The sequence below is a fragment of the Choloepus didactylus genome, chromosome 8 (genome assembly GCF_015220235.1).
Source record: "Choloepus didactylus isolate mChoDid1 chromosome 8, mChoDid1.pri, whole genome shotgun sequence".
NCBI classification, from domain to species: domain Eukaryota; kingdom Metazoa; phylum Chordata; class Mammalia; order Pilosa; family Megalonychidae; genus Choloepus; species Choloepus didactylus.
In genome coordinates, this window is record NC_051314.1 from 78,290,236 (window position 1) to 78,362,324 (window position 72,089).

The following is a 72,089-nucleotide window of genomic DNA, read 5'->3' on the forward strand; positions in this document are numbered from 1 at the left end:
GGGGTCACAATTCATGCAGTTCTCAGTTGTGTGGGGAACCAATTGAGTTTGAGGAGCTCCTACTCTAATGTTCTGTCTTCATGATTTCTGTTAGTGTTGCCCAGCCATGGGAAACTCTTAAAGTGTGCCAGAGACATCTTTCTTGGGAAGTATTCTTAATGATTGGTCTAAATTTGGAGACTACCACTTAAAGAAGGAATTGTTAGTGCATTATTGCAACTCTATGTGGCCACAATGTAAGTTAGGTAAAGGGGCAGAGTGGTCAGAGAATGGAACTCCTGACCTCCAGCTGACTATCCAATTAAAATTGTATTGCAAGGAAAACAAGAGATTAGAAGAAGTGCCCTATATTCCACCATTTGTGGGACTGTGTAAAGATAAAGACATTGTGAAAAGATTTAACTTATTGTACCTTGAGGATTTGGAGGTAGCTATCTGGGTGGAGCCTGTTGCAACAAAGAAGAAACCTATAGAGGAGATGTTAAAACATCATGAAGTTTTTAAGAAGACCTTGGACAAGGTCTGATGGGAAAAGAGATGGAAATTAAAACCCATACATGAAATCCCCACTTGTGAGAAGGATCCATTGGATGACCTTCTTCCCTGACCCCTGCATTCTCTCCACATCTTCTACCTGTTGGTGTACAGATAGTATCATACTCACTGTTTCCAACATCTGGGGGGGGACAACATCTCCAGAGGCAGGACTAGTGGTAATGCCATTCCCAACCCCTCCACCACCTGTGAGCCTGGCCAACCATCCTAATACTCTTGTAGCACCCTCATATGATTTTGGTGGAGGAATGATCTTCCCATCTCATATCCATAGTGGTTTGCAATTTGGACAGGGTATGGCAGCTTCTGGGGCAGGGCAATTTCCAATGTGTCAGGTCCCTTTAGGAATTAATGAGGAAGGACACTGTCAAGGAACTATATTAATCAACAAGCCATTTTCTCCATCTGTTAAACTGGAAATATAGCATGCCCAGTTACAGGGCTGATCTGGACCAGATGAAAAGAATATCTGTGTCCATTTTTGCTACACACACCTCAAATTGGGCCAATATTCAGTCATTGATGGATGTGTTGTTAACCTCAGAAGAAAGATGGATGGTGTTGGATAAAGCTAAACAGGAAGCTGAATGCTTACAAGAGGTGTCTCCCAGAGACTCTGTATATGCCCTCCCAAGTGATGCTGTCCTGAGCAGATCCCTACTGGGATCCTAATGACCCTTTAGAACATTATAAGACATGCATTTGGGCTGACCTTAAGAATGGGGCCCCAAAACAAAAATCTGTGAACAAATTTTGAAAGGTGCAGCAGTAACCTAATGAGAATCCCTCTGCTTTCTTAGAATCTTTGAAGCATACCAGAGGTATTCTGATGTAGATCCAGAAATTCCAGAGAGCACTGGAATAATTATCATGACTTTTATCAGAGTGCTCTGGAAATTTGTAGTAAATTACAGAAGCCGGAGGGTGGGCTTGGAATGCCCCTGGCACTAGATGTTGCTTTCAAGGTGTTCAACAATCAGGAGCAAGCTCAGTAAAAAGAACAGATGAAGCAACAGACTGCCCTCTGGCAGCTGTTCTAAATGGGAATCAGGCAGGAGGATGGCAAAGCAGAGGAAATAGGAAGGAGAAAGCTGGTAAACATCAGTCTGCTTACTGTGGGGAGGGAGGTCATTGGAAGAAAGACTGTCCTAAGCTGGCAAATAAGAAAAAAGAGAAGAATGAAATGGCATTAATGGCCCAAGGATCCAAACTAGAAACTGTTTAGGGGTGCTTAAGGGCATTGGCAGCATTTTCTTCTGCCTTATCTATTTCCCAGCAAGAACCTTAAATAAAGATAAAGGTAGGAGGCAAATTAGTGGAATTTCCTACTGATATAGGAGTAACTTATTCTGTTTTAACCCAGCAGTTGGCCACTGAGACAAATTAGCAAATAATGAGAGTTGGAATAAATGGCCACAATACACCTCGAGTGCTTCTATTGCCTTTAGATTGTAAAATTGGGAAAGAGTATTTGCGCCATCAATTTCTGTATGTGCCTGAATGCCCTACACCCTTGCTGGGAAGAGATTTGCTAACTAAACTAAATGATCAGGTTGTGTTTTCAAAAGGAGAAATAAAGATCCAAGTGTCTCTAGACAAAGAATTGCATCTGCAGGCTAACCTTTTACAAGCTGAGGAACCTGAAAAGGAATCTGTACTGACTTATATACTAGAACCTGTCACATCTAAGGTATGGTCATCTGGCACCCCAGGAAGGGCTGTAACTGCCCATCCAGTAAAGATTGAGCTCAAGGCAGGGACAAATCAACCCAAGGTAAATCAATATCCTTTGTCATTGCCAGCAAGGAAAGGCATTAAACCAGTAATAGACACTTTAAAAGAAACTGGCCTCATTTGGCCTTGCTAGTCTTCATATAACATACTTATACTTCCTGTCTTTAAACCTGACACTAATCAAGAATATAGGTTTGTATAAGATATAAGGGCTATCAACAAGATTGTGGAAGACATTTATCCGGTTATGCCTAAACCTTATACTCTATTACAAACAACTCTGGAAACTTCAAGTGGTTCTCTGTATTATACCTAAAGGATGCTTTTTTTTTTTTTTTTTTTGCATACCTGTGGCTTTGGAGTCTCAAGAAATATTTGCCTTTGAATGGGGAGACCCAGACACTAAAGTTAGAGAGCATATACATACATGGACTGTCTTACCACAAAAATTTAAGAACTCTCCACACTCTTTGGAGAATTCTTAATGAAAGATTTGCATGATTTGCAACTGCATCAAGTTGTCCTTTTGCAATATGTAGATGATATTTTGATAACCAGCAAGACTGCATAAGATTCAGATGCAAATACTATTAAGAGTGAATTTTCTAAATTCTAGGGGATAAAAAGTGTCTCTGAAAAAGGCTTAAATCACTAAAACCTGTATCAAGTATTTAGGATATTTGTTCTTCCAAGGTCAGAGGACTCTGCTGCCTGATAGGCATCAAGCTCTGATGAATATTTCAGTCCCTAAGGCAAAGAGACTATGGGGATTTCTCAGACTAACTGGTTTATGCCACATCTGTATGCCCAATTTTGGGCTCATTGTCAAATCTTTGCATGCTGCTGTGCAGGGCTCAAACAGAGAAGCTCTAGAATGGACTGCAGAATGTAATCAACCTTTCATCAAATTAAAGAAAAGCTCAGCACTGCTCCAGCCTTGGGACTGCCTGATGAGCATAAGACTTCTGATCTGTACATAAAATACAGGGAATAGGGCTTGGTGTTCTCAGACAAAATTTTGGAGGGTGTGTGTTGACAACTTGTAGCATATTTTTTCTAAGAAACTGGACTTAGTGGCACAGAGATGGCTACCTTGCCTTTGGGCTGGGCTGTCGCTTGTGATATTTTACAAGAAGCTACAAAATTTACCTTAGGTCATGATGTTATAGTGCACATGCCACACAGTGTGCTCTCTCTCTGCTTGAGCAGGAAGGAGGCTGCTGGCTAATTGCTAGTGGGCTAGGAAAATATCAATCCATGTTATTAGAATACCCTAATGTGCACCTTTTGAGACCTACAGTTTTAAATCCAGCTACATTGATACCTGAATCTGAGGGACCTGCTTTGCATGACCGCATTCAGGTGATTGGGGGGGGTGTTCTCTAGTTGACCAAATTTAGGGGACCCCCTTATAAAGGGGACTGACTTGGAAATGTTCATGGATGGGAGCAGTTTTAAACCATGGACATCAATGATTAGGATATGCCATAGAAAATCTGACAGAAGTGCTAGAAGAAAAGTGCCTACCATCAGGTTCATCAGCCCAGAAAGCCAAACTCATTGCCCTGATCTGAGAATTGATCATTGGATGAGGTAGAAAGATAAATATTTATATGGACTCTCATTATGCCTTTTCTGTAGTGCATGCTCATAGCACAATCTGGATGGAGAGAGGACTTTTAACCATATTAACTTTATTAGAAACTGCACTGCTACCATCAGAAGATTCTGTGATGCATTGTTTGGGGTATGAAAAGTAAAATAATTATCTAGCAAAAGGGGATCATAAGGCAGATCTGGCAGCAAAGGCAGCTGCTAGCACATTACTTGAACCCAAAAGTACCAAGGAATTAGCCCTTATCCAGGCTACAGACCTCTCTCATTCACCCCACTTTAGAAACAAAAGACTTAGAGCTAAAGAATGGGGATTTAGTGTTGAGTCAGAGGAAAGATGGTTGCAATTGAAATTAGGCCATGTTTTGCTGCTAGTCATATTTGTACCAGAACACTTATTGTGGAAAAGAAGCCTTTGCAATATGGATCAGAAGGAACATTGCAGACCAAAAACCCAAGCAACAAACCATAAAATGAGCAAATATGATCTATGTCATAAAAATGACCCAAAACTAGCAGACCCCTTTGACACTAGGGTTGCAGGCTCATGGATTTTGACCTGGAGAATATTAACAAATAGACTTTATGGTGATGCCCCAAGCAGCTAGAAACTTCTGCATCTTCTAGTGTTAGTTGACACATTTTCAGGGTGGGTAGAAGCCTTCCCAGTCTGCACTGAAAGAGCAACTGCACTGAAGTCATGAAACTATTGTTAAAGAAATAATACCTAGATTTGGAGTGCCAATCACTATTCAGAGCAATAATGGTAATGTCTTTATTTCAAAAATAACTCAAAAATTTTCACAGGCACTTGAGATGAATTAGAACTGCCTACCTCCTGGAGACCTCAGTCAACCAGAAAAACTGAGAAAATGAATCATACTCTGAAAAGGACTACTGCTAAGATATGTCAAGAAACTAACCTCACCTGGGACAGGGTATTGCCTATTTCCCACCTCAGAACCCGGGTTGCCTGTAGAAGTGGACTAAGTTTGAATCCTCTTGAAATAATTTATGGGAGGCCCTTCCTCAACAATGCAATTGAAAATATGACTTTTATAACCTTGCATGATCAATTGCAGAGAGATGCAGTCATATCCCTGGTGAGTACTGTAAAGATTTCTGACTTTGCTAATAATCTACTTGCTTTCCCTACAGATATAGCCTTACACTCTTACAAGCTGGGAGACTGAGTATTATTGAAATCATGCAAGAATAAGCACCCTGAAGATCAGCTTACTCCTAAGTGGGAGAGACCTTATATTTTGCAAATCACTCACTTCTCTCTAAAACTGCAAGGTATCAGGCCTTGGATTGACCATTGTGAGTTAAGCCAGCCCAGAGGAGAGAGAAGTAGAAAAAATGCCTCCTACTCATGTACCCCCACTGCTGATTTAAAATTACTCTTCCACAAACTGCCTAAACCAGTATAATGATTAGGATTAGATTGTACACCTTTTGCTTTTTTCTCCTATCCTATTTTGTGCAAGGTAATAGCTTCCTAAAATGTACTACAACAGTAGAAGCTGTTCATCACAAGAATGATTGCTGAATTTGGACTTATTTGCCTACTGCTGGAAGCACTAGTTTTCCCTAGGCCATCTTACCTTCTTCACCATAAAATTGGTCTGTTTGTTTAATCATAATTCATCCTATGATTCCACTCCTACCCACACAGTGGGACCTCCGAGAACCTAGTCTGGGTCCTAAAAGAGACTCTTGAGATAGTCCTCAGTTTAACTTTATGACAGTCCAGCAAAAGCACATCCAATCTAAATTAGAAGACTATTTCCAAACACTCCCCCTTATATACCTCAACCTGGAATGGGAAAGGATGGCTTAGCAGAAGACTGGGATCTACAGGGAAGTGCTCCATTTGTATTGAACAATGAATTACCTCTGCCCAGTCTAGACTTATAGGACATATACACCATTCTAAGAGTGATAAAATCATCTCCTCCTAGAAAAATGAATGGCCTGGTGTAAAACCATTAAAATCATGGAGGCTGATCCCAGAGCTAGCCTCTGAAGGAAAAGAATTATCAGCCTATATTCCTCCAGCTGGAGCCAGTTGATTCTGCATATCTATCTTCTGGCCATACTTGTCTTATAACTGGATGGGGAGATGCATTATTGGATACCCCTTTTTGCCTGGGAAAATGCTTAAAAATCTATATGGAATACCAAGTCATGTAAAAGCCTTAGAAGCCCATTTAGGTTTGCATAAAAATGCCTTATACTCAAGTAGGATCAAGAGAGACTTATGATGGTAAGAATTGCCTTTAGCCAACTTCCTCCTAGTCGGGGGTGCATTAGATGCCCTCTCTCAACTTACTGCCCTAACTAATGTGAAAGCCCAATTTATGCAAGATAACAAAGAAGTGCTGTTTGTTAAATAAAGAAGTAGCCCAGATGAGAAAAGTTGTAATCCAAAATAGAATGGCTTTAGATATATCGATTGCATCTCAAGAAGTGACCTGTGCTCTGATAAGCATTAAGTGCTGCACATATATACCAGATGAATATGACAATATCTCTTTGATATTAGATCATGTGTAAGATGACATTGATCATGTTAAAGATTATAACAAACTTGGCTCATTTTCTTAGTGGTTAATGAACTTACCTATGAAATGGAGGATAGCACTTATACTCACAGTTTTATTTTGACTGTCATGTTTGTCTTGATACTGCCTATATTATATCTGCAGCTTTATGTCCAGGGCATCCTCCAGACTAATATAAAAACATTGCTCAGCAGGAAGCAACTGCAGAAAATGAGACCTTTGCCCAATTTCCCTATATTAGGAATGCTCATGAAATACTGCTTCTTAAGAATAAGAAGAAATGACATAAATGGGGGAAGTTGATAGCTGGATAGTTGGAAAGATGCTCAATATAATATTTTAGCTGGAAAATGCTGAGTATAGTCTTTGGTAGCTAAAAATGTTTATTATAATCTCTTCACTCAAGCAACTTTGATTCATCTAAAGCCTAAAGCTCTTGTTGGAATAGTTTGCTATTGATCTACTTTCAAAAGTTTATCTCTATTCCTAGTTACATTAACTAGACCTTCTCAGTTTTACTTGAAGAATGTAATGCCACCAGAAACACCACATGGACTAGTAAATCAGTACCTTCCTGCCTTGAATAATTTCTTTAAGTAAAAATTTTTCAACTTTTTGTGCCTTTTCAGTTTGACAAGGAAAAACTTCTACCCATCCAGTAAAAGCATCCACAAATACTAGCAAATACCTTAAGCTCCCAGGAACTTTTGGCATTACTGTGTATAATCTATTTGTCAGTCCTTTCTACCACCCAAGCCTCTATACTGAAGTCCTTGGTTAATAGAGGAACTTTGGGGCAGGGGCAGGGATTAACCCTTGTACAGGTTACACATTGACATGTTACATTCTGTACAGTTTGACACAGGTTGGGACCTACTAAGAACTAATTCCTTGGAAGAGTGTTTCTCATCTGTAGTGAGTTAGTTGTTGAAAAGAGGTCACACTATGTCTGACTAAGTTCTCAGGAACAAGTAGTTTATGATAGTCCCCATGGTCTTCTCCCCTCCTAAGCAACCTTGGTTTGTTACTGTAGTAAATCCTCCTTACTTTGTCATTCCTAATCTCTGTATATTGGGGCTTTCCAAATCTCAGGAACCCAGGACCTCACTCACTTTGCAACAATATGGGGTGCTCTTGAGTATGATTTTGAACAATAGCAAAAGATCCTGAGGAAGGCTCTTGTTCAGTTTCTTCTCACTGCCTTATCTGCCAACTTATTTCCCATAGCTTCTCTACTATCCATGGATTGATGTCTTTATCAGTGGACAACAGTTAATACTTTGGGCTGCATTACTGCATCTCACAATTCTAAATTAGATCTTTATTCTTTAAGTACTTGTTGGCTGTTTTTAACAGACCATACTCTTTCCAAATCAACCTATCTAAGGGGATATTGCTTTAAACATTATGGAATGATGTCCAGCCACAATATTACTGTGACTTCCTGCACAACTTTAACCCATCCCTGGGGTCTCCTATGGACCACACCTCATTAGAAACTTGTGTGATGAATTAGGTACTCCAAATCTTTTGGCACAGTCTGTTAGGTCCAATATCATTGCTTTTAGGACACAGGTATGGATTGCATAAGCATGCAAAATGGCAAAAGCATACTTCATGTCTGTGTTCAAAGAGACTCTCTGCCCTGCATTCAGATATAGGGCTCTTAGGAGGGCAAGTAATTCTGCCCTTTGCACTGAAGTTTCAGGCAGAAGAGGCTTTGCCACCAGTATCTCTGTGAGGGTGACTACTGACTATCCTTCCCTGCATTTACCCTGGTCCATATGACTACTCCCATCAGTGAATGTTTCTAGGTGTTCATCTGCTAGTGGCACATCCATTAACCCTGGTCTGCTTGAATAAAATTCATCCAACAGCTGAACACAATCATGTTTTGGGCAAGTCCATTCAGACCCTTTCTTAAATTCTGGAAGAAGGGTAGCAGGATTGAGCTTAGCTTTCCCATTGTGAGCCATTGACACCCTTTTTGTTCTAAAACAGTAAGGACATAATGGGGGTTAGGATATGGGTTTGGGAGCTCAAAGTAAATTTTTCAGCTTCCCAAAGGAGTTCACAGTGGCTGCTACTGCACATAAACAAGCACACCATCCTTGGGTCATTGTGTCAAGCTGTTTTGACAAATAAGCCACTAGTCATACACCTCCTCCAAAAGGCTATACTAGCACTCCTAAGGCAATGCCTGGTCTTTCATGGACAAACAGGTCAAATTCTTTTATGTGGTCAGGGAATCTCAAGGCTAGAATTTACATCAATTTGCCCTTTAAACTTCAAAAGGCAATTGTGCATTCCAGTGTCCATTCTAAAGTATCTTTTTCATTTCCCTTCAGGGCCAGATATAAAGATTTGGCTATTAATGCAAAATTTGGGTATCACTGTCAACAGTAGCTGGCCATACCCAAGAACCCTCCAAGTTCCCTTTTGATCTTTGGTGTGGCTACTCACCACAGGGCTTCCTTTCTATTGGCAGCAAAACTCTGCCCTTTGGACAGGTTGAATCCTAGGTATTTGACATGAGTTTATGTGATCTAAACCTTTTTCTCAGATACCTTATATCCTTTCTTGGCTAGCCTGATCAGCATTGTTATGGTGTTAGTGTCTGAGGCTACTCAAGTTTTGTTAGCTATAAGGATATCATCCACATATTTGAGAAAAAGTCCCTCCTGAAGTTTTACTATCTGAAGATCTCTGAACAAGTCTGGTCCAAAGAGAGTAGGGAAATTTTTAAAATCTTGCTGCAATATGGTCCAACAATATTGCTATTTTATTCCTGTGTCTGGTTCTTCCCATTCAAATGTAAAAAGTTAGTTCTTATCTAGTGGAATGCAATAGAAGACATCCTTTTAGTCTAAAACCATAAACTAAGTATATGCATCCAAAATACTGATGAAAAGAATATACAGATTAGGCACTATTGGATGTAAATCTTACACTATTTGATTTATAGCCCGCAAATCTTAAACATATCTGTAAGTTGAGTCACTGGTTTTGGCTCTGGCAAAATAGGGATGTTGAAATTTGCTTGACAGTTCTATTAGATACCATTATAGTTTGATTAATGGCAAAATTCCCTCTCTGGCTTCTCATCTAAGGGGATATTGCTTTAAACATTCTGGAATGATGTCTGGCCATAATATTGCTGTGACTTCCTACACAACTTTAGCCCATCTGGGGGTCCCCTATGGTCCCTACCTCATTAGAAACTTGTTGCTTGATGTATTAAGTACCCCAAATCTTTTGGTGCAGTCTGTTAAGCCCCATATCATTGCTTTCAGGACACAGGTATGGATTGCTGGAACCTGTAAATTCATTTCCACAGTGAGAAAGAGAGAGAGGATCATAATTTAGATAGTAAATCTCAACCTAAGATGGGAAGTGGACACTCAGGCATGGAAAGAAATTTGTGAGTCAATTGATTTTCTCCAATTCAGCATTGCAGTGGCTGTAAGAAGAATCAGTCATTAGCAACTCCAGAAAGGACCACAACACAGATTCCTTTGAAGTGCAATTAAGTTGCTGGTTTAAAACTGAAGACATTGTTTCTGTATCCACCAGAAAATTTACTAATTTCTTATCCACTTGGAGTGAGGCCTGAAGTTCCCTGTGGATGAACAGGGCTTTTCCCCAACAGGTGGAAAGTGTCCCTGGGCCCTGTCATTCCAGGTCATTATCTCCATTCCATGTTGGCTGCGGGCATTGGGTTGCTGGTATTCCTTTTGTTTCTTTTCCTGTCAAGCTGGATCTCTCCTGTTTCCTCCTTGCAATGTGCACACTGTGGGAGCCCAGTGGTTTCCTTGGGGCTCCAGGTGTCTTACCTTTCACAGACTTCTTTGGCTATTGAAAAGTCTTACTCAGAACTGCTCCTGAGAGATTAGCATTCAGATTGCCTTTCTATGTGAGATTTTCTTTTTGTCCTTTTCCTCAGCTTTATCACTATTATAGAACATTTTAAAAGCAATTTCCTCTAATGCTGAAATCAGAAATCACCAGCCGTAGCCCACCTTCAATTTTCTGCACTTTCTCACACATGTCAGGGGCACTTTTGCAAATAAAGGACTGAATGATTTATGTTGTGTTGACTTATTGGGTCTGCTGGGCTTATATCATTAAATTTATGGGGTGCCACAAATAGCCTTTCTAGGAGCACTAATGGATTTTCATTTGGCTTTTGGACAACTTCTGGAATTTTACTTAAGCAATTCTTTTCAGGTACTCCATTTCTAAGACCCACAATTATGCATGCTTTAGTGGTGAAGCCTTCTTCTGTCTTCCTGTCCATTAGAGTCCCAATTGGGATCAGCTAACTGGCACAGACTGACTTCCAGGAACATGAATTGTATTGTTAGGGTTACTATTACCCCAAAGCATCAGTACGATACTGTGCTTTCTCCCAAACTACCCATTTTTCCTCAGAAGTTAACAGAACATTCAGTAACATTTAAATATTGGCCCAGTTCAGATTGTGCATGTCAAATATTGATTTAAAGAGACTTTCCCCTTTCCTAGGATCCTCTTGATAAGTAGGCACTCAGTTCTAGAGGTCAGAGGTGGAGAATGATGTATGCACATACAGATGTCTCTTGGCTGACCCTGGTTGCTTAATTCAGCTGGCATTTGTCAGAGAGGGAACTGTCCCTGACTTTGCCCTCCAAAGGTAGAAGCATCGTGCCTAAAAGTCATACTGCTCCAGGTTTGAGGTGGGAGGCCATTTGAGGGGAGTCTAAAGGCATCTCTGGCTCATTCTCATTTCTCCAATAAGGGGGTGGAAGAGGAGGAACATGAGGGAGTGCTAAATGTGCAGACTCTGGCAGAAAGGTGTGAGGGGGAGTATAGGAGCTGCAGGCATCACCATAGTGGGGAAGGGGAGTGCAGGAGCCATAGGCATTGGCACGGGGGGAATAGGCACCTCCATCTTCATTCTAGAGGTGATAATAGTATCCATAAGTTTATCTGGCAGATTACAGTCAGGAAGGAGTTTCTCCCAATATTCACTGCCCTGATTATTTCCTTGTTTATAACATAGCTGCTCTAACATTTCTTTAAATATGCCCCATACCAAGTTCTTAATAGTATTGTCCCTATCCTGGGGTTTAGGGAACTTCATGTGCCAATTCTCTGGTTAAGAGCTCTGGATATTCCCCAACCTGGGGCTCAGAAGACTGGGCCACTATTTTCTCAGCCTGGAGTTCAGATGCCTTGCCAGCACTTTCTTATCTGGGGTCTGGGGGCCTCCTTTAGCTCCTCTCAAGTCTAAGGTTCAGAAGCTCTTGAGGAGATTCTAGGGGCCTGGATGATGGGTAAAATACCAGGCTCAAAATGCAGCCTCTCATTCTGAGCTAAGGCCATAAATCACTGAAAATATGCAATTTCAAGCCATTTGTTCATTCTTTTATAAAATGAATCTAGCTGCAAAACAGCATTATATTCCCTGACCCTTGACTGGGCCACTTTGGGCCATCTTCCAATTCATATTGAGGCCAAGTTACTTCATACAAACTTATCATTCTTTTTTTGTCATGGACTTATACCCAAATTGCTCCCAATACTTAAGTATGCAATTTAAAGGATTATCCTTATTTCCTTTAGAGTTCACACTCACATTGTTTCCCATTTTTAATGCTCTTTAAATAATCCTTCAGGACAAGACAAGACAAAAACCAAAACCAAAACCAAAACCAAAGCCAAAACCAAAGCCAAAAACTGAAACCAAAGCCTAGGCAATGTGTTTTGCAATACGCTGCTTACAGCTTTGGCAGGAAATAATGTGCCACTGAACACCTAACAGGGCCAGTACACATGCATTCAGTCACAGGCACACATCAGACCAGTTTTTCTCTGCAGCTCTCTGCTGTTGAGATCCTAGATACCTGGGGCAAGAAACTCTAGAAGAGCTCAGAGAAACTCCTCTGGCTGCGGAGTGGGGACTTGTGAATGTCTTACCTTGGGGACTCAGGAATCCACTGAGCAGTGCTTCAGTCAGATGTGGGCCCCAAGGTTGGGCACCAGTTGAAGATGAGACCCCCTCCCCAACTCTGGATTTGTGCTGTGTGAGGAAATCATGGGAGGAAGGAAGAGACACAAACTGATATAGTATAACTTTACAGAAGAAAATGTATTGAATTACAAGACTACAAACATTATCATTAATGATGTGATAGTTGAAATTAGTCTTTCCAGCAGACAAAGGAAAGGAAATGAAAAACTCACCAAACCAGGGAAAGCCCCACATCTGATACTACTGGCTGGGGAAGTCATCTTTAGACAATGAGTCCTGGTTGGCACATGGTCCCAGGCAGAGCATCCCCTTCTGGGTGAGACTTCCAACCTTTCCTGAGACCTGGGCCAGTATTTATGGCAATTTGTCCAGGAGTAGAAGTGCTTTGCTGCACATCTCCAGGAAGGGCTATTTCCTTAGGATGATCACAAGACTTCCTTATCTTAGCTTCACCAGCACATTCACAGTGGGGGAGCCCCAGTGGAGGTACAAGTGACCTGTTAACTATTACTGAAACTTCCAGGCACTCTGTTAAGTTTCAGTGACTTCCTTTGTTATACATATCTTCAGTCCTCACTCTCTTGTAGACAGACTGGCACCTGCTAATGTGCAGGGCAGCAAACTGATTTTGGTTCATGTTGGTTTGATCCACACATTGCACCATCTACAATTTCTAACACATTCAGTCCCTAGGTCAAACAGAATATGAAGCATAAGGCAGTGGTGACAGGATTCCATTTGTCATCACTACACATAAGAGATTACTTTTATGGTTACAGCAGGTTTACAGAGTGAAAGCAAAGGTGTAAGTCATGAGCAAGAACAATAGCAAATTATAGCAATCAAAATTATTACAAAAACAATATACTAGAAATAAATCTCATTATTCCAGTTTTCCAATTATGAGTTAGTCCATTAAATCATGAACTTAGTGGAACACTTCCTAATTGTTGGATAGCTTGTATATGTTGTCCCACATGGCTTAAAGCTACATTAAATTTTTAAATAATCTGGAATATATACACAACTTTGAGTTTGAATTACAGTGCAAACCCCTCCCTGTGTTGCCATAGGTATATCTAAGGCCATTCTATTTTGTAATACTACTGTGTGAATTTGGGTAGTTTCTTCAGATAATAATGTTAATCCATACTGAGTTTCATTCAAACCAGCAGCTATATGTGTGCTAAGACCATCAATTTGTTTAGCTACCATTATCCTGGTAGAAGAAGGTAAAATGATACTTAAGGGAGAAAACCACCATGCTGTTCTTGTTACTCTGTGCATATATACAACAGCTTATTAATTACGTGGTAAGGTAGACAGTGTTGTCAAAATATTTGTGGGAAGGTGTGGCCATCCCCATGAGTATATTCCAATTCAATTATAAGGTAAATATAACCATCCATAATTTCCACATATTTGAACAGTTCCCTGGGGTACCATAATTGCATATGTTTTCTTATAACCAGTAGTTTTTTGTGTGTAATTTGTAATATTTTCACAAAGTTTGGTAGGGAGAAATCCTAAAGTGGCATTGGATGCCCCTGTTCTTTTTATAAAAATATTAAATTTAGAAACAGGGATAACTGTGATAGCAGGTTCCCAGTAGAGTCCATTCCATAAAGTACGTGCATACAATGCACTAGGTTTGCTACTATTAATCATTTTATGGGCATGTGTAAAAACATATTTTCATATTTCATTATACTTTGACTCTCCCCAGATTGAATATGTAGAGTTCCATGAATCTAGTCCAGCTCATTCCATTAAGTTGGCAGGTTTCACCATCCATGCAAGTCCATTCTCAGTTTGCTCAGGAAATTGAGTGCATATCCAGCAGCTAGAGCAGTTGTAAATCTCTGCTGCTGAGTAAGCCCATTGCTGAATTGTGTTTGTGTAACTGGAAGTAATGAAAACACAAAACAGACTCTAAGATTCATGTAAATAACAATGATTAGTGGGAACATAGAATATTTTTTCATTTCCAGGGTACATTACTCCTATGATGTTATTATTTCCTTGAGCAACAATTTCTGCCTTTATTGGTATGAATTGAGGAGGCTGCTTTACTCAGATTTTGCCACCAGGTACCATAGGGTCGGTTGATCCAAATCTAGCTGTTCCCCTCAATGTGAGCAATTGAGGAGGTTCTCCTTCATGAATAAAGTTAATTGGGGAAACACTAATAAATGTGCAACTCTGTCTCCTTCCTGCATATACAGGTTTTATATCCTGAATTTCTTAAAATTACTTTAATTTCACCTTGATAATCTCTATCAATGACTCCTTCTAATACTTGAATTCTGGTTGTAGCTAACCCAGACTGTCCCACTATTAAACCCAAAATTGTCCAGGTGGTAAACAAATTCCTATACCAGTTTGAATAACACTGGTTTGATTAACTTTCATATATATATATGTTAATCAAACTTCATATGTATATAGTTCACATACCATACAACATAAAACCATTCAAAGATCCAAAGTGTACAATCAGTTGCCCATGGTACCATCATATAGCTGTGCATCCATCACCACAATTAATGTTTTTTTTTTTTAATTTTTAGAACAATTTTATTATTACAAAAAGAAATAAAGACAAAAAAGGAAACTAAAATCCTCCCATACCCCTAACCAACCCCCCTCTATTATTGATTCATAGTTTTGGTATAGTGCATTTGTTACTGTTGATGAAAGAATGCTAAAATACTACTAACTGTAGTATATAATTTGCAATAGGTATATATTTTTTCCTATATGCCTATTATTAACTTCTAGTTATAGTGTCATACATTTGTTCTAGTTCATGAGAGAGATTTCCAATATTTGTACAGTTAATCATGGACATTGTCCACCACAAGATTTATTGTTTTATTTTTATTTATTTATTTATTTTTTGGAAAAGATCTCTAATATTTTATTTTATTTTTTTTTTAATCATCATTTTATTGAGATATATTCACATACCACGCAGTCATACAAAACAAATCATACTTTCGATTGTTTACAGTACCATTACATAGTTGTACATTCATCACCTAAATCAATCCCTGACACCTTCAATAGCACACACACAAAAATAACAAGAATAATAATTAGAGCGAAAAAGAGCAATTGAAGTAAAAAAGAATACTGGGTACCTTTGTCTGTTTGTTTCCTTCCCCTATTTTTCTATTCATCCATCCATAAACTAGACAAAGTGGAGTGTGGTCCTTATGGCTTTCCCAATCCCATTATCACCCCTCATAAGCTACATTTTTATACAACTGTCTTCGAGATTCATGGATTCTGGGTTGTAGTTTGATAGTTTCAGGTATCCACCACCAGCTACCCCAATTCTTTAGAACCTAAAAACGGTTGTCTAAAGTATGCGTAAGAGTGCCCACCAGTGTGACCTCTCGGCTCGTTTTGGAATCTCTCTGCCACTGAAGCTTATTTCATTTCCTTTCACATCCCCCTTTTGGTCAAGAAGATGTTCTCCGTCCCACGATGCCGGGTCTACATTCCTCCCCAGGAGTCATATTCTACGTTGCCAGGGAGATTCACTCCCCTGGGTGTCTGATCCCACATAGAGGGGAGGGCAGTGATTTCACTTTCAAGTTGGCTTGGCCAGAGAGAGAGGGCCACATCTGAGCAACAAAGAGGCATTCAGGAGGAGACTCTTAGGCACAAATATAGGGAGGCCTAGCCTCTCCTTTGCAGCAACCGTCTTCCCAAGGGTAAAACTTATGGTAGAGGGCTCAACCCATCAAACCACCAGTCCCCTATGTCTGTGGTCATGTTAGCAACCATGGAGGTGGGGTAGGCGAATACCCCTGTATTCTCCACAGGCTCCTCAAGGGAGCACTACATCTTTTTTTTTTTTCCTTGTTTTTCTTTCTTTCTTTCTTTTTTTTTTTTTTTTAAACTTTCCCTTCTTTTTTAAATCAACTGTATGAAAAAAAAAGTTAAAAAGAAAACAAACATACAATAAAAGAACATTTCAAAGAGACCATAGCAAGGGAGTAAGAAAAAGACAACTAACCTAAGATAACTGCTTAACTTCCAACATGTTCCTACTTTACCCCAAGAAAGTTACATAATATAGCAACCTTTCTGTGAACTTGTTCCTACTATATCCATCAGAAATTAACAGACCATAGTCATTTCTGGGCATCCCCAGAACGTTAAAAAGCTTATCTGTTCTTCTTGGATTATTGTTCCCCCTTCCTTAATTGCTCTCTACTGCTAGTTCCCCTACATTCTACATTATAAACCATTTGTTTTACATTTTTGAAAGTTCACATTAGTGGTAGCATATAATATTTCTCTTTTTGTGCCTGGCTTATTTCACTCAGCATTATGTCTTCAAGGTTCATCCATGTTGTCATATGTTTCACGAGATCGTTCCTTCTTACTGCCGCGTAGTATTCCATCGTGTGTATATACCACATTTTATTTATCCACTCATTTGTTGAAGGACATTTGGGTTGTTTCCATCTCTTGGCAATTGTGAATAATGCTGCTATGAACATTGGCGTGCAGATATCTGTTCGTGTCACTGCTTTCCGATCTTCCGGGTATATACCGAGAAGTGCAATCACTGGATCGAATGGTAGCTCTATATCTAGTTTTCTAAGGAAGTGCCAGACTGACTTCCAGAGTGGCTGAACCATTATACAGTCCCACCAACAATGAATAAGAGTTCCAATTTCTTCACATCCCCTCCAGCATTTGTAGTTTCCTGTTTGTTTAATGGCAGCCATTCTAACCGGTGTTAGACGGTATCTCATTGTGGTTTTAATTTGCATCTCTCTAATAGCTAGTGAAGCTGAACATTTTTTCATGTGTTTCTTGGCCATTTGTATTTCCTCTTCAGAGAACTGTCTTTTCATATCTTTTGCCCATTTTATAATTGGTCTGTCTGTACTATTGTCATTGAGTTGTAGGAATTCTTTGTATATGCAAGATATCAGTCTTTTGTCAGATACATGGTTTCCAAAAATTTTTTCCCATTGAGTTGGCTGCCTCTTTACCTTTTTGAGAAATTCCTTTGAGGTGCAGAAACTTCTAAGCTTGAGGAGTTCCCATTTATCTATTTTCTCTTTTGTTGCTTGTGCTTTGGGTGTAAAGTCTAGGAAGTGGCCGCCTAATACAAGGTCTTGAAGATGTTTTCCTACATTATCTTCTAGGAGTTTTATGGTACTTTCTTTTATATTGAGATCTTTGGTCCATTTTGAGTTAATTTTTGTGTAGGGGGTGAGGTAGGGGTCCTCTTTCATTCTTTTGGATATGGATATCCAACTCTCCCAGCCCCATTTGTTGGAAAGACCATTATGGCTCAGTTCAGTGACTTTGGGGGCCTTATCAAAGATCAGTCGGCCATAGATCTGAGGGTCTATCTCTGAATTCTCAATTCGATTCCATTGATCTGTATGTCTATCTTTGTGCCAGTACCATGCTGTTTTGGCAACTGTGGCTTTATAATAAGCTTCAAAGTCAGGGAGTGTAAGTCCTCCCACTTTGTTTTTCTTTTTTAGAGTGTCTTTAGCAATTCGAGGCATCTTCCCTTTCCAAATAAATTTGATAACTAGCTTTTCCAAGTCTGCAAAGTAGGTTGTTGGAATTTTGATTGGGATTGCATTGAATCTGTAGATGAGTTTGGGTAGAATTGACATCTTAATGACATTTAGCCTTCCTATCCATGAACATGGAATATTTTTCCATCTTTTAAGGTCCCCTTCTATTTCTTTTAGTAGAGTTATGTAGTTTTCTTTGTATAGGTCTTTTACGTCTTTGGTTAAGTTGATTCCTAGGTACTTGATTTTTTTAGTTGCTATTGAAAATGGTATCTTTTTCTTGAGTGTCTCTTCAGTTTGTTCATTTCTAGCATATAGAAACATTACTGACTTATGTGCATTAATCTTGTATCCCGCTACTTTGCTAAATTTGTTTATTAGCTCTAGTAGGTGTATCGTCGATTTCTCAGGGTTTTCTAGATATAAGATCATATCATCTGCAAACAATGACAGTTTTACTTCTTCTTTTCTAATTTGGAAGCCTTTTATTTCTTTGTCTTGCCGGATTGCCCTGGCTAGCACTTCCAGCACAATGTTGAATAACAGTGGTGACAGCGGGCATCCTTGTCTTGTTCCTGATCTTAGAGGGAAGGTTTTCAGTCTCTCACCATTGAGTACTATGCTGGCTGTGGGTTTTTCATCTATGCTCTTTATCATGTTGAGGAAGTTTCCTTCAATTCCTACCTTTTGAAGTGTTTTTATCAAAAAGGGATGTTGGATTTTGTCAAATGCTTTTTCAGCATCTATTGAGATGATCAATTGATTTTTCCCTTTCGAGTTTTTAATGTGTTGTAATACATTGATTATTTTTCTTATGTTGAACCATCCTTGCATGCCTGGAATGAACCCCACTTGGTCATGGTGTATGATTTTTTTAATGTGTCTTTGGATTTGATTTGCAAGTATTTTGTTGAGGATTTTTGCATCTATATTCATTAGGGAGATTGGCCGGTAGTTTTCCTTTTTTGTAGCATCTTTGCCTGCTTTTGGTATTAGATTGATGTTAGCTTCATAAAATGAGTTAGGTAGTGTTCCATTTTCTTCAATGTTTTGAAAGAGTTTGAGTAAGATTGGTGTCAGTTCTTTCTGGAAAGTTTGGTAGAATTCCCCTGTGAAGCCATCTGGCCCTGGGCATTTATTTGTGGGAAGATTTTTGATGACTGATTGGATCTCTTAGCTTGTGATGGGTTGGTTGAGGTCTTCTATTTCTTCTCTGGTCAGTCTAGGTTGTTCATATGTTTCCAAGAAATTGTCCATTTCTTCTACATTGTCCAGTTTGTTGTCATACAGTTGTTCATAATATCCTCTTATAATTTTTTTAATTTCTTCAGGATCTGCAGTTATGTCACCTTTTTCATTCATTATTTTGTTTATATGGGTCTTCTCTCTTTTTGATTTTGTCAGTCTAGCTAGGGGCTTGTCAATCTTGTTGATCTTCTCAAAGAACCAACTTTTGGTGATATTTATCCTCTCTATTGTTTTTTTGTTCTCTATGTCATTTATTTCTGCTTTAATCCTTGTTATTTCTTTTCTTCTACTTGGTTTAGGATTGGTTTGCTGTTCATTTTCTAGCTTCTTCAGTTGATCCATTAGTTCTTTGATTTTGGCTCTTTCTTCCTTTTTAATATATGCGTTTAGTGCTATAAATTTCCCCTTAGCACTGCTTTTGCGGCATCCCATAGGTTTTGGTATGTTGTGTTCTCATTTTCATTCGTCTCTATATATTTAGCAATTTCTCTTGCTATTTCTTCTTTAACCCACTGATTGTTTAGGAGTGTGTTGTTTAACCTCCAGGTATTTGTGAATTTTCTAAGTCTCTGATGGTTATTGACTTCTAATTGTATTCCATTGTGGTCAGAGAATGTGCTTTGAATAATTTCAATCTTTTTAAATTTATTGAGGCTTGTTTTATGTCCCAGCATATGATCTATTCTGGAGAAAGTTCCGTGAGCACTAGAAAAGTATGTGTATCCTGGTGATTTGGGATGTAATGTCCTGTATATGTCTGTTAAATCTAATTCATTTATCAGATTGTTTAGGTTTTCAATTTCCTTATTGGTCCTCTGTCTGGTTGATCTATCTATAGGAGAGAGTGATGTGTTGAAGTCTCCCACAATTATTGTGGAAACATCAATTGCTTCCTTTAGTTTTGCCAGTGTTTCTCTCATGTATTTTGTGGCACCTTGATTGGGTGCATAGACATTTACGATTGTTATTTCTTCTTGCTGAATTGCCCCTTTTATTAGTATGTAGTGGCCTTCTTTGTCTCTCAAAACATCCCTGCATTTGAAGTCTATTTTATCTGAGATTAATATTGCTACACCTGCTTTCTTTTGGCTGTAGCTTGCATGAAATATTTTTTTCCATCCTTTCGCTTTCAGTTTCTTTGTGTCCCTGTGTCTAAGATGAGTCTCTTGTATGCAACATATTGATGGTTCATTTTTTTTTGATCCATTCTGCGAATCTATATCTTTTAATTGGGGAGTTTAATCCATTTACATTCAACGTTATAACCGTGAACGCATTTCTTGAATCGGCCATCTTATCCTTTGGTTTATGTTTGCCATATTTTTCCCCTCTCTGTATTAATATCCTTTATTGTACCCATACCGAATCTCTTTAGTACTGAACCTTTCTCCAAGTCTCTCTGTCCTGTCTTTATTTCTCTGTCTGTAGGGCTCCCTTTATTATCTCCAGTAGGGCAGGTCTCTTGTTAGCAAATTCTCTCAGCATTTGTTTGTCTGTGAAAAATTTAAGCTCTCCCTCAAATTTGAAGGAGAGCTTTGCTGGATAAAGTATTCTTGGCTGGAAATTTTTCTCACTCAGAATTTTAAATATATCGTGCCACTGCCTTTTTGCCTCCATGGTGGCTGCTGAGTAGTCACTACTTAGTCTTATGCTGTTTCCTTTGTATGTGGTGAATTGCTTTTCTCTTGCTGCTTTCAGAACTTGCTCCTTCTCTTCTGTGTTTGACAGTGTGATCAGTGTATGTCTCGGAGTGGGTTTATTTGGATTTATTCTATTTGGAGTTCGCTGAGCATTTATGATTTGTGTATTTATGTTGTTTAGAAGATTTGGGAAGTTTTCCCCAACAATTTCTTTGAATACTCTTCCTAGACCTTTACCCTTTTCTTCCCCTTCTGGGACACCAATGAGTCTTATATTTGGATGTTTCATATTATCTATCATATCCCTGAGGTCCATTTCGATTTTTTCAATTTTTTTCCCCATTCTTTCTTTTATGCTTTCATTTTCCATTCTGTCATCTTCCAGGTCACTGATTCGTTGTTCAACTTCCTCTAGTCTTGTACTATGAGTGTCCAGAATCTTTTTAATTTGGTCAACAGTTTCTTTAATTTCCAGAAGATCATCCATTTTTTTATTTAGTCTTGCAATGTCTTCTTTATGCTCTTCTAGAGTCTTCTTGATTTCCTTTATATCCCGTACTATGGTCTCATTGTTCATCTTTAGTTCTTTGAGTAGCTGCTCTAGGTGCTGTGTCTCTTCTGGTCTTTTGATTTGGGTGCTTGGGCTTGGGTTATCCATATCATCTGGTTTTTTCATATGCTTTATAATTTTCTGTTGGTTTTGGCCTCGTGGCATTTGCTGAACTTGATAGGGTTCTTTTAGGGTTTGTAGACCTATTGAAGTCCTTATCTCTAATTTATCAGATCTACAGCTTCGTGGAGTACACTTTCTCTAACTAACCAGCAGGTGGCGTCCATGAGCCACCTGTCCTCCACAAGCCAGTTCTCCCCTGCTTAGCCTTTTTGGTGAGTGGGGGAGTGAGTCTTGTGGGGCCCAATTGGTGTACCAAGCTTGCGTGTGTAGTTGGTGTTGCCTGCCCTGTATGTGGAGCGTGTTTCTGGGCAGTCGGGGAGGGGTGGTGGCCCTAACAATCAAATCTCCCTGGTGATCCTAGAGTTTTAAAGCTGCTGCAATAGTCTAATCCTTCAATTCAGTCCTGCCACAGTTTGTCTCTGCCACTGACCCACAAGTGCTTGGTATTGGCGTACGGCTCCTGAGACTTGCAAGTGGGCCCCTCTTCCAGGCCGTGCACCCCGGGTCCTCTGTTGAGGGATGACTGTGCTATGTCACAGGTGAGTGCCATCCCCTCAGGGCAGTTCTGGGCTGCTAGGCTGTGTAGGGAGGCTCCCAGTCTGCTGAAATGATGGCTGAATGGGGCTTTGTTAATTCACACTGCTCCACCTTCCCAACTGTGGGACAATCAGCTGAGGTTGCAGGGAAGGCTAATGTCCACGCCCAGTTTTGTGGTGTGTGCCTGTTATTTGAAGCACTTCCATCACACTGGGTTGTCTGGGGCAGCTCTGGGCTATGGGGCTGGTGATGGGCAGGAGTGTTTCCTGTCCACCAGGATGGTGGCTGTGAGCGGACACCCCCCTTTTCTTGGGAAGTTGTGGTGTTTAGTGAATTTTCTCAGCCACTGGATTATTGCCTTTTGTCTCAGAGCTCTCTTAGTTCTGCTCTTGACTTGACCTGCCCAAACTGCAAGTCTTTGAAGCTTTCTGTATTGGGCTTCTTAGAGAAATTGTTTTAGAAAAAGAAAAAAGGATTAAAAAAAAAAAAAAAAAAAGGGCCCTCCTCAGAGATCTAATGGGTTATTGAAATGCTAAGAGACAAAGCAACCAGGGCCATTAAGGAAAGGTCCACAGGGCAGAGAGATCAGCTTTTCTTCGGGATTTGCATATGCACCTCAAGGCCTGAGCTCTGCGCTTCCCCTTTCTGTGTTCACCAGAACTCCAAAAATCCTCTGCTTTTATTTTGGAGTTTTTCGTGTTGTTTTTTTTTTTTTTCTATGCCTGTCTCCTCTCTGCTGGGCTGGCTGCTCTCAGATTCTCTGGTGTCTGGTCTCAGTCTATCTATGGTTGGAGTTTGGATCAGTAGAAAGAGTTTCCGATAAGGGCTGCCACTGCAGTTCTCCCTTCTCCTTCCCGGAGCTGACCGCCCCTCCTCCCACGGGACTGAGCCTGGCAGGGAGGGGCACGGGTCCCCTGGCCGCAAAAACTTACAGATTTCGCTGATCTCAGCAGTTCGACATTTTCATGAGTGTTTTATGAAGTATGCCCAAAGACAGATTGCTCTGTGGTGTCCAGTCCACGCAGTTCCTGGCTTTCTACCTACTTTCCTGGAGGAGTAACTAAAATATACAGCTCACCAGTCTGCCATCTTGCCCCGCCTCCCATTGTTTTATACATTCCCATCTTTTAACCTCCAACTTTCCTTCTAGTGACATACGTAACTCTGAGCTTACCCTTCCCACCACCTTCACACACCTTTCAGCACTGTTAGCTATTCTCACAACATGCTACCATCATCTCTGTCCATTTCCAAATGTTTAAGTTCACCCTAGTTGAACATTCTGCTCATAATAAGCAAACACTTCCCCTTCTTTAGCCTCATTCTATATCCTGGTAACTTAAATTTCATGTCTATGAGTTTACATATTATAATTAATTCATATCAGAGAGACCCCGCAATATTTGTCTTTATGTGTGACTTATTTCACTCAGTATAATCCCCTCAAGATTTCTTCATCAACCCATTTTTTAAGACAATTTTGTTCACACACCATTCTGTCTTAAGTAAACAATTGTTGGATCCCTGTATAGTCATATATTTATATATTCATCACAATCACCCCTATCTATATAAGGACATCTTCATTTCTTCCACAAAGAAGGGGATAGAGCCAAAGAAGGCAGAGAGACAAAAGAAAAAGAAAAAAAGAAAGAGAGAGAGAAAAACATCATGACAGCTAGAAAACAACAAAAGAAAAGATGGCATTAACCAGTGCCAGTGTCCCATATCCTTCCCCTATCCTCCCTCTATATGCATTTCGCTTTAGTATATTGCCTTTGTTATATTAAAGGAAGCATAATACAATGCTTCTGTTATTATAGTCTCTAGTTTGCATTGATTGTATTTTCACCCCATTCCCACTCTATTTTTAATACCTTGCAGTGTTGACATTCATTTGTTCTACCTCATGTAAAAACATAGTTATACCTTTTATTACAACCCTAGGTTTCCCTGAGTTACACAGTCCGAGTCTTTATCTTTCATCTTTTGTTCTGGTGTCCCACATGACCCTAGCCTTCCTGTTTCAACCAACCATACTCACAGTAATCTTTGTTCAGTGTACTTACATTGCTGTGTGCTACTATCTCCAAAAATTGTGTTCCAAACCTCTCACTCCTGTCTTTTCCTTTCTGTCTGCAGTGCTTCCTTTAGTGTTTCCTGTAGAGCTGGTATCTTGTTCACTAACTCTGTCATCATCTGTTTGTCTGACAATATTTTAAGCTCTCCCTCATATTTGAAGGACAGTTTTGCCAGATATAGAATTCTTGGTTGGTGGTTTTTCTCTTTCAGTATTCTAAATATATCACCCCACTTCCTTCTTGCCTCCATGGTTTCTATTGAGAAATCCACACATAGTTATCAAGCCTCCTTTATATGTGATGGATTGCTTTTCTCTTGCTGCTTTCAGGATTCTCTCTTTGTCTTTGACGTTTGATATTCCAATTATTAGGTGTCTTAACATAGGCCTATTCAGATCTATTCTGTTTGGGGTACACTGCACTTCTTGGATCCATAATTTTATGTCTTTCCTAAGAGATAGGAAATTTTCATTGATTATTTCCCCTATTATTGCTTCTTCCCCTTTTCCCTTCTCTTCTCCTTCTGGGACACCAATGAAACATATATTCCTGCTTTTCATTTTGTCCTAAAGTTCCTGGAAACATTGCTCATACTTTTCCATTATTTTCTCTATGTGTTCTTTTGTGTGTAGGCTTTCAGTTGCCTTGTTCTCCAGTTCCTGAGTGTTTTCTTCTGCCTCTTGAGATCTGCTGTTGCATGTTTCCATTGTGTCTTTCATCTCTTGTATTGTGCCTTTCATTTCCATAGATTCTTTCAGTTGGTTTTTCAATTTTTACCTTATTTACACCCAGTGTTTTCATTATATGGTTCATCTCTTTTGCCATATCTTTCCTAAACTTTTCAAATTGATTTAGTATTAGTTGTTTAAATTTCTGTATCTCAGTTGAAGTTTTTTCCTTTGACTGAGACATAACTTTGTTTTTCTTAGTGTAGGTTGTAGTTTTCTGTTGTTTAGGCATCTGATTTCCTTGGTTACTCCATTCAGGTTTTCTCAGACTAGAATAGGCTCAGGTTCCAGAAGGAAGAAATATTCAATATCTGGTTACCCTGAGGGTATGCCTTAGAAAACTGTTACACCCTGTGAGGCCTCAAGTCACTGTGCTTTTCTGCCCAGCAGGTGGTGCCTCTCAGCCTGTAACTCCAGATTGGTGTGAGAATGTGTGGCCCATGGCTGTTTTCTCCCAGGCTCTGAGATCTGGTTCTGAATGGAAGGCAAGTAGTAGAGCTGGGCACCACTTCTTTTCTCTTAGGGAAGATAGACTCCCTAAGGAGAGGTCATTAGCATTTGAATTGTCTCTCTCTGCCTGTGCTATCTCCACCCTTGTCTGAGTCAGAGCTGAAAATGGCTAAGGGTTTCTCCACTGAACTGAAACAGGGACAGAAAGCCCCCTTCAGGACCAGTCCAGTGCCACTCTCTGACTCTCCAAGGTCAGTTGTCACCCAAAGCCTCTGTCTGCTTGTCGGGGATTCATACCTTGTATTGAGCAGTCCATGTTTGTTTATTAAAACCCCAGCTGGAGCTCAGCTGAGCTATATTCACTTGCTCTGAAAGAGCTGCTCTCTAGCACCATGAGGCTTTGCAGCTCAGGCTGTGAGGGGAGGGGGTCCCAGCTTGGATATGCAGTTTTTACTTACAGATTTCATGCTGTGATCTCTGGCATTCCTCCCAATTCAGGTTGGTGTATGATAAGTGGATGCTCACTTTTGTCCACCCACAGTTATTCCAGATTATTTACTAGTTGTTCCTGGTTGTTTATTAGCTGTTCCAGGGGGATTAACTGGCTTCCGCTCCTCCCTATGCTTCCATCTTACAGCCTTGATTAACTTTCAATCATAATTCCATTATTGAGAAAAGGTTTAGTCCTGCTGCTTCTGGGGCAGCAATAAATGATCCTCTTGCCTTGGGGTTAAATTTCCAATATGTTAACATTTGATTGTAAACTGCTAATTTAGCATTGGCAATTTTCAAGTTATAAGTCAACATCCTCATTAAAGGAGTAGTTGATTCAGCTATTGGTTGATTATTTAGTATTTTGAGGGCCATGGATAAACTATCCTTCCATTTTCCTATAGCATCCAATTTGATTAACTGTTGTTTGAGTAATCCATTCATTCTTTTAACCCTGCAGCTTGAGGATAATAGGGAATATGATAAATCCATTCAATATTATTAATGACAGCATATTCTTTCATTAACTTACCTTTAAAGTGGGTACCACTATCACTCTGTATTTGAAGTGGAGTGCCATCATATCAGCTAAAGATTTCAAGAGTTTTAATGGTATTCTGCATGTAAGGTTTTATAAGAGCACCCTATTAAATACCCTGAAAAAGTATCAACCACAGTACAGACATATGCACAACTTCATGACATTGGCAGAGGGCCAATGTAATCAATTTGCCAAATTTGTCCAGGTCATTTTCCTCTAGCTAATTTTCCCATTATTCATTGGGGTATAGATCGATTTTGCTGATGTTGACACACAGCACACCGTAAAATAATATTTTTCACCAAATCCAGAGTGATAGGGATTCCCCTGTTGTGAGCCCACATGTATGTGGGCTGCTCTCCCAAGTGTCCAGCCTTTTGATGTGCCTATGTTGCAATTCCCTCTAGCTCTTCAATAGAGGGGTCCTGAATGGAAACGATGCTTCCCTTATTTATCTGGGCAAGCTGATCCACTATTTGGTTAAATTCACATTCTGCAGAAATAGGAGAACAATGAGCATCTACATGATAAATATATATATGAGTTCTTTGTGCCATCACTCAAATGTCTTGCCATAGCAGTTTTCCCCATACCTCTTTTCCTCCTACTGACCGTTGCTGCTCTGCCCAATGGGGCATCCAAGTGGTTAATCCTTTTGCAACAGACCAGGAGTCAGCATATAAATAGCACTGTTTCATAGACTAATTAATGATGGCTTGGAACACTGCATAAATTGTTTCACATATTGACTACTTTTTCCTTCTCCTGAAGTAACCAAAGTTATATTTCTTTTTGGGTTAAATGCCACGCCTTTCCAGTGGCGCATTGCTCCTATGTATTTTGCAGCCCCATCTGTGAACTAAGTGTGTTCTAATTGCTTAGGAGTTAATTTTTTATATGAGGGACCCAATTTAATGGGGACTTTGGGGTTTTATTACATATTATATTATTATTTCCTTCTGTGGACATACACATTACTTCTTCATGAAGAGTTGCTACCCCTATCTTTCCTGGTTTAGCACTATCTTGAATGTACCATTTCCATTTTATTATGTAAATGTCCAGTTCTATGAGTTTTTGGAGAACAATTTACCCATGTTAAAATAGGGATTAAAGGTCACTAAAGAACATCATGTCCCACTGTCAGTGGTTCAGTATCTAAAAGTGCCCAATAGCAAGCTAATAATTGCTTTTCAAATGATATACATGCCTTCCCCACTTCGGGGAGTTTTCGGCCCCAGAATCCCAATGGCACTCTTTTTCCGTCTTGTTGCCATACACTCCAATTAGCAAAACAATCATCTATTGTAACATGAATTTCTACTGGCCCATCTCTCAGTGACCAAAGATTCAGTGCCATTTGAATAGTGGCTTTTGCTTGTTCAAAAGACTTAATCTGTTCTGGCCACCATTCAAAAGCATGTTGTTTCCTAATGACTTTATATAAGGGACTTAATATTTATTATAAATGAGGTATATGGTTTCTCCAATATCCAAACAATCCAATAAAGTTTTGTGCCTCCTTCTTGTTTTATGGCATTTTAAATTCATTTATTTTTTGTTGCATCTTAGGCAAGATTTCCTGTTGTCCTTTATTCCACATTATTCCCCCAAAATTTTACTACTTTACTTGTTCCCTGAATTTTAGAGGAATTTATTTCCCAACCTTGCTCTTGTAGAAAGGTAATTATTTTTTGCAACACCATTTGAACCAGTTCTTCAGATTTCCCTTGAATTAATATGTCATCAATATAATGTACCAGTTGCATGTCCAGCAAACTACATTGTTCTAAACACTCTGCCACATCTTGTGTCATATAGTGGGACTGTGAATACACCCTTGGGGTAACTGAGTAAAGGTAAAGTGTCTCATTGTCACTTGAAAAGCAAATTGGTTCCAATTTTCTTTTGGAATTGGTATAGTGAAAAAGCCACTTGCTAAATCTATAACAGCACACCATTCCCCAGGATAGCATTGAACTTTTCCTAACAAAGAGATAGTATCCAGCAATGTGGCTATTAAAGGGGGGGGGGGGGGTGTTACTTTATTTCGTTCTCTATAATCAACTGTCATTCTCCAGATTTAACAGGCAAAATTGGATTACTCCATTCAGAGGTAATAGGTACTAACACTCCAGCATCTATATATTCTCATACAGTGTTAGCAATTTCTTCTTGCCCCCCAGGTGTTAGATACTGCTTTTGTCTTATTACCTTAGTTGCAGAGGTAATAGCAACTGGGGGTCTTTTTAATTTTCCTACCATTACTGGAGTTACTAATTTTATTGTTCTTACTCCAAATTGATATTTGCCATTGTCTAAATGTAAAGTCATTCCTTTTAAGATATCTATGCCATTATATATTCAGGAATAGGAACTATTAACACAGTACATGCATTTAGGTAATTGCCTGGTTTTCATTTCTATTTGTGTTTGAGTTGAAGGGATTTCCTTTCCTTCCAGTCCTGAGATAAAAACTCTTTTTCCCTTAACTGCATTAGGGTTCCATATATTAAGGTGGCCTCAGCCCCAGTATCAATCAATGCTTTTACTGCAGTATGAAATCCATTATTCCAATAAAATTGTAGCTTTTACCTAAGGTCAATAATCTTTATGTCCAATGGGCCTTATTTCTGGAGGCTGAACTGTAGGTCATAAGCCAATTAAATCAGCTAAGAAGTCCGAATAAGAAGGAGCACTAGGGCAGGTGGATTCACACATTTTGACAGTGCGTGCTCATGGCTCATGAGTCTGGGCACTTCAAACATTTAATCTTCTTGCTTTATATATTCTCCACAATTCTCTAGAATCTATTCCATCTATTGTTTCCTTTTTAACTTCAGCCTTTAAGAGGGCAGTAAACATACATTTTCTTGGTACTCTGTTAATTCACATTTTATCAGTTTCTTCTGTAGGTTTAGGGCCCCAATCTCCTAGTTCCCCTAGTTATATAATTTTTTCAATTACTTGGTCAATGGGCTCTCCTGTTTCATTCATTAACATAGTAGTTACAATATTTTTGTAAGCTGGAGGAGCCATTTTGATGATTTTATTTCTAATTCAAGTTTCTAATGGGACACTTAGTAGTTCATTAGCTGTTCCTGGTAGTATAGCATCTTTCATAGCCTCTTCTTTTATTTTTTGAGCACAATCTCTTAATGTGTAACAAAGACGATCTGAAGACGGCCATGAATCAGGAGTGCAGTATTTCTGTGCTGCTACCTCAATTGCTAAATAAAACAAAGTGGTTCCATCTGGGGGCTGATTCTGCTCATTAGGAGGGTGATTCATAGTAGCACATTCTCTAAACATTTGCTGCACAGTGGGCTCAAGTGAAATAGTCAGAAATTTATATGAATCACCAGCATCTAGTTTAATGCCAGACAATCCTAATTCATATAGCCCTACTAACAAAGTAATTAAAGGTTCTCCTCCCCTTTGAGTAGTTCTAGAGATGATATCATTAATTTGCTGTTGTGTAGAATCCTCTACTACATCTTTTTGAACCAACTGATTTCCCTGTTGTTCCTGCCTTCGTCTTTGCAAAGGCGTTTCCTGGAGTTTAACATTTTCCAAGTCTGAACTATCTGAGTTATCTTCCCAAATATCTCCGTCCCAAGTATCAGGATCCCAATCAGGTCTGGCATGGGCTTTTGCCAAATGGACCTTCCACACATTTAATTTTCCCTTTCTTTTTCAGTACCTGTATTTTTTAGCTACTCGCACCATTGTCTTTTCAGCAACCATCTGAAAAGTGCGAGCTTGATCACTTAAGATATAATTCTGACACTGCAACACAGCCAATTCATGTTGCAAGCTCTCTAATTCTTTTTCTGTCTGTATTTTTTTTCAGAAATGGCATGATCCCTAGCCTGAATGGCCTTACAATAGGCAGTTAAAAGGCACCATCCTCATCAGGCTAAAAACCTTTGTTTTTTTTCCCCTTGGTGTCCAAAACCAAGGGAAAAAAACCAAAGGAGTTTTGAAGAATGTCAAGGGGCTCAAAATGGTGTGATTTGACATCCCAAACTTCACATAGCCCAGACTTTTTATCCCATTCCTGAGCCAGACTAGCAAATTGGGTATCTTCCCATCTTGGAATCAGCTCTCACTCAGTTTCTTTTTGCAGCTTCTCAACAGATTTAGCTTTAAAGAGAAACGGCATCCTGCTAACTACGTCAATTATGTTGTGCAAGGCAACTCATCAGAAGAAGGAAGAGACACAAACTGATATAGTATAACCTTACAGAACAAAATTTCTGGACTTATAAGACTACAAACATTTATCAATGATGTGATAGTTGAGAGTAAAGTGGTCTGTCCAGCAGAAGGAGGAAAGGAAAAGAAAAACTCACCAAACCAGGGAAAGCCCCACATCTGATACTACTGGCTGGGAAAGTTCTTGTCTTCAGCAGATCAGAGTCCTGGATGGCATATGGTCCCAGACAGAGCATCCCCTCCTGGGTGAGACCTCCAACCTTTCCTGAGACCTGGGCCAGTACTTATGGCAATTTGTCCAGGAGTAGAAGTGCTTTGCTGCACATCTCAAGAAAAGGTTAATTCCTTAGTATGATCACAAGACTTCCTTATCTTAGTTTCACCAGCACATTCACAGGTGGGGGGGGGGTCTAACCCCCTGGCAGAGGTACAAGTGATCTGTTTACTATTACAGAAACTTCCAGGCACCCTGTTAAGCTTCAGTGACTTCCTTTGTTATACCTATCTTTAGTCCTCACTCCCTTGTAGACAGACTAGCACCTGCTAATATGCAGGCAGCGAACTGATTATGGTTCATGTTGGTTTGATCCATACATTACTCCTTCTACAATTTCTAACACAGTTTGTCACTTGGGTGTGGCTTAATGTACAGCTACATGGAATGGAATATGACTATGGAAGATAAAGCAGGTTTTATTTACAAGGGCAGAGGACAGAAGGAAAATCGAAATCTGCCTCTCTGTACTGATTTTCCTTTTGGCTCTTATACACATTGGAAAAAGGGAGTCAATCATCTTGGGTAACAAAACATTTAGTAGGGCTCTGGAGAACTTCATTAATTTCTTATCCCAGTTATTTTCTATATCCTTTAAGATTACATTCTTTAAGACACATGTTGTCTGGTGCCTCCAAGTCTGTGGCTGAAAATGAAAGAACACAAACAATAGTGGTTAATATATAGCTTAATTTATGTCTATACATTACTTGACACATGTCCTACATTTTGCTTCTCTGTGAGACTAAAACATAAGTATATAGCTTTAATACAGATTCAGAATTATATTAAAAATTTAACACTACAGTTGTCTATAACACCCGATTCACTGAACATCTACCAGGTTGCTCATAATATGTATCCTTTCAGTTCAAACTTACTTACATCTTACCCTCTCCACACAACCTCTTAGAGTGAAATATTTATTGATACTAAAATGGCAGCCAGGAAAACAATGGCATAGCATACCTGACTTTTATAAAAGTACCTGACTATAGAAATGCAATTAACTAAAAGCCATTTAAATAATAAAAGCAGATTTCTGTATACATGTCCTCTAAACCATGGAGATGATTTATTCTTTCATCAAATATAATGCAAAATTACAGGTAATGTAAGAAAAATAAATATTTTATATTTACTCTCTTTTAAAGAGGTTATTTTTTCATTATTGAATTATATTGTAAAGTTCTTACTACTGTGTCTACAATTTAATCAAGAAGAAATGCTTTGCATTTACATGAAGAACACATTTACTCAAGTGGCATAAAACAGACACCGACAGAAGACCAAGTACATGTTTTAAAAAATAAAGACTACGTGTTTTACTTGGTCCTACTTTTGTTATTGTGGACCACACTTTTCCTCTTAGAAAATTGACCTTACATACATGTTAAATTTGATTTATTTCCCCACATTTTTTTAACATTAATGCAGTTTCTCACAATTTCTAAATTATAAACAAAAGATTGAAAACAATATGGGAAACAAAGTTAGAAACAAAATGAGACCTGCTATTACCCTATAGCGGAAAGGTTGAGTAAAACATGGCCCCTCTGTGGCTCATCTCAAAGAAACACTTTTACTCAGAGGCAAACATTTCTGATTTAGGAGTACATTTCCCACCCCTGCCACCCCACCCCAACCACCACCCTGCAGGACAGATTTTTAAGTGTTTCTGGTCTCAATTGCAAAGTAATGAAAATGTCTACAAAACATCTACAAGCTAAAAATCAGAACAGGGCTAATTAAAATCAAAATTACGTGCCAGTCTAAATATATATCTTCAGTGTCTTTCTTTTTCAGAAGTCTCATTCTTATTGGAGACAAAATTTTAAAATAACTTACATTTTTTAAGTGTGCTTTATGTTCAATAACTAAGTTTCAAACTCAAATGAATATGTTTAAAATTTTTATGTTTCACTTGATTCTACTGAAATTTCAATTACCTAGTACTTTACTTAACCAAGTTATATATGAGGTAAGTATCAGCTAAAAAAAAAAAAAATCCACCACAAAATAAAGTTAACAATTTCAAGAGTACACAAAATCATAATGTCCTCCTCATATTCTGAGTTTACAAGTTTGAGTTAACTATTGCATATCCAAGGAAAGTTTACTATGTAATTTAAAAGCACATCTTTTCACACATTGTAATCAAATTATGTTAGAAAATATGGGACAAAAAACTTGGCAAAAATTGTTTTTGGTAAAAGAAGACAATGCAGTAATGAACCCAAATGGAATGTAAGACCAATGATTTAAGTTTCTAACTTCTAAACAAACATACACACTTACCTATCTAAAAAAATATTTTTGTAGTAAATTGGACAGAATAAATATTTTGATGTAAATAAAGAGTACAAATTCCCAATGAAGGCCTGATAGCCAGCTAATAGCTTTTTAAAACATGTATAGCCAACTAGCAATGTTCTGAAACACATACGTTTGCACTGAAAGATCCCTACTAAAAATCAACTGTATTTAAATGGGTCTAAATGAAGTTGGACTTTTGCGATACCAGAAATCTTTTTAAAAGTGAGTACAATAGGGATACAACAATAACATTACTATTCATAAAAATTATAGAAGTGATTATTGCTGTACTTTTCGCCAAAAACACTATCAAACTTTGTTGAAGTCATGCAACCTCAAATTTCTTTTCTTCTTACTGAATTCCCTTATCTTTCACATATCTCTAAAGTTTTTAACTCAGCAGAGAATGAAACTTAAAATCTGTTCTGTAAGAATTCAAAGTATTTAAATGTGCAGGTTCACATCATAGTGCCATGTTTTACCCTTCTTGTTTTCCAAATACACAAAAACAGTACACAGTTTTCTTGAAAATGAAATAAGATGTCCCCATTAAAAAATAAAGCCTACAAAAAAGTTCCAGAGCTAAAATAGGTTATTTAAATGAAGTCCATTTAAATGCCTTGTTTTCTTTTCAATGGAATATTCCATTTATTGAAGAGAAGTCACATTATTTTTAGTCCTTGAGTCAACAAGTGTACACAAATGTTTTTTTATACAGTTATTAAAAATAGGAGACAAAGTAGAGTGTACCAAAGGATAAGCAGTCAGTCAGATTTTGCACATTTATCAGGAAGAAAATTAGAGAAGGATTTCCTTGGCTGGTTTTCATAGCCTGATAGACCAAAAGCAGAAAAACTGCCACAACAAAAAAAAACAGCAAAATTTTTATCCACATGGGAATAGTATATCCCCTTTTTTTTGTCTTTTCTGTCTTGACATCTGCCAAGGAAACATACTTAAGAACACAGTTAGGTGAAAAAGATTCTTCTGTCCTGAAATCACTGAGTTCTAACAGCCGGCCTGCGGCCCCTTTGATTAGTCTACAACAGTTAGCAATAATTCCTGTTGGTGTAGATTCTTCACAGGGAAACATTTCCTTAAGAATATCCCATTTCTACTCTTCTTTCCTCTGCTTTTTTCTCCCACTTCAGCTCTCATTAATGGTTTCTTTGGTGTTCTTCTGGATATGTCTGAGAATTCAGTGATTGGTAGAATAGGAGCTGCATGCCTGAAAGGTCCAGTCACCCTATTGACAATCAAAGTTTCACCGTTTGAAGCCATTATAGTTTCAGCTATGGGAGTATGCTCTGAAATTACTGCATCATCTATATGAAAATGTTCTGAAGTTTCCACCCTTTTCCTTGGAATTCTTCTTGGCCCTCTGAAGAGTCTCTAATTAACACCTGCAGAGGTTTGCCTTTTGAAGATACACTTGTCCATTTCAGTCCAGTTATTCCAGCTTAAGAATAGCTCTGATTGCGTTCAAATCTTCTTTGCCTAAGTACTACTGGAGTCTGAGCTGCCCTTTAGTGGTGCTCTCTTCTCAAAGCTTGAGCTCTACTTTATTAGTTTTCTTCCTTGTCACTGTGTCTGTCAGAGTCCTTACTCCCATCCTGCCTTCTATTTTCTGCTGAAGAAGAAACTGTTAGCAGAAGTGTCGATAATCTTAATTCTGCTCCTTGTTCCCTCAGTTTTAGGAGCTTTTTCTCATACAAGCTTCCTGGTTGTTCCTACAGTAGGACCAGGATTCACTTCATATTCCACAGGTTCATCCAGAAGGTCTTCATTAGTGAGTTCTGCTACATCTAGATCATCTTTATCTTTTTAGTCTGGGTTTATCAGTTTTCTCTGTGGCTTTCCTGTCATCCGCGGCGCGGCTTCTGTGGGCAGCAGCCGCCGCGGAGCCGAGGACCGGGTGGGCTCGCGCTCTTCGTCGCTGGGGAAGTCCGGGGTCCCTTGCTGTTGGCGCCGGCGGCGAGCGCTCGCCGGTTGTGCGCCGTGAAGTGCTGCAGGTGGAGGGGCACGTCCAGCTCTTTGCGCGGCTCCCCGGCCGGGAGCGTCAAATTGTTGGCGATCAACTCATAATTCAACTTCTCTTTTGTCGGCACCAAGGGGTCTTCCAGGAACTCCGGCATCTCTGTGGCGAATCCGCGTCCCCGCAGCCTTCACACCTGCCGCTCACGCCGGCGTGCTCTCTCCTTGCTGGGGGCCGCGCAGCCGCCTCCGAGCCTCCCGGCTCCAGTCCGGGAGGAGGACCGCGGAGCAAAGCAAAAACTTGCAGGCACAAAGCAAAGCAAAAACCCGTGACGCCAAGAAAGAGCCCTGCACCAACCCCAACCCACACTATATTTACTCTATTAAGAAAAGTACAGTTGATGAAAAACCAACTTAAATTGGTACCAATAAAAGCTAAAGAAATCTGCTATAAAGAAGAATACTTGTAATTGATTAACTATATATCTCTAGGTAAGCAGTTTTTTTTGGAGGAGATTACATGTATTTTAGAAAACATGTGAAAATTTAAATACTTCACTAACAAGAAAACTGTTTTACTTTTTTTTATTAATATGTTCTCTTTGCATGGGTTTTGAAAACAAGAGAAAGTATGTCATGTATGTTACAGTTTGACTAGAGAAGCAAAACTGCTATGATTGATATGGAATAAGAAAAATTTAAAAGAATAAATCAAGTCATACACAACTGTGGAATTGATGAAGACATTTGCAAAGCTGCTGCCCCTGTTTCTCTTGGGGATCCTGCAGTTGCTCTAGGAAGCAGGTAAAGAAGTTTGGGAGAAAACCAATATGAATCAAGGATAAATCTTATATTTAAAGATAACAGATTACTGCAGAAGCAATGAAGACTAGCGTGATCAAAATTACAAAAAGAAGAGAATCTTTCAGGACAGGTATTTTCACTGGGATCATTTGCTGTATCTCACCTCTAGACAAAGATGAGAATTTGAGCTTTGCCCCAGTAGAAGGTTGCTTCTGTGAGTCAGAGAAATCGAGAAAAGTACTAGCTATCCAGAATGGCTGGAATACAAAATCTAAAAATATGGATTTAAACAAATGGTCAGTTTTATTGTTAAAGACCATAGCCGAATTCTAAAGCTGGGTGAGATCAAAGGCTAAAGATTCAGGCAGATCTAACTGCCAGTATTTATGAAACAAAAAACTCCTCCACTGAGAACACAAACTGCAACTAACTAAAATCTGTCAAGGAAGCGTTGCCTTGGAACTAATGATTTCCAAAGCCTGAAGACACTTCTGTATCTGCAAGTCAAACTGCATCCATGGCAGAGGGACTTGGGAGGAGAGAGAAACCAGCTGAGATTTTAACAGTTGCATAAAAGTTAAGTAATAAAATTAGAGTTGAAAAAGTTTCTCAAATCTGGAGTTGGTTGCTTCCTCAAGATATTTGTCAAATTTCGAAGTTGAATTGAGCAGGTATCTGAAGAGCTAATCTCTTCATTTCTGAAAAAAACTACAGAAATGCTTACAGAATCTCAGTACTAGGAAAACATAAATCCAACCTCCCACATCACAGTGTATTAGTTAGAATCTTTGGAGAGCTACACATTGGACATAGGAATGAATGAGAGTTAGGTTGATTCTAGCTGAATTCAATCCAGCTTCAATTCAACACAGTTCAGGTTTAGATTTAGTTGATCAGCATCCCTGTACTTAGAATATAATTATATACTTATCAGAAGTATATAACAATTTAAAAAAAAAAACAAAACACAAATTCCAGTGAAAGAGGATTGTGGGAAGTTGAGTGAGTAGGAGTCTCCACGAATCAATCCCTCCTCAAAAACAACTATTGAACTGGCAGGAACTGTCTGAATCAACTATTTTGAAATTCTGCAGTCTGGTGGAATATAGTGCAGCATAGAAGAAAGAGCTGGAGGAATACACTAGTATACTTTGGTAAATGCCAGTGAATTTCACCCTCCCTGCATCAGCTCCCATCTCCCAACTCCCAGACTCAGGGAGGGCAGCAGCGGGATCCACAGCACCACACCTTGGTTCAGCTTGCTTGATATAAAAACCTAATCCTAAAAAATCCAGACTTGAATGGTCTGATTGATATCACTGATTTAATCAGCTGCTTGAGATCATGGGGACCTATTCTGAGAGTGGCTCATTGTTTCAATCCCCAGCATAACAAATGTATAAGAGGAATCTTAAAGAGGATACCCTTCCTTAAAACAGCAAAAAACAGTTACAGGGCTGCAGCAACTGGGCAAGGACCAAATCAGGAAAACATGGCTCCAAAAACCATGAGAGAATCTCCTTGCATGCTTGATGGCCCCCTCCCCACTCTTCCACAATATGAGGTGGAAGCAGCCTGCACTCCTGGCACTCTTCTGGCAAGAGCAAAGTAACCTCTATGGCAATGCTGGAATGCCTGTGTGTTGGTGCCAATCAACCAGGAGGCAACCTGAAAGAATCTCAGCTTCCCGTCTTGGGCTTACTATCCCAGAATTTGCCCCCCTCTTAAACCCTTTCATTTATGCTCTGAGAATATCATAATTATATGATATGAAAAAGCATGGGAATATTAATGATAATGGCATCAATTAACAGATAGTATTAAACTTGAAGGAGCTGAGGACTAGGAACTGAAATTCTACTTTCTAAAATGAAAGAAAAAAATCACAACAGAAGATTTTGCTGCTAAAATACTAATATAGGTTTTATTGAGCAAAAGCACACATGCATGTGGAGCAGAGCTAAGAAACAGCACCTACTGAGGGGTTAGGACTTATAGAGTGGCTTATATGGGCTGCCTTGGGAAGGGGTAGGGCATTGTTAGGGGGTGGTCTAGGGCAGATCTTCCTTAATCTATGTTGGAGTGTCCTTCAGATACCGCACCAGAGTGGAATGCCCTTGGACTTGGCTAGTTCAGACACTACAGAAGCAGGATATTCATTAGCAGACTTTTTCCTTTTGTCTGGCAAGCTAAAACCAGTTGCTTAGGCCTTATGGTTGCTGCAGCTGCAGAAGTGTTCTGGGCTCACTTGGCAACACAAAGGATAACCCTTATATTAAGCTAGAATGGCAGCTGCTTGCCTCTCAGTTGGTTCCAACAGATTCCCAGTCAACTTGGCTGTATCCTGGATAGTGTGGGAGTTTTAGCAGATCAAGATGGTTAATGTAGTCATTAATCATTCCATTTTCTCAATGAACATGATCAAACCAATATCATCTAAGAACAACCAGTTAGTAAGACATCATAACAACAAAAAAAAATTTACCTACAGGTAAATGAAATACTATTTATGCAAATGTTATATAAGAAAAAAAAAATAATGCACTCTTAAAGTATATATAAGTAAGCCTGAACAAATAGGATGGCTTAATGTTAACACATTAATACTCACATTGTAAAGAGGCAATTTTCTCCACATAAATCCACATATAAGGTGTTTGCAATTAAAATACCCAACTTTTAATTTCTGCTTAGTGATACAGAGAGAGGGAAAGAGCTTTAATCTCATAATAACATTAAGAAGAAAAAAAATCCTGGATACACTGCAAAGTCATGATTTTCTTGGAATCATCTAAGAACTGAGGACAAAGGGCAATCAGCTAAACTGAAATCTGGAGGACACAGGTGCCTGCAAACAGAAATAAGAATTGAGCATTTGTTTTTCTGGAGCTGACAATACCAAAGAAAACATATATCAATAAACAATATTGCTAGAAAATTTCAAAGCTTTGCTAAATGTCAAGTGTGAGCTAGTGTAAGAATGCGAAGCCCCAGGGCCCATATACACAAGGGATTTCACGCCTACTTCTAGGCTTTCCCCCAGGGAACTCCATCAGCAGCTCATAAGGAAGATAGGGAAGGATTCTGAGTTAAGCTTCTTATGTGGTACTGTCAGGAAGAGCAAAAGAGTAGCTACTGCCCAGATTCTTCCCAGATCTCCTGTATCTCCTATATGAAACAAAAGAAACAGCTTTCAGGGAGAAGGCCAACAAAACTTGTAGCCTGAGAACATTGGTAGAAATACATTTAAACTGTGGAACTCAGATGGGAAAAAAGTATATTCCATGGGATGGAATGGAATATATTCTAAGCCAAGCACTAGATGTAAGAGAGGGGCAGTTGCAGTTGTGAAGCCACACCCCCAAGATTAACATTCACTATGAATGTCTGAAATTGAGGCTTAACCAAAACATCAAAGAATTCTCCCCTCCTCCTTCCCACCAACACTCTGAGAGCAGTAAGGAAGAATAATAGATGGGAGAGGTGGAAGAGACACATTCTATCTAGGGAGCAGAAAACTAAAAGAAAAACTCAAATTAGTCAACACTCTAAATACAAGGTATCACCACTACATTAATTTGATGTCTGTGAGTTACTGATGAATATCATAGTAACAAAAAATTTCAAAACACTTTTAACTGCTAACTAGTTTAACAAAAATAGTCACACTAAAGGGAAGGAAAGATGTACTCATCTCTAAGCATAAAATTATGTACCTTCATAGGCACTGTCCTGAAAACATATCTGGCTTTCATCTGAACATTATGTGGCAATTAAAATAGGAAGAAAAACACAATCTGAAGAGAAAAACAGTCATGAGAATAAGATTCAGATGAGGTACAGACTTAGACTTATCAGAGAGGTGATTTAAAGTTATCATGCATAATATATTAAAGGCTATAATCACAAAGGTAGACAACATGCAAGATCCGGTGGGTAATTTCAGCAGAGTGATAGAAACTATAAGAAATAAATGCTAATGTCAGCATGGGAAGGCAGGTTAGAGCAGAGAGCTCTGAATTTTTCCCCCAATGGAACTGATTTTATTTGAATCAGAGTGTGGGAAAGTTCAAGCCTCAGGAAACTCTTGAAAACAATGGAAATTTTGTTGAAAAGCAATTTAGAGGAGACTGGTAACTTCATGAGAGCAACAAGCTAGACTGTAGTCCAGCTAGTTTGTCAGAGAATGTAGAATACAGCTAAGATGATAACTCCTAAGAACATAAAAAAACCACAAGACCAGCCTCAAAATTACCTGTGCAAAGAGCCTGAATTTACTTGGATCAGCTCGTGACGCTACAAGAACAAGAAGAATAACACTACATCCCTTATAGTCATCAACAGAACACTATACCCATCAATAGTGGAATATACATTCTTTCTCAAGTCACATGGAACATCCACCAGAATAAACAAAACATTAAGCCATAAAATAAGTATCAATTAATTTACAAGGATCAAAATCATAGAAAGTACGTTCTCTAGTCACAATAGTATTAAATTAGGAATTAATGACAGAAAGAAATTTGGGGAATGTACAAATATGTGAAAATCAAATAATGCACTTCCAAATAACCAGTGGGTCTAAGAAAAAGCACGTAGATGGAAGAAAATAATTGATTAGAGCAGAAAATAATGATATAGAGGATAGAATAAAAAACAGGGAAAATCAAGAAAACCTGATTTGGTTCTTTGACAATGTCAACTAAACTGACAAAGCTTTAGCTAGGCTAACCAAGAACACAGCAGAAAAAATTAAAATAAAGCAGGAAAGAAAGAGGAAATACAATTACAGAGCTTACAGAAATAAAAAGAATTGTAACAAAATGCTATGAAAAACGGTATGCCAACGTGTTAGATAAATTAGATTGAATGGAAAAGTTCCTAGAAAGACACAACTTATTGAAACTAATGCAAGGAGAAATACACAGACTGAATAGAGGTATAATACATAAATAAATTGAATTAGACATATAATAACAAAGACATTGAGAAATCAAGGTTCAGACAGCTTCACTGGTGAATTCTACCAAATATTTAAATAATAATCATTTAACCTATATAAAATGTTCATATAATCAAAACAGAATATTTGTGTACATATTTTGTATATTTATGAATAATATTTCTGGTATTTCAGGTTCTGCAATTTGCAAAAAGTCTCTGGAGCAATTAACAAATAGTAGTGATGGTAGGTGACATTATTTTGTTGTCATTAATGTAACTAATGCTACCGTTTAACTTTGAGTATGACTTTAAGTTTAATTTAGTGTATGTTTTCTTTAAGGCTTTGGCATAATTCACTTCAAATATGAACAAAGGGTTCTTTCTGTTTTGCCTTGAATATTCATTTTCAAATAGTAACATATTTTGAGATCCCATAATTAGCTTTCTCATCTTACCTATTTAAAGGATAACATTGTGCATTGTATCACAGAATGCCATTATAATTAGTATCTTTGTGTTCTCATACTATTATGCTTTTCTTTACTGCATTTATTCATAGTAGTAGGATTTTATAGAGGTTCATACATGTATCATATGGGTAGTTTATACATTAATAACTATAGTATTTTCCATTTATGTATGCAACTATTTACATAAATATATACTATAAATGAATGTTTATACATTTAAAGCTTATAATAGGATATTCATAAATTATGAGAATGTTTTGGAGACACCATTTTAGAACTTTGTATTTTTATTAAGTCTTTCTATATTTAAAATATGTATTAATATCTTTTGCTGCTTCAGGAACATATGCTAATTCATACATTTTCCTATGAATTTTCAGATATTCTGTTACCTATTTGTACATAGCATCATTTCTACCTTGCTATACAATAATTATACAATTTTACTGGGTTTTATCATAATTTGGAGTATTTATACTTATACTTCTTATGCTTTAGTTTCACAATTACTTGCAGTATAAGAATTGGGAATTTTTTAGTAATTATCTGTTGCATAAGCCTTAATGATTATTTTTAATTAATTTCCATATATATTATTTTCAATGCTCTGGATTTCAAATTCAGTATTTTCATTCTTACAAATTATTAACATGAGTTACTTAGAGTGATTATTTGCATACAGCAAAGTTGTGTATTATTTGTCCTTGGACTCCTCTTATTTATTTGGGGGCTGATAAAGTTATGATCTTTGATTCTTATACTCATGTTAATGAATATGTATAAACCCTGCATCAATTATATGTGACATCAACTGAATTTTATCATCTCATAACTCCCTATTAAACAATGAAATTTTGAAATACTGTATTTCATCGGTTCTTACTAAACCTGTTTATAGGTTTCCTTGAGTAGATCACACTTCCCAACATCTACTCCTCTACTACTTCTTGTTTATTGAGGGGTGCATAATCTGAAAGGATGTAGATAAATGTTTCTGATAGAATAGAGTTGATGGAACAAAAATTTAGAAAGCTTAAAATATCCTATCTTCACAACAGAAGAGCATTGTTTCTCAGCTATTTTTCACATACAGATTCTGAATATCCAATCAGTAGAATAGGGAATAAGAGTAAGGTAGAAACAGAGCCCTTTCCAATAAATAAAAATCATGAAGTACTGTTTCTAGGTCTCAAAATTAGGACCCATTCCATTGTTTAATTGTGAGTTGCTGTGCATTTTTCTTTTGGTTAACTAATTTTCAAATAGGGCTTGAATATACTTCCTAAATCTAGCTACGTATTCTCTTAAAGCAAAGAGCAAGATTCTCTTTCTTTCTTTTTTCTTTCTTTTTACAGTCACATCTCACAGTCTTCCTATGCTTGGTACATGCAAAATACATAAATCTATGGACATGAGAAAATTAGAGAAAAGATAAATGATTATACAAGGAAATAAATTTGACTGTAGAAAATATACAATAAAAAACATCTTAAAATAACTGTGAAGTCTACAAAAAGCCTTTTAATTTGAAGCCTGCCCCATCTCTTTTCCTTAGTGTATTTCCTTTCATTCATAGCTCTTACTAAGGATTAGGTAATTTACTTATTAATCATGCTTACACTTTAAAGTTAACTCTATCATGATAGTAACTTTTATGTGCTTTGCTTCCTTGGGTATATATATGACCTAGAACAATGGTTTGGGCTTATTTGTGGTTCATTTGTGGCTTGAGGTATGGATTTAATAATAATTTGTCTTCCTTTGTAATGACACCCTTTTGATTGAGTCCTTAAGGGCTTGTTTCACCTGCTGGTTCCTTAAGGTGTCAATGAAGGGGTTCAGCCGGGGAGCAACAGAAGTATTAAGTATTGCTACACCTTTGCTCAAAGCAGCCCTTTCTTTTGCTGAAGTTTTGACATACATTAAAAGGCAGCTCCCATACAAAATGGAAACCACAATCATATGAGATGAACAACTGGAAGAGGTCATTTTTCTGTTGCTGGGCAGAGGGAATCTTCAGAATTGTTCTCAGGATGAGTGCATAGGAGAAAATCATCAAGGTCAAAGTTACTGTGAGTGTGAATACCACTAAGAAAAATGCCATGAGCTCCAGGAACGCTGTGTCTGTGCAGGAGATCAGCAACAAAGAAGAATCAGAAGTGAAGTGGTCAATAATGTTGGAGTCGCAGAAATCCTGGTGGAGTCCCATGATCACCAGGGGAAAGATAATGAGGAATCCAGCCAACCAGGAACAGATTACAAGCCTGTGGCAGACTTTATTGCTCATTATACTTGTGTAATGCAGAAGTTTGCAGATAGCCAAGTAGTGATCATAGGATATAACAGCCAGAAGAAAAATCTCTGTTGCTCCCAGAAGGATTAAAAAAAAAACAAAACTTGAGTCATGCAAGCATTATAGGAAATGACTTTGTCTCCTGTAGCTATGCTGTTCAGAAATCTAGGAATACAGGCAGTTGTGAATGAAATTTCTAAGACAGAGAAATTCCTGAGAAAGAAATACATGAAAGTCTTCAATATAATATTTGCCATTATTAATGTGATGATAATTGTTTCCACATACACTCAATAAGTATGTGAACAACACAAAGAAGAATATCACGATTTGTAATTCTGTGTCATCCATTAGTTCTAGATGAATAAATTCTGTAATTGATGTCTTATTTGGCACGCTAAGCTCTGAATTCTGGTAGGTCTGTAGGTAAAAACAAAAGTAGTTGTCAGTCTATTACATGACTTCAAATACCTTTAAAGTTCTCTTGTTCTGCACAAAGAACCATAAAAGATGCATTTAAGAACAAATGGAAAAATAGGTATCCCTCACAATTACAAGCCCTTTTCCCAATCTGTTTGGTGGTAAATAGAATAGTCACTTCTCTTGTTTTAAAAATACAGTGTTTTGCCCTTGAGGATGAGCACCTTTCCCAGGCTGACTGCACTTCTGGGCTTTTGGGCTTGGGAAGAACTTGAGACGCAATCTCTTGAGCCCCTCAATTGGACTGGACAGTCAGCTGACCTGAAGGTGGTCCTATTGTACGTAAAAGACTCTTCAGCTTTCCCCCTATGCTTCTGCTAGGTGTTAAAAAACTGACCTCTCCCACTGGTATGACCGGATCCAGAGCAAGCTGACCCCACTTCACCTCCGGTGCTTGGCAGCAGGAGCAGGGATAAGGACAGGAGCCAGAGAGAGGAAATTGTGACATGTGCTCTGAGCAGGTTTTGAGGTTTGGGAGCATTTTCTAAAAGAGACAGCAAGCACCCTACTACATTTCCTAATTGTGGGGTTGTGGTGCAGTGGCTGGGGCCAGAGTGTGCTGGGCTGGTCACGATACAGAGGATCCTCCAGTGCATTAGGCTTGTCCTGGCTCTCTCCTTCACCCTGATTTGGGAATCTTCAGTTCAAGGTTATCCCATGCAGAGAGCCAGGTACCAGGGCATGCGCTGCAGCCTGGACAGTAATTCTGCAAACTGAGTTGAGGAGAAGGGACCAATGTTCAACCTGCATCCTGATGAGTCTAACAGGATCCTCCATCTGAGCACTGACCCTTTCTCAGTGATGAGGTTCCCAAACATGCATGATGTGTTGCTTCTTCTTGAGGACTAGTCTGGATCTGACTGGCTCTGGACCGGGCCTTGGAAGTGGATTCCTAACTGAGATTGAACAAGAGTATGAACCAATAGATGAGGATGATGCTCTCCATTACAATGTTTAGCCTTTCAGTAGGAATCTGCCTTCAAACTAATAGGACTTGGATCCAGATGGATCAGAAGATTATTTTATTATATAAAAGAGAAGGTTTCCCCCCCTTGACACCAGGCAATGTATTCAGTATCTTTGGGGTACCGTAGTTAAATGATGTTGGGACAAAAAGTTTTATAGGAATTTTAAAACATCTGAAAAGCTTAAATTTCTATCACTTTTTTTCTCACTGATTTCTTAAGTTAGAAGCTTATGCTTTAATGCTGATACCTATCATATTGTTCTGGAAAATACCTGCATTCTCTTTGTATCATATTCAACCAACCTTATATGAAATTAACTATACTCTCCATGTCCATATAATTGCTTTAAAGAATAAATTATGCTGTTTTTAAAAAAGTTGTTTGAGAAGCAAGTTGACAGGCAATAATACTTCATACCATTTTAGTCTTCAGGAACAGGACTCTGAATGTGAATTACAGATATGCCTATTTTCTTATGAAAAAAAAATCAGAATATAACACAGTGAGTTATGGAGTAGATATTTGACATGTTTTATAGTACAAGGTGTATTACTATTATACTATGAATGGAGGTTTTTGCAGAGCTAGTGGATGTTGGTTAGAAGTGTGGCGTCTGTTACAGTTAGAAACTTAAGATGCAAATTAAAGCACAGCTGTATTCTCAGTGCCTCATATGCCTTTACCTTTTCCTCTGGATATCTGTGCATTTTCAAATTACTCTATTAACCACTAGACTAAACTCTCTCTTTTGATTTGTATATTTATAGCATTTATATTTTAGGCAATTATTGATGTATTGGCAATTAAATCTGCCATCTAATTATTATATATTTCCATTTGTTTCCTCTTTGTTCCTCTCTCTTTTCTGAGCACAATGGGTTATTTCAATATTTTTCAGGATTCTTTCTGGATTTTTGTATAGTTTTTTTTACTATTTCAGTATAGTTATTGTGTTTTCTCTGGATATTACAACATGCATATATGACTTATAACCATCTGTTGGTATCAACCTTTTATCACTTTGAATGGAGTGCAAAAACCTCACTTTCATTTAAACCTATGTATCTTTTCCACTTCTAAAGTTATTTTCTTCAGTATAAAATTTATTTATAATTTTTGTTTCATTCATCAAAGATAAATTGTAAATCACATGAGAATAATAATACTCCATTATATGTCCCCATATTTCTGTACGTTTTGTTGTTCTTTTACTCCCTTGATGCTCAAAGATTGTTTCATTTATCATTTCCTTTGTGTTTGAAGACTTTAGTTAGTCAATCATTAAGAGTATGACTGATACAGATTCTTTTTCTTTTTTATGACATGTCTTCAGTTCCCCTTGTTTCATGAAGGATAGTTTTGCCAAATAAAGAATCCATGGTTGACAGTTTTTGTATTTCAGCACTTGAAAATGTAGTGCAATTTATTCTGCTCTCCATGGTTCACACGAGAAATCTGCAGTCATTCAAAATGATGTTACCTTACAGAAAATGGCAACTTCCAGAATTTTTTGTTTGTCTTTAGTTTTCAAAATTTAATGTGTCTTGGCATGGATTTCTTAGGGTTTACCCTATTCAGAGTTTGCTCATCTTCTTGGATTATGTGCTTTTATGCCACAACTCAAATGGAGCTAAATTTTACTGAACAATGACTTCTCTTAGCAATTATAGGTAAAGGATAGATATAATAAAACTATATCAGGATCCTAATCACCATGTTAGAAAAAGAAATTACCTTACTTAAATCAGGATAATATGGACATTATTTTTACACAAGATTTTTAAATAGTGTATTCTTTTAGTAATTAATCATTCATTTTATTTCCTCACAAGAATGGTTAGTATTTTAAAGTTGTGACAATAACCAGATAATGGAATGAACATGAAACAAAACGAAATCTCACATAGTGCTGATTGAATTGTAAATTGTTATAAAAACATTGTGAAACAAATTTGACATATCTATAGATATTAAACATATTTATATATTATAATCCAAGAATTTCACTCTTAATTGTATTTTCAATGGATAAAGAAAAATAAAGGAGTGGGGAGGATGGGTAATAATAATAAGTGAACAACAAAGAATGTAACTTCCAAATATTCATTAAACTCTCTCTCTGTATCTCTCTCTCTCTCTGTCTTTCCCTTTCTATATGTAAGAAAAAATGAATTTCCACATTCTACTTAGATTTAAACTGTTCTAATATTGGGAAATAAAATGAAATGTAAGTATTATAATGCAGCTGTAGGGACCCAGGTTCAAGGCTCCCCCTCCCTAATGAGGAATGAGACCCTACAGCATGTAGCAACCTGTATGACTGGGACAGAAGTTGAAGGTCATCAGAACTCCTCAAGAAAGAAAGTACATACAGATGGTATTATAAACAAAGTATTGAAACTCCCCTCCCCTGATCTCTATTGATAACAAATCTGCAGACCACTATGTCATGAGACCCTGCTAAAACTCTGTTCTCATAGCCTATGTGATATCCTTGTCCTAAGTCTTCATAAGCTGTCTCTTCACACCCCCACCCTTGTGGAATGCTGACTTCCATTTTTTGGCCAGCCACACCAGGAAGAATTTCTTCCTGTTCATAAGTCCTAATAAACCCATGTCTAGCTCTGTTCCTAGGGCCAACTCAAGCCCTCCAAGAGCTGTGTTGGAATAACAGCTTAGCTCTAAAGTGAATAGTGCATATTTTCTTGTGATTATTTAAAAAGTATTTATTGGTTTTAGTCAGGTATGCAAGACTCAAATCTGATTAAAACTATAATGTATACTGAATAGCCTTGATAATACAAGTATTTCTAGCTGTGTGAATTGGTAAGAAAAAAAAAGTAGAAAAGAAAGAAAATATTAGAAAAACATAGATACCAATATTCTCATCTTAAAACGTAAGCACAAAGATTATTGTCTCATAATTTAGTATTAACTTATTAGGTGATACAAACGTTTTTCGCTACTACTTTAATTTTTTTTTCATGTTTTATCCTTCATTCCTAATTTTATGACACTGTGCCTTTCAAGGTAAAATGAAATAGATCTGCTTTTTTCATTCCATTGTTTTTATATTAAAATGACATATCTCAGTTTGGCTACAGTTTGGACCTCACAGTCTTTCCTTTTTTAGTTTTTATTTATTTATATATTGATTTATACAGTGGTCATTTATTGAGTTCCTTCCAAAGGACCTTCTAATGGATAGGCATCATTTAAGTCACTCCAGGGAAATCAGTAAAAGAGATGGTGCCTTCACTTAGGGGGTTTTCTTCTAATGAGAGAAGCAAGGAAATATATAAATACGGAAATATATTAAAATATGGCTGAAAAAAACATCAAAACAGTTATGGTGGGAGGCAGGGCAAGATGGTGGCATAGGGAGGTGTGGAACTTAGGAAGTCCCCTACAGCAGTTAATAAGTAGCCAAGAACAACTAGACAATAGTCTGGAACAACTGATAGGGGAACATCTATGTTCATATAACATTGTACAACAGTCAGGAATGGGTGAGATGGCTGAGAACACAGCATTAAACTGTAAGAAAATCTTCCCAAACTGCAGAGCTGGCATCCCTCCCCCACTGGCAAGGCAGGCTGAGCTGCAAAACTTTGCTGTGGGAGAAAGAAGCAGTCCCTGCTGGGAGCAAGTGAATGTAGTTTGACCAAGCTCCAATTGCAGTTTTTATTAACAAATTTGGGCACTGAATACATGCTTTGAGCATAACTAAACCTGGAGCAATGAAGAAAGAAATCCAGAGGTTTATCCTAGCAGAGAGGAGTCAGGTCTGATGGAAAAATACATAAATAAATAAAAACCAAGGCTTTTGGAATCTGCTGAACTCAGAAGACTGGAAAAGGGCTGTGTCCCAAGGGGCACAGAGAAACACTGGGTATCAACTGTCGTTCTTCCTGGTGAACTGGAGGGGGGAGCCTGGCTCTGAAAAAGGGACTTATTGTTTGTTTGTTTTTTTCTTTTTTCTCTCTCTTTCTCATTTGAAGTAGCATATTACAGAATGCCTCAGGGATTTTCAGTTTTCACCACTGAGCCAGGCAAGGGTGGAGTTAAGACAGTCAGAGTCCAAGGCAAAACTCACATGTGGGAGACAATTCCCTATAGGGTGTATCTTCACTAAGAAAAGGGGGGGGGGCAGGGCACAGCTCAAGTGGTGGTCCTCCATCAGAGAACTGAGACCCCAGGGCCTGGGGGAAAAAAAAAACAAAAAACAGAAACAGCTTAACCTTGGCTTCCACACACTCAGTCTCTGGCTTTGAAAGAGTCCAATGAAAATTAAATACACTACACCTCTTTAGGCTGGTGGGGAACTGTGGGATAACAAGTGTCACCCTCTGGGCAGGATAGGAAAAGCACAAAGTCTAGAAAGCCTCACAGGAAAGTCTGGCAATCTGCTGAGTCTCACCCTCAGGGAAATCTGATACTGAGTACAGCCTCCTCCTAAGACCTGGACTTGTCTGGTCTGGGAAAAATTGATTGGGGTAATCAAGGAAGTCAGATGCCTAGATAATAGAAAATTATAGATCACACTAAGAAAAGAGAAGATACAGCCCAGTTAAAGGAACAAACTTGCACTTCAAGTGAGATACTGAAATTGAAACAACAGATTATTAATCAAACAAATCACCTAAATCAATTCAAAAATCAAATCAATGAGTTGAAGGAAGATATGGCAAAATAGATGAAGGATATAGAGAAGACATTGTGCAAACATAAGGAAGAATTCAAAAGTTTGAAAAAAACAATTGGCAGAACTTATGGGAATGAAAGGCACAATACAAGAGATGAAAAACACAATGGAGATGAACAACAACAGATTTGAAGACACAGAAGAAAGCATCCATGAAGTGGAGAACAGGACATCTGAAATCCTATAAACAAAGAACAGATGGGGTAAAGAATAGAAAAATATAAGCAGGGTCTCAGGGAACTGGATGACAACACGAAGCACATGAATATATGTGTCATGTGTGTCCCAGAAGGAGAAGAGAAGGGAAAAGGGGCAGAAAGAATAATGGACAAAATAATCATTCAAAATTCCCCATGTGTTATGAATGAAATAAAATTACAAATCCAAGAAGCACAATGTACCACAAACAGAATAGAGTGAGTAGACCAACTTCGAGATATTTAATAATCAGATTATCAAATATTAAAGACAAAGAATTCTGAATACAGCAAGAGAAAATTGATCCATCACATGCAAAGAAAGCATGATAAGACTGTGTGAATTTCTCAGTAAAAACAGAGAGGTAAGAAGGCAATGGTATGATATATTTAAGACACTGAGAGAAAAACTGCCAACCAAGAATTCTATTTCTGGCAAAACTGTTTTTCAAAAATGGTGGGGAGTTTAAAATATTTTCAGACAAATGGACACTGAGAGTTTGTGAACAAGATGAACAAGGTACCTGCTCTTTGAGAAATTGTAAAGGGTGCACTAAAGGCAGATAGGAAAAGACAGGAGAGAGAGGTTTGGAGAAGAGTGTAGAAATGAAGAGTATCAATAAGGGTAAAAAAAGAGAGAGGGGAAAAATAAAAATAAAATAAGATGTATAAAATCCAAAAGACAAAGCTGTATATAGTAGACATTAGGCAGAAACAAAAGGCTGGATACTGTATGGTCTCACTAATATGGACTAACACTGATGAGGGAAATTTGAAAGTTGAGAACATGGATTATCAGGAGATACAAAGAGGTTAGTGATTTGATGCTGAAGGATTACAGATGGTTCAGCAAGATTGATTGTGTACATCCAGAATGAAAGATAGAAGGTAAAGACTTGGACTGTATAACTTATAGAAACCTAGGGTGGTCAATGGTGGTGATTAAATGCACAAATATAAGAATGTTTTTAAATGAGGGAGAAGAAATGAATGTCAACACTGCAAGATGTTGAAAACTGGATAGTATACGGGAAAAATACAATCAATGCAAACTAGAGTCTATAGATAATGGTTATATTGTAAGTTGCTTCCATTAATTAATTAATGGAACAAAAGCAATATACCAAAGCTAAATGTCAATAAGAGGGGGACATAAGGGAGTGATATAGGATTCTCAGCGGTTGGGTATTGTCTGACCTTTTCATTGTATTTTATTTTTATTATTCCTCTATCTTTTGTATTTTTATTCCTCATTGTTCTTTTTTTCTCCTATTCCTCTTTCTTTGAGGAAGAGATGGAAATGTCCTCATATAGATTGTGGTGCTGAATGCATAATTATGTGATTATACTGGTGTGCCTGTTTGGATATATTATGTCCCCCAAGAAAAAGCCATGGTCTTTTAATCCAATCTCATGGGATATTAGGATTAGGTTGTTTCCATGGAGATCTGACTCACCCAACTCTGAGTGACACCTTTGGTTAGGGTGTGAACTCTGATTGATTGTTTCCATGGAGGTGTGGCCCCACCCATTCAGTGTTGGCCTTGATTAGTTCACTAGAGTCTTATAAAGGGGCTCACAAAGAGAAAGACTTCAGAAGAGCTGCAGCATAGGGAAACATTTTGAAGATGGCCATTGAAAGCAGATGCTCTGGAGAACACCACTTTAAAATGCAACCTGGGAGCAAGCAGACACCAGCCATGTGCCCTCCCAGCTAACAGAGGTTTTTCCAGATGCCAATGGCCTTTCTCCAGTGAAGGTACCCTATTGTTGATGTCTTACCTTGGACACTTAATGGCCTTAATACTGTAACTTTGTAACCAGATAAACTCCCTTTGTAAAAGCCCATCTATTTCTGGGTATTTTGCATTCTGGCATCATTAAAATTATTAATTTAGATAAAATTAGATTTTGGTACCAGAGAAGTGGGGTGCTGCTGAGTTTGCAAATACCAAACATGTTGGAATGGCTTCTTAAATGTATAAGGGTATGATTCTGGAAGAATTGTGAGGAGCTTGATAGAAAAGGCCTAGACAGCTTTGAAGAGACTATTGGTAGAATATGGACTCCAAAGAAACCTCTGATGAGGCCTTGAGCAGAAATGATGAATGTGGCATTGCCAACTGGAAGAAAGGCCATCCTTGTTTTAAACTGGCAGAGAATTTGGCAAAATTGTGTCCTGGTATTTGATGGAAGGCTGAATTTGAAAGTGATGAGCTAGAATATTTAGCTGAGGAGATCTCTAGACTATGTGTGGGGGGATGTAGCATCGTTTCTCCTTCAGCTTACAGTAAAATGTGACAGGACAGAGATAAGCTGAGAAATGAACTCTTGGGTATGAAGAAACCAGAAACTGATAGTTTGGAAAATTCCAAGCTTCCAGAAAGTGAGACCCCAGAGGCTACAGCCCCACATGAGGTGACCACCATTTCAGTACAAGCCAGGATTGGAGACGAAGTTATCCAGAAAGGATTTGTGGAAACTTGTGTTGTTGGAAGGCTTTGACCCTGGTTTGCTTCATGCCAAGCCAACAAGATTTTTGCAAAATCTCTATAAGTGGAACCACTGCTGGTTTGGACTGGAGAAGGGACAAATTGAAGGAAATATTTCTTCAAAGACAGAGCCATGGAGATTGAGGTCTGGAGTCAAAAGGTTTCAGGCAGGGAGAGTGGAGCAGCCCATTCACTTGGAAAAGGTGAGTTTGCCCCAGAGACAGAGCACAGGCCTTCTGCCTGGATGCTCAGGAAGAGTGCTGCCACCCCAGGCCCAGAAAGGGTGGAGCACATTCCCCGGGGAATGGGGGGAGCCTGGCCACAACCCCATAGTTCAGATAGAGGAGAGACTTTGCCTTGGGGATGCAGAGTCCAGGTGGCACCCCAATGTTTGAGGGGGTGAGGCCAAGAAGAAGGTGGTCTCCCCAATGTGTGGATATGTTGGAGCACCCACACCAGCATTTGGAGAGAAAAAGGCTGCCAAGAAGGCCCTTGGAAAGGGTTGGATTCCTGCTCTCTAAAGCCCCAAGGATAAAATGTCATTCTATAAATGACTCTCAGACTTTGAAATCTAATGAAGTTTGCCCTGCGGATTTTAGGAACTGTTTTGGTCCTCTTAAGCCTGTTTTCCTTTCAGTTTCTCCTTTTGGCAGTGGGTAAGTTTATTCCATGACTGTCCCTCCTTTGTATATTGGAAGCAGATAACTTGTTCCAAGTTTCATAGGTCCACAGATAGAGGGGAATTTTGCTTTAGGACAGACCATGCCTTTAACTGATTTTGATAGGATCTTGTACCTAACTATTGTTACTGAAAGGATTTAAGTTTCTGAGGTATTGTGTGGGATGAATGTATTTTGTATATGGAAAGATCATATCTTTCTTTTTGGGGTCCAGGGGGTGGATTGTGCCAGTTTGGATGTATTATGCCCCCCAAGAAAAAGCCATGATCTCTTAATCCAATCAAGTGGGATATTGGGATTAGGTTGTTCCCATGGTAATGAGACTCACCCAACTCTGAGTGACACCTTTGGTTAGGGTGTGAACTCTGATTGAATGTTTCCATGGAGATGTGGCCCCATCCATTCAGCCTGGGCCTTGATTAGTTCACTGGACTCTTATAAAGGGGCTCACAAACAGAAGGACTTCAGAACAGCTGTAGCATAGGGAAACATTTGGAAGATGGCCATTGAAAGCAGATGCTCTGTGGAGAACACCATTTTGAAATGCAACGTGGGAGCAAGCAGACACCAGCCATGTGCCTTCCCAGCTAACAGAGGTTTTTTCAGATGCCAATGGCCTTTCTCCAGTGAAGGTACCCTATTGTTGATGCCTTACCTTGGACACTTAATGGTCGTAAGACTGTAACTTTGTAACCAAATAAACCCCCTTTGTAAAAGCCCATCCATTTCTGGTATTTTGCATTCTGGCAGCATTAGCAAACTAGAACAACTAGGAATCATTGATTAAACTTAGGGTGGATTGTGTGGCATTTGAATAAAACTGCTAAGAAAATAAACAGAGGGATATAAGTGCTGGAGAAAATGTAGAGAGAGGGATGTTCCTTTTCCCTCTTGGAGGGAAGTAGAATGGAGCAGCCCACCTGGAGTGCAGTGTGGTGGTTGCACAGGAAGCTAACTACGGGTTTGCATATGGTCCTGCAAACCCATTATTGGGTATATATTTGGAATAACTGAGATCAGGGACATGAGTGGACATTGCACACTGGTGTTTATAGCAGCCATATTAACAATTTGCAATGGATGGAGGTGGCCAAGGGTACATCGATTGATAAACAGAATGGTGAACTATGGTGTATACATACAATAGAAAACAGAGCAGCAGTAAGAAAAAATAAAGTTGTGAGGTATAAACCTAAGTGAATGGAACTTGAAGACAGTATGTTGAATGAAATAAGCCAGAATTGAAAATACAAACAAAATGCCTGACTGATATGTACTAACTGTAATGTGCAAACTCTGAGAATTGAATCTGAGAGCATAGATTATCAGGGGAAGCCTTATGGTAAAGGATCCTAATTATAAGCTCTTACAGCAGTCACATCTGTTCATGAGTTGTAGTGGTTATCTTTAAATTCTGAGATGCTGAGCTGTTTGTGTGTAACTTGGTTGGTTCCAGCAACTTAAGGTATTTGTGTGACACCTGAAACTCAGAGCCAGAGTTCAGCATCTATGAATGTCAGCATAGAGCATAAAGCAAATGTTAAAAAAGCTGAAAAAGAGATTAGACTTCAATTAGAGATATGAATGATATGGACTTGATTAGAACTAAGGTAAACCAGACTAAAGGGAAAAGGATGATATTGACTGTGTTTTAAAACCACAACTTCTGTGTGAGACCAAAGAAAGAGATGTTTATTTGGTGTAAAATCTATACTTTCCATAGCACACTATATAATTTAACTTGTATGGTCAGTTTATTCAAACACCATAATTACATGGAGACTTAAATAGGGGGTGAGAGCCTGTTGGTTTGTACAGGTTAGCGCGAAACCCCAATACATCCCAGAGTGATTTGGGCAGAGAGTAAGGAGTATTCACAGAGCCTCCTTGAAGGCCTGGGGAAAAATGTGGAAACATTAAACTTACCCACCAGGAGAATTCCTGATATTCTTGCAAGCCTTGGGGACTACCATTGTAGTAGGGGAAGTTCTCACTCTCAGGACTTGCCCTTATAAATCTTGTAACTGCAAAGGAGAGGCTAAGCCTACTTATAATGGTGCCTAAGAGTCACCCCCAGATAACCTGTTTTGTTGCTCATATGTGGCCCATCTCTCTCTAAGCCCACTTGGCAGGTAAACTCACTGCTCTCCCCTGCTATGTTGGACATGACTCCCAGGGGTGTAAATCTCTGTAGCAACATGGGACATGACTTCCAGGGATAGTCTGGGATTGAGATAGCCTTTTTGACCAAAAGGGGGAAGAGAAATGAAACAAAATAAAGTTTCATTGTCTGAGAGATCTCAAATGGAGTACAGAGGTCATTCTGAAGGTTATCTTATGCATCATGTAGATATCCCTTTTTAGTTTTTAGTGTACTAGAATAACTAGAAGGAAATACCTGAAACTGCTGAACTGCAATCTAGTATTCTTGATTCTTGAAGATGAACATTTTACTATTTAGCTTATATGGTGTGACTGTGTGATTGCGAAAACCTTGTGGCTCATAGTCACTTTATTCAGCATATGGACAAATGAGTAGAGAAAAGAGGGACAAAAAGTAAATGAATAATAGGAGAAAAAAAAGGAGTATGAGACGTTTGGGTTTCTTTTTTACTTTTATTTTTATTCTTATTTTTTGGAGTAATTAAAATGTTCAAAAAATTGATTGTGGTGACGAATGTCCAACTATTTGATGATACTGTGAACAATTGATTGTATACTTTGGATGATTATATGGCATGTGAAAATATCTCAATAATATTGCATTTAAAAAACGGTTATGGTAATTACACTTAAAATAACAATTAAGGGAATTAAGAATAGTGATAATATTCTATTAAAAGCAAAAGGATAAAATAAGTTTAGGGTACCATTAGTGAATCAAATTCACATCAAACATAGCTTAAAGTCATTACTGAAATCAAATATCAATAATTAAAACAGAGAGATTTAATACAAATGAAGCCTAATTCTTTGCAAAGACTAAGACAATAGACAAAAACCTGTTAGTATTAATCAAGAAGGAGGAAAATTATAAAGTAATATTTTAATAAATGTAAACAAATCAAGTAAGAATTAAAATAGCAGAATATTACTTTAATCAATATTTTACTAGTATGTTTAAAAGTTAAAATTAAATTAAGTTTTCTCAAGAGTATATCCTTTCCAAAGAAACAGATGGTAAATAGAATAAATATAGTCTACTTAGTAATTATGCAGGTATAAATATACCACAAAATATCACCATATCTAGATGACGTTAGGGGCAATTTTGCTAAAACTTCAAAGAATAACACAACAACAGCATCAAAGTCTTTGTCTTGTAAAAATGTTTATATAATAGAAAAATTACCATCTCCATTAACAAATACAGCATATCTTTTTTGTCAAACAGGTCAAGGAAACTCATATGTATTTATGAATATATAAATACATAATGATTAAATGTTTGCTAATGAAATAAAGCAAAATATAAACATTCTTAGAAGTAACCAAGTAAATATTACCTCAACAATTCTAGGGTGACATACGATTTAAAAAATATAAAATTGCATTTGGCATGTTAAAAAGTTTAAGGAGAACATCTGTAGTAGAACTCAAATACATATTAACAACAGCAGGTAATGAAATTCAACAAGCAATTTACAGTAAAATTAATAGCAAGTTTGTAACAGAAAGAAGCATTTATAAAGTGATACTACTACTACCAATAACAGTAAAAATGAGTTAACTTTTATTGGTGCTTTAATATATACAAGTTGTTCTTCAAAGTTCTTTGCATTTACTCAAATGCTTTAATCCTCAAAACGAAAAGATAATACTATTATAGATTAGAGACAAGAGCTAAAATTTGACATACATAAAATCATATGAAATTAACTAAAAGCTTACATATATATGCAATGCCATTGCATTTAATTCAATATGTGAAAAATAAATGCAGAAAAACATTCACAAAATGTTTATTTTGCCTATAAAACATTAAATCTTTTTATACTCTATATAATAATTAGAATCAATAGTTGCAACATTTCTTAAATTCTAGGATGGATAAATATTTTGCATGACTTATTTACTGTTCACATAAACAAATTAGGCAATATTGTTTCTCTCTGTTGAAGATAAGAAAGTAAATTTGATGAAGATTAAAACCTTGATTAAAGTCACACAGCTGAGAAATGATAGATCTTGGATTCTGTGCATGGAGGTGCACTCCACATCTTATAATCTTAACTACTAGATGGCATTGATTTTACAAAACAATCCAAATGCCTAGTTGCAAGGAAAGCCAAAAATAATTAGGAAATGGAATAAATGTAATCATCAAATTTTTAATGTTCATATATGAGCATGAAAATGCTTATGATATAATGGGAACTAAAACAGCAGGGTTCATCACTTTATATAGAATATAATCCAAATTTTTGAAACAAATAACTTTTATAGAAAAAAGTGAGAAAATACATTGTTACAAATTGTTGACTTTGTTTTTTATTTGGTTATTGGATACTGTGTTTTATCAGTGTTTATTTATTTTTCACTTTGTCTTAGCAAGCACATAAATAGGCTGATTCTCCTGGGCTATGCCCTTTCTAAAAAAAAAAAAGAAAATGACTTAAAATGTTGCTTAATTAGCACCATACTGTGAGCTATTCCCCAAAGATCTATTTCATTACTGTCTAAATATATATCATCTCAGTTTTTAGAAAAGAAAATATCAATTCTTTATTTTTTGTAGCATTAGCAGAACATATTTCTCCCCAGTGAGATTGATTTGACTTAGGGTTAAATATGATTCTTACAGTATCATTCTTTCAGATAAACACACATTAGTTCACTGTGTTTGAAACAGGATTTCTGGATTCAAGTGACATTGTTTTTAGAGTTTAGGAATATTGATTCCTGGTGAATGAATAACACTATCAGTGGCAATGAATGAAGTAAAATGGATGCAGAAAACCCTGCACGATTTGAAATTTCCAAACCAAGGATATTTTCATAAGTTACCATGCAAATTAAGAATGTGCAATTGAAATAAATTTAGGTCAAAGAGGCAACCATAATAATAAAGCAAAGGAAACATCAAGCCTTTCTTATGAAGGTCACCAAGGAGAAATTTTAACTTTTACTTTCACAGATTTTTATGATTTGATCTTTAAAAAAAGTGAGTATGTTTATCATTCATCCTGTTACTGTATCTGTCTTTTATTATCAAAAACAATGAAACAATAAAAAGAATGGATACATCCATCATTTGTCTTAAAATGACTTAAAATTTTAGCCATATATTTCAAATTCATAAACAGAGGTAAGTATTACAGAATTGTGGCAATAAATCCTGAATACAAATTTTGATAATATTTTTCATGTTTGCCTAACAGTGGAGCAGAATTATAAATGACACACCAAACATTATTTTCTTAAAGATTGAATGTATGAATATTTTAGCGTAAGCTTAATTCTTTAAATATTTATACAGCTTTATCTGTTGCTTTGATGTGAATATGTATATTACTTTAAGCTAGCACACCTACACAAAGCACAAGAAACTAAACTTAATTGAGAATCCATCACCATGTGCTCATATCATTATCTAAATTTTGAAATGAAATATAGAAGATCAATAGCATAAAATATAAGGAAGTCACTTGAAAATGTTTTTTCTAGTAAGGAAATAATAGATTAACTGCACTGAGTACCAATGAAAACTGGAATACGCATTAGCTCTAAAAAGTAATTTTCATTTATGGATTAAGAACATGAAAAGTAATGGATTTACTAATAAATTTGTTTACACCATAGCATACGTAGCATTATTTAATAGAGTTAAATAATGGCTTGAAGCAAACTGTATGAGACCTATAAATATGTTTTCAAATTGTTTTCACACTGAAATCTTTTGCACAAATACATCTGAATTTGCATAGGTGCCCCCCCACCCCAACCCCAGGCTTGCTGTTTGATAAAAGCAACCAAGAGAACCAGGAATAAATAATACCACATTTTTCTGTATCAACACTGGTTTTCATCCACCCAATGCAAACATTGTGAGGCAACTACTGAGAAATATTTGAAAATGAGACTCTTGGAAAATCTAGGATACATAGATAGTCCAAGAAGCATGAAACTCTCTTTATGATAGCTGCAGAGAATTAGACTCATGAATATAGTAAATGAACATGTAGATTGAAAACAAATAGGAAAGATGTATAATGACATATCTATTGCACTGTTTAGTCTGTGTGTATTATTTTTAAAGCAATTTTGTATTGACTCACTCTGCCTTTCAAATATACTTTCAAAATGGTCCATTAAAATCTTCTGATTTGGGGTGACTTTTCTTTTCACTTTCTTTCCAGATCTTACAAAAGTGTGGATACAGCCATGAAAAACTATACAAGGCCAACAGTGTTCATTCTGCTGGGGTTGACAGATAGTTCTAACTGGCAAATTATGCTATTTCTTTTCCTATTTATAACATACATTTTCAGTATGTTAGGAAACCTGACAATCATCACCCTTACTCTCCTTGATTCCCATCTTAAAACACCCATGTACTTTTTTCTGAGGAACTTTTCCCTTTTAGAAATTTCAATGACAACAACTTGTATTCCTAAATTCCTGATCAGCCTAGCAACAAAGGACAAAACAATTACCTATAATGCTTGCGCAGTCCAGTTATTTCTGTTCATTTTTTTTGGAGCAGCAGAGTTCTTCTTATTAGCAGCCATGTCCTATGACCGCTATGTGGCCATCTGCAAACCCCTGCATTATACAACCATCATGAGCCCCAGAGTCTGCACCAAGCTGGTCTTTACTTCTTGGGTGGCTGCATTTCTGGAAGTCTTTCCAGGGCTGATCATGGGTCTGCAGCTGGAGTTCTGTGGTGACATCATTGATCATTTTGCATGTGACTATGGCCCTGTCCTTCAGCTCTCTTGCACAGACACCAGGCACATAGAACTCTTCTCTTTTACATTAGCTTTAGTGACACTTCTTGTCACCCTGATGCTAGTGATTATCTCCTATACACTCATCATAAGGACGATTTTGAAGATTCCATCTGCACAGAAAAGGAAAAAGGCATTTTCTACCTGTTCTTCTCACATGATTGTCCTCTGCATTTCGTATAGAAGCTGTATCTTCATGTACATTAAGCCTAATCCACAAGAAAGGGTGGCTTTAAATAAAGATGTGGCAGTGCTCAATACTTCACTTGCCCCCCTCTTAAACCCTTTCATTTATACTCTGAGAAACAAGCAAGTCAAACAAGACTTCAGAGACAATGTAAGAAAGATGTTTTCTTTCTTCTCAAGCAAATTCTATTGTCAGCAAAAAAAAAAAAAAAAAAATGAAAGAAGCTGAACACCTACATTAATCTATGATGCCAAATCTTCTTAATTTTTGCTCTTCTTTTATTCCCTCCACCCAGTTGTGACTAATACTATTATCCATTTTTGTGTAACATTCTCCTGAACTCTACTCTTTTCAATAGGTTATTTTGGTCTGGAATTCCTTTGATTGAGATAACTTCTTTCTGCTCAAAATTTCAACTGTCTGCTTAATCTACATTTTATGCTTTTCAAAAAGAAACATACCTCTATATTTGTCATTCTTCCTAATTTAGTAAAATAAATTTGCGTCCAGAATTTGTGTTTATACTTCACTTAACCTCAATAAATAGAACATTTGGCATATTATTAATAAATGTGAATTGAGTGTAGTGAATTTAGCATTTCACAATAGAGTATGTCATTTAATCTTGTATTTCCCATGAGATACTTTTAGCTTCTATATTTTGTAGGTGAGAAAATCAATGTTGAGAAGAATTAAGAAATGTGTCCAAAGTCACACGAACATTAAGGGAAAGCCTTTATTCAAATAAATAGAATCTAAATCCAGAGCACATGTGCGTAATCATTGCTGCCCTCTGCAATTAGATGTAACTTACCTCTATATGATACATTTACTTTTTCTCAGTAGCATACTATCTTAGAGAGTTTTCAGTATTAATATATAGTTGGTTCATCTTGATGTCACCTTATTTATTTTGAGCAATGAGCTTGTGTTCAAATGCAAATAGGTACCCAAAATGTTCTTATGGAATTAAGTCAATGTATTCAATTTGGAATTCACTAAATAACTTTTTGTGAGTCTACAGTATTTTATAATTCCCTTTCTGTGCTTTGTCTCATTGAATTGGGAAAGGAGAGAGGGATAAGTGGCATAAAATTCCTTGATGCCATTTGTGGCATATTTCTTTGTATAACCCAAGGCCTTTTGCTGTTTCTGACTTTTCTGGGTTACTACCTTCTATCAACTGCCTTGGAACTACTGTGGCAATGATTTATCTGTGATTGTTGACGTGCTATTAAAATATCACTAAGTTTTTTTGGCCTTTAAGTAAAGTCATCAAGGAATAAACATACATATATGGGATAAGACATCGCTCTTTCATACATACAGATAAAAAAAGGTATACACTAGTAAAGATTAAAATAATTCTATGAAATTTATTTTAATTTATTTTAATCTTATTAGTTTTTCTATTGTAGAGAAGCATCAATTATAGACTGTATTTGCAACTGGTAAATGAGCACATGACTAGAGATCAGTAAACACTTATTTGCTTCCAAATGGACAATAATCTTCTGTAATTCATGGAAATTTTAATTTTTTTAATTGGAACCTGAAGTACACACCTGAAGACATCTCCATCATACACCTTAGAGTTGAAGTTAGTTGCTCTTCTGGAGGGACTACCTTGTGCCATTCTCTTAAATTACAAAAATGTTAGTTCTTAGGTACAAGAAACAAAAAAATTAAGATATTTTAGAATTTATGAATATACATTTAGAATTCACTGTATTTTCCCCACCAGATTTGAAATTCACAACCAAACAAAAAGGTAAATATTGATATTTTTATTTTATATACCTATAAATTGAGACTCCAAAATTAACTTGCCCATAGTTTCATAGTTTGCCAAAGAAATTTGGAACCTCAGATTTAAAAAGCCATGAAACCAGGGAGCAAACAAAATTGCAGTGGTAAAACTCTGTAACAAAGCCCTGAAGTAATGTCTTCTGTTTGATATTAATTCCTCCAATATATATTTTCTTCCCATAATATTACTGTAGTTATTGTTGCAATTCAAATTATCCTTTTTCTTTTAGTTTCCCCCTATTTAGAGCTATCTTCCTCATAAATATTTCAAGAGTGAAACTTTCCTAATGTGAAGTACTATGTTTGTTTTAAAAATGTGGTAACTCCTGACTTGTCATTAACATCATCTGCTCCTCTCTTCAAATTCTCTTAAATCTACAATCAATCCATTTTTTTCCCACAATTTCCCATAACTCAGCCTTGTGAACTCAACTTATAGGCTGGCTAGTCTATGCCTCAAAGTATTTCCAAAAACGTAAACAAACAAAAAAATACTCTACATTTACCCCTGACTTTGGAATTCACAACTTTGCTCAAAATGTTCTCTAACCTTTATTGTATAACTCACTGTTTGCAGCTTAATTATAGTGTCCATAACTTTCAAATCTCATGTGATTTTAACTATCTACAAACTAAATATGAGGCAGCTATAGTATGTGGCTAGCATGCTGGCAATTGCTATCCTTCATAGCAGTGATAGAAATAGGTAAATAAGCAAAAAAATATCCCTATATATTCAAAAATATTCTTGAGCTCCACATTGAACTCAAGAATTAAAAATAATTAGAAAAATAGGATAAGGCATAATGATTATGTGTCTATGAAAATGTGTCTATAGGGCATATAAAGAGGAGTTTTCTTGTAGAAAGTGTGTTGAAAATGTTAAGTCTATATTGAGAGGTGGCCTGGGAACAGTAACTCTCTTTAAGAACTTGAATTTTATGTCAAGAAAAATGAGTTCCAGTTCATCTGTATAACATCAAAGAAGAAAATACTTCCAAGGAGCAAAAAAGTTTTATTTATTCATTATAAAACAAACAATACAATTTTACTATTAAAAGAATCTCAGCTCTTTGTGTCACATAAAATTATTTATCAAGCTCCTCTTTAAAATAAATGGAAAGTTTAGACACTAGGCATTTAAATAAAGTTCTGAAGGTCAAACAATCAGTGTATAGTCTTCTTAGGATATGAATGTGGGGAGCCTGTCTCCATAGTCTATGGGTAAATAGTAGGCTATTAGAAGTCCAAGTAAAAAGAACACACATGATGATTAGAACTCATAAAACAGTAGTGGGTTGAATTGATAGGTAATCACTTTTATTTCTTGTTGGCTGGTAATGTTTAAAAAGGAAATGGATGAAAATCTCTTGGGGATTCTATAAAAGCAATTTCTGTGAAAATTGGAGTAGATTAACACCAATCCCTTCCCCACTCCAATTTATTTTTCTAAGTCTATAGGGCCTACAGATTAGGTAAAGCACTGTAACTCAAACTTCAAGATCAAGCCTGTGCCAGTTTGAATGTATTATGTCCCCCAAACGCCATTATCTTTGATGTAATCTTGTGTGGGTATACGTTATCAGTTTTGATTAAATTTCTTTGAGTGTTTCTTTCCAGATGTGCCCCACCCAACTGTTAGTGATGACTCTAACTGGATAATTTCCAAGGAGTTTTGACCCACCCATTGGGTGGGTCTTGATCATTGGAGCCATATAAATGAGCTGACGGGCAGAGGGAACTGAGTGACGCTGTGAGTGATGTTTTGAAGAGAAGCTACAGACAAGAGGGACACTTTGAAGAAAGCACAGGAGCTGCAGATGAGAGAAAGTTTGAAGATGACCATTGAAAGCACCCTTGCTTTGAGAAGCTGAGAGGGGACAAATACCCCAAGTGCAACTAAGAGTGACATTTTCGAGGAACTGCAGTCTAGAGAGGAAAGTCCTGGGAGAAAGCCATTTTGAAACCAGAACTTGGAGCAGACGCCAGCCACATGCCTTCTCAGCTAACAGAGGTCTTCTGGACACCATTGGCTATCCTTCAGTGAAGGTACCTGATTGTTGATGTGTTGCCTTGGACACTTTATGGCCTTAATACTGTAACTGTGTAACCAAATAAACCCCCTTTATAAAAGCTGATCCATTTCTGGTGTTTTGCATTCTGGCAGCATTAGCAATGCCCTAAGTTCTTCAGTGAATATTGCTTATAGACTTCGTATAGAGTAGTCTGAATGACAAAAAAATTGATAGGATTCACCATATGTGCATTTTTTGTCTCTAACTAGGTGATAAGCTTACTATAAACACAGGTGAAATCTCAGACTACTCTGCAATTGTTATTGCCCAGCAGACATACTTGAAACACTACTCCATTATAGACTAATTACATTACTGTAATTGTAGTAATCACATTAGATTAGAAATTTTAGTTGATCATTTGTTATTAATGCATTCAACATTCACTCCACTAAACTTATCGAGTCAGTGTTTTCTATGTGATTGAAGAACCACATCATAAATGTGCCTCATGAATGCCAAATAAGCACTCTATTACAGCCAGTGCACTGGGTCCTTTTTATTTACTGGAATGCTTCTATACCAAGTGTTGAATAACTTGGTATTCTGAGCACCTCAATCCTAATCACTGTTAGGTGTTAGCTGTTTAAGGTAAAGGAGAATTTGATCAAGTGTGTCTTAGACTGAGAGGTTATGAATAATTTATGAAATATCACTCCTTCCAGCACATGGCTTGCTGATGAGTCCACAGTTTTTTCCAATCTGTACATCATTTTTTAAAGACATCTGGGTAAAAATTGGTAACATTTTTTCATACACAGTGTAACATAGGAAGTTTATTAAGAATTTAGTTCTGAAGAATAGCAATAGTACAACCATGCCTTATCCATGTGATTTGAGACTATAATGGTTTGCATAATTACAATGATAAAGAGAAAGTTCAAGAACTAGGAACCCTTTGCTGTTGTTTTAAACCAAGGGTACATTTGAGAGTTACAAAGAAAGTCATGTAGGTTTTATGAATTCACTCCCCACAAGTGAGTTATTTATTTCAATATTAAACTTAAGAACTAGACAAAACTCATACCTGGTCAAATTTATGGCTTATTTCTAAGACCTTTCTTCATCACATTAATTTGGTCTCCATATGCCCTTTGCTGCCTCCCCAAAGGATATATAAACCAGAGTGACCATGAATGTGGTTTTCTGTTATAGTCTGGATGTACAACTTTGGCCCTGGAAACCCTTGGATCTTTGAATTTCCTGGATTTTTCATTTAAAAATTTTATTGTTTTAAAATGACTAGGGGTTGGTATGGTATCCTATATGTTTTATTGCCAGATTCTGCACTGATATTTTCCAGAAATATATGCAATGCCTATGTAATGAATATCATTTTAAATTAAAAACGTGGTTATTCTGAAAGACAATCAGCAGCAACTTGTCAGTATTCTCCTGAATCTTCTCGGATGCAATTGCACCAAGACAAAAGTGGCTAGGTAGAGCTAATTTCTTTCAGACTTGGAAGTTGGGGTGGCACTAGTGACAGAAATATCAGACAATGTGACACACATTGATCATCTGATGTACTAGCTAGTTCTGCCGTCCCTGCAATAGTCAGCAAGATACATTAAGTCCCCAGTCGTCCTGTGGACTGGGTCAGTGGGAAACTATGAAATTAGAGGTCAGTCATGAATGAAATCTGTGCAGGAAATAGACAGTGAGAGTAGTCTGAACATTCTTGGTACAGATTTTTATTCATTTGGCCACTTATTGCACATATGTATGGTGTTGGCGTAACAACAACAATGTATTAGCTCAGATTCAATGGTTAGAAGACTTGTTACCAACCAGGGTCAGTGTCTTCCTGACCTTCCCTGTCCAACAATTGTTGGGGTTCCTTGGTTTTTCTGTCACATGGCAATGCATATGATAGCAGCTTCTCTTTTCTCTTCATGGTTCCGTTGACTCCATCTTCTGGCCACTCCCCGTGGCTTCCTCCTTCTGTGCCCAATTTACTTTGCCTATAGGACTTCAGCCAATTAAAGCTCAATATCATTCAGTTTTGACACATCTTAATTAACAACATCTTCAAAGACCCTATTACAAATGGGTTCCACCCACAGAAACAGGACTTGGGACCGGAACAATACATTTGTGGGGGGACATGATTTAATCCCCAACACCATTGACAGTTTTTATATATTTTATTATTTTTTTTATTTTGAAGTAAATAAAGTAAGCTTTTGATCAGCAATGAATAAAAAGAAACTTCATGTTTAATGAATAATCCACAATGAATTTTCATTTTGCACAAAAATTTATGGCAATGTGTAACTTGCCCAATTGTGCTGACATTTTGTCATTTTCCATTATGGGGACCTAGTAAAACATGAAAATTGAAGATACAGAGTTGCTGAGTAATCTATAGGAACTTCTCCAAAATTACTGCTCATTTTCAAAAGAATCTCCTTAAAGATTAATATTTAATCATGAATGCCTGCTGAAGATGTAATCACATATCACATTGTAAAGCATGACCTTTCACTTAGGTCAAACACTTGTATGTCTAAATAAGTTTTCCTTTCCTTCAATTTCAAGTTGCTCTGTGCATGCACGAAACCATTTATGAAGCAATAATTGTTAAAGTATTGTCTCCATTAGCAGAAGAAAGTCTTTCCAACTGTGTAAATGATATCAGCTCAACATCAGAATCACTGGATGCATCAAAAGAAAATCAGTTAAGAAGACACTTTTGATGAGCAACTTGGTATAATTATATAAATTTTTATTATGTGTGATGGAGTAAATTAAGTCTTGACATTTTGCTACGTTTAAATTTAGAAAAATAATGAAATTAATCAAGTTCACTGATATGAAATAGTGATATAAAATATTTGTTGATGTATACAAAATTTTGCAATGAGTAAAAATAAACTGCATATTTAATTAAATCCAAATCATTGGATTTTCATTTCTAGTAAAAGCTTAGGGCAATGCATAACCTGCAATAAGTATTTGTTGACTTTACCATTTGCCATGTGGTATAGTGAAATCACTGATATAAGCTCATCAATAATCATGACTTTCTCCAAAAGATAATATTTATTGTACTTAAATATATACACATTTCGATTGAAAATAATTAAAATTGAAATATCTTCCAATTTCCCCTGAACTTATGAGGTACTTCAGCAACTATAGAGAGAGTATATTTTCAATAAAAAATACTATGTTTTTCAGAAAAGAATGAATATCAGTTATCAACAATATCAAGTTTATAAACCATAAAATGATTCTGTATAAGACATTATAGGTAATTTTGTTAAATTTTAAATTATATCATAATTTCTTTCTCTCCACACTAAAATTTGCATGTAGTTTTTAAAAACAGCTTTATTTAAAATCACCTGAAACTGGAAGCAACCCATATGTCCTTCAATAATCCAAAAGATGAATGACTTACCAACAAGCAAACCAACAAACAAAAATTGTGGAGCAACAATGGAATACTGTATGCTGATTAAAAATATAAGCTCTTAATCCATTATAATATGGTGGAATCTTATATGTGTATTTCTAAGTAAATGGAGGCAGACTGAAAGCCTACATACACTAACATCCTGGATAATGCAAAATTGCAAAGACATTAAACAGATTAGTGGGTGCCAGTTTCACCTAATTGAATGGGTGAAAAAAATGGCTTTGGGGTGGCAAAATTGTTCTGTGTGATACTCAAATGACATTATGCATTTGTCAAAATTCATACAGCCTTATCTTACAAAGAGTGAGCTTTAATATATGCAAAGTTTAAAAATCATTTCCAAGATAGGGGTCATCAGAATAGAATTCAGACTGTTACTATGTAACCATAGTTAAATATATTACTATAATATACTATAAACTAACTGAAAAGGTGTGGGAAACTAAGTCTTCCATGTTACCTGAGGCATATCTGGGGTGGTGGCTTAGAACGCTGAGCTGCAGGCCTGCATAGATGCCATGCAGGCCCGCCCTGTAAAGAAGTGTGTCTTGTGACTATGATGATGACGTTTACCAATGGCCTAAACCTAGATTGTATACACCTGATGTAAACATAGGTCTCTGGTGGGCTCTCCCGAGCCTGAGGACCTTTAGCATATACACCTGATCTTCTGAAATAAATAGCTGGAGCAAGGATGCATTGGCGTCCACTTAGCACAAGATGCAGTGGGCCCCCTGCTCCTTTAATTCTTAACTTTGTGTCTGTGTCTCATTCCTGCGCCGCCCTGTCAGCAATAAAAAGGGGGGGGGGGGTTAAAAGTTGCTAACCTAACTGATTCTGGAGATCAGTACAGATTTTAAGAATAAGTACAGCCCTGAGGGGCGGTCCCTGCATGGCCACGGCCCAGAAGCCGCATCTCCCTGTCCCAGTCTTGCTGCCAATCCTGCCTGGCCAGCACCAGTACTTCCAGGAGCCCGAGGTCGACTGCTACGGGAAATAGTTCCTGTTTGGCATCAACATCGTCTTCTGGGTGCTGGGAGCCCTGTTCCTGGTCATTGGCCTCGAGGCCTGGGGCAGAAGGACGTTCTCTCCCCCGCTTCGGCGCTGACAGACCCGGGAGGCCTTGACCCCGCGTGGATCTTCGCGTGGGTCGGGACTGGGCTTTGCCGGCTGCATCCGGGAGCTCCGGGAGAACCCCTTCCTGCTCAGGGTTTACGCCGTGTTCCTCGGCCTCATCTTCCTCCTGGAGCTGGCTACGGGATCCTCGCCTTCGTCTTCAGGGGCTGGAGCTCAACCTCTTCATCAACAACGAGGCCCACCGGGAAGACACGGACCCCAGAACCTCATTGACTCTGCTCAGGAACAGGGGTCTTGCTGTGGAGCCTGAAGGCCCAGCGACGGGAACCTCAGTTACTTCAACTGCACTGACTCACACGCGGGTGGGGAGTGCCGTGGGGTGCCCTTCTCCTGCTGCCTCCGGGACCCCGCAGAAGATGTCCTCAACACCCGGCTCAGCAGGGTTCCGTCTACACTAAGAGCTGCGTGGGCCAGTTTGAGAAGTGGCTGCAGGACAACCTGATCGTCATGGTCGGGGCCTTCGTGGGCATCGCCCACCTCCAGATTTTTGGCATCTGCCTGGCCCAGAACCGCGTCAGTAACATTTAGGTAGTGAAGGCCAACTGGATCAAAAATCATGATAGCTACAAACTGCTTAAAAAAACAAAACAAAACAAAACAAAACAAACCACACAAAACTTTGAGACCCACTGGCTTCCACCCACCTTCTCGAAGGTTTTGCTAGCTCTGTGCCCCTGCAGAGCTCTCTGGCTGGGGCCCTTGGCCCAAACCCACCCTGTTGATGTGTTTTCTTTGGCCTGGGTAATTTATACATTTGAGCCAACTTTTAAAAATTGGTCAGTTTCGTATAAAAGTCCATATTCTCAGCGTCTCTTGAAGAATGACAACCTGGCCCTACTGACTCTTCAGTGGCAACATTCCCCGGGACACTGAGACTCTGCCTGACCCTTGCAAGCATCCTCACCCTTGAGAGTCATTGTCTGCCAAAACCACGAGGCTGACTGTGGGCTAGGCCAGAGCGAAGCCACAGGATGCAAATAGGGAGGCTGGGTTTTGCCCTGGAGAGGGTGCAGCTTGGAAGGAGCCCATCCCTGCTTGGGGCTGATATGGGTGCCAAAGCACCCAGGAGAGAGGCTGAGGGGTGGGATGGGAGTCGCGTAGGACTGGGGGCAGTTGGAATTGAGTTTCAAAATCATCCCGGGACCTGCAGAGCTGCCTCGATCCACCAGAGAGCGCTCCAAGCACAATGCTCCCCGGGTACCGCCTCTTCCTCCCGCAACCTCAGCCGGGTCAACCCTGGCGCTCCCACCCTGCTTATTAGCTTCAGGGCTCAGGGAATTTGAAACCTAAAGGAGCAAACTGGCTGAGAAAAGCAAAGTCTATCTGCTGCTCTCAGCGCTGCTTCTTACCAGCTGCATGAAGGGGTGTGTGAGTTGTCTGCCCCAACCCCCGCCATGGATTGCCCTTTATGGATGAATGGAGGGTGATGGGCTAGTTCAGAAGTCGCAAACTCAGGGCCTAGAGGGCCAGTTGTTATATAGATTAAGAAAGTAGGCATCCGAGTTCTGAGGCCTTTGTCATGCAATTGTGACTTCTCACTGTTAACAGAGAATGGACACAGGGAGACATTGCTGAGTGATAAATACATTTGCATAATCAAATTGATAAGGGCAACTGGCTTTTAGAGACAATAGAGTGGTGGGGACTATGGCAAACAAGCAGGGATCCCCATCTAAAGATGGCAGCTGCTGCTCAGTTGTAGTTAATTACTGTAATGGGGAAATGTGGACCTCATGCCAGAAAACTGGACGAACCAGAAATTCAGATTTTTATGTAAAATTATCCTGATTTTTAAATATTGGCAACAAATTAAAAATAAACTGTAAACCAAAGAAAACGTATGGGAGCAAGTGTTGGCCCCTCTATCACTGTGGATTCCTCTGGATCAGCCACTCACCAAGGCCTGCTGGGCTGCCCTTAGGCTGACAGTGGCCAGGTGGGTGGTGCGTGGGCACATGCCCAGCATCACAGCTTGCTGGAGCTGACTGGAGCTGACTGGGAGGTATCCTGGGATCTGGTGCTGGCAGTAGGTGGTTTCTATGCTACAGTAAATACAGCTCAAAAGTCTAGCACTTTCTAATTAAAAGCAAAAACAAACAAACACAAACAAAAAAACAAAAAAAGACGGTGATAGGCAGAGAAGATCCAATACACTACAAATGGAATTGCCAAAGAAAACCAAAGTGGAATAGTACAAACATTTATGAATATAATTCATGAAAAATTTTCTGAAATAAAACTTGAACCTACATATTTAAAGGGCTAACATTACCTGGGAAGTCTGATTCAGAACAATTAAGAGCTATTCTATTAAAATGAATGGACTTTCAGTATAAAAAGTTCTTTGGCAAGCCAGACAAAATGATCAAATTGGTTACAGATCACTCTGGAGATTGGAATACAAGAAATTCAATTACAACAGAAGTATAAACTTTTGAAGGCATTCAGATGGGCAGGGTTACAGTTGCTGCCAGATCCTGGAAATTATTTTAAAATCATCATTGAATGCCACACACTGTTAGATGTGGGAATTCATGTGCAAACAGAACACAATAAAACCTAATCTCAAGTTTACAGTCTTCTGAAGGGATACAGATAAGCTAGAACGGTATTTCATAAAAATAGATTTTTGCTGAATTACAAATATCCCACACTTTTGTAAGCTGCATCTGTTTACCTAGCCTCTTTAATAAATATCCTGAAGATAAGAGATGGACTCACTATCTTTTCCCAAACCAAGCAAAAGGCAAGATGTTCTTTTGTTTAAAAGTATTCAGAGCCAGAATGTGGGAATTGGTAACTATACATAATCTCACAACAGTACCTTTCCCTTTCTAAATCTTGAAACCAAATTCTAGACAAGCCTGATTAACTGAGTGATAGACATGAAAGAGTCCAAAACACACCCACCTATCTGATTTAGGTTTGCAACATAAGTGAAGACTGCCTGAAACAGCAAAGCATTGAACCTACCTGTATTTGAAGACCACTTTTGAAAGACCATTCATTTTCTCTGTGGAATTGATAATGGTGCAAAGCCCCTTGTGTTATTCGTAATGCAACAAATCAAGTGAGAAATCACTCTTTGGGCAATTTTCAAAGGCACCTTGAAATTAAGGAGGGTTTAAGACCACTTGATGGTTTTTGAGAAACCTATCTAAAGACGTTTATTATTTTTTCTAGTAAATTTCGTGCAAGCATAGTAATTAAAGTTGTTGATCACTGTTTCTTTCAAAATAAAGTCCATTTCTTGCA

The 72,089-nt window shown here is 37.9% G+C and overlaps 1 protein-coding gene and 2 pseudogenes across 1 annotated transcript; 2 read left to right on the forward strand and 1 right to left on the reverse strand.

Moving 5' to 3' along the window:
• Positions 1–34,807: 34,807 nt before the first annotated feature.
• LOC119542680 lies at positions 34,808–35,377 on the reverse strand (annotated as a pseudogene).
• Positions 35,378–59,636: 24,259 nt separating this feature from the next.
• On the forward strand, positions 59,637–60,617 carry LOC119542734 (olfactory receptor 6C74-like). Its single transcript, XM_037847408.1, has one exon. The coding sequence runs from the start codon at positions 59,637–59,639 to the stop codon at positions 60,615–60,617; it is 981 nt and encodes a 326-aa protein (XP_037703336.1).
• A 7,972-nt stretch (positions 60,618–68,589) lies between these two features.
• LOC119542735 lies at positions 68,590–69,707 on the forward strand (annotated as a pseudogene).
• The last annotated feature ends 2,382 nt before the right edge of the window (positions 69,708–72,089 follow it).

What these genes read in the sequence shown, in the direction of transcription:
- LOC119542734 (XM_037847408.1), top strand. Translation starts at nt 59,637, where the DNA reads ATGAAAAACTATACAAGGCCAACAGTGTTCATTCTGCTGGGGTTGACA.